Below are 72,089 nucleotides of genomic sequence, written 5' to 3'. Positions count from 1 at the left end.
CAGCACTCTTTGATAGGTGAACTTGGTCTTGGCTGGATTTCCTGTTGATCTTCTGGGGGAGTGGCCTGGTGTATTGATTCTCAAGTCTTTGCCCCAGGTTGAATTGCACCGCCCTTACCAGGGGCCAGGCTGAGTAATCTGCTCAGGTTTGCTTTCAGGAGCTTTTGTTCCCTGAGCACTTTCTGTAGAGTGCTTTGGGAATACAAATGGAGGCCTACTGGTCTCCGGCCTGTAGGAGCCGAGAGCCCGGGTTCCACTCCTCAGTGTGCCCCCAGAGAACAGCGCCCAGTTACTTCCGTCTGCCTGACCTCCAGCTGCGCTCAGAGCTCACCGAGCCTGTGGCTGGTTCAAGGCAACACCTAGCTCTGAGCTTATCGTCGGCTCTGTTTCTGTAGCCGGTTTTCCCATTCCAATACCTGCAAGCACTGCGACGCTCAGACACCCCCCGATCCTTCTGTGACCCTGAGGGACCTGAGGCGACGCTGACCCCACGTTGGCTTCACCCCTGTTTAGCCTCTGGAGCGATGTCCCTCAGTGGAACAGCCTTTTAAGAGACCCTCTACTATTAATGTATTCATATCAATTTGACTTTTTATCTTGATGAACAGTTGGCTTATGTAGTTGGCTGCTCCGTTATTGGGGGCTTAAATATTTATGATTGTTAGATCTTCTTGGTGAATAGACCTTAAGAATGATGTAGTGTCCTTCTTTATCTCTGACCATAGTTTTTAGTTTGAAATCTAATTTATCTGATATGAGAATGTCTACCACAGCTTTCTTTGGGGCCCATTGGCATGAAAGATGCTTCTCCATCCCTTCACATTCAGTCTGGAGGATCTTTAGGTTCCAAATGGGTCTATGGTAGACAGCATATGGAAGGGTCAATACATACACTCCTTAATGCCCATCACTCAGTTACCTCATCCCACACCCCTTTCTCCTCCAGAAACATTCAGTTTGTTTCCTAGAGTTAAGAGTATCTAAAGGCTTGCCTCCCTCTATTTTTATTTTATTTCAATTTTCCTTCCCTTCCTCTATGTTATTTTGTTTTGTTTCTTAAATTTTGAATATGAGTAAAACTGTGAGGTACTTTTCTTTTTCTAATGGACTTAGTTCACTTAGCATAATGCCCTCTAGTTCCACTCATGTCATTACTAATGGCAAAATTTCATAATTTTGATAGCCGAGTAATATTCCATTGTGTGCAGGATGACACACCCAGGTTTACTCTGGTTCATAAAATGTCAGCATTCTTCTGTTGATTCAGGCTTCAGAGTATGCAACATTGTCACTTGGAACTCATAAAAATAGTCAATGATGTTCTGAGTTCTTGTGTCAGAGATTTATGGGAACTGTGACAAACTCTGATTGGAAAATCAAAGTGCTGCCTTCTAAGAATTTAAAAGACAGCAAATTTTATGCAAATTCTCCTTTAAGAAAGAGCTCCCACATTGGTCCCTGATGAGGACTGGACACTACTATGGAAACCAATGGGCTAATATCTTGAAAAATACCTAACCCAGTCACCACACTGATGGGGTATGGAGTATTGTGTCATCCAGACATATATGATGTCTGGCTGGAATGAATCTTAAGATCAGAAGTACATTTATGGGAAAAGGGATCCTAATTTCAAGGTAACTGTTCCTGTCACATCCTGTATTACTTTCAGCCTATATTTATGATCATGTCAGACATTCCCAATCACATTTTCTGAAGAAAAAAATAAAGTGAACCAGGATTGCAAATGGTGCTACATGTAACATGAATACCAGCTGGAGATGGACTACTACCACAGCATTCTTCAATTCAAGATTGCTCCCCAACAACACTGGAACGGAAAATGTTCTATTTTTTCATATTTAATTAACTAATTAATTAATTTAGAGGGAGAGAGAACAGAGTGAGGCAGAGAGAATCCCAAGATGTTCCATGCCCAGTGCAGATACCAAGGTGGGGCTCCATATCACAACCCTGAGATCATGATCAGAACCTAAATCAAGCATCCAATGCTCAACCAACTGAGCCACCCTGGTGCCCCAGGGAAATGTTTTTAATGGGTATAATTTCAAGCTTCATACTTGTTGTTCTATTGTCAGGAATATGATCTAGGACACTTATTTACACTGACTTAGAGCCTGTGAGCTAATGGTTTAGCTGGATAACCATGAACTTGGAAGCAATAAAATTAAAGGGTTACAGATAAGGTAATCTGTTTGTAGATGGTCCTCTTAAATAGTAATATAACTTGATAATATTGATTTCCTAAATGAATGCTCATTAATTCACATCAGATGAAGAGGAGATTCTCAGTGACTTGGTGAAGGCAATGATTTATTGCCAGACTCTTCTCCACTCCCTCCATTGATCATTGAGTGAATTCTCATCAATAATATAGCCATGGTAGAAGAGATAGAACTAAACAACATGGATGTTCAACCACTCACCAGGAAACTGCCAATGTTAAGTGCACAACTTTCTGTTGATAGTCACCAAGAAGATGTGGAAACAACCTAAATGTTCATTGATGAGAGAATGGATAAAGAAAATGTGATATATTCATGCAATGCAACAGTATTCAGCCTTACAGAGGAAGGACATTGCCACATATGACAACATGGATGAACCTCGAAGACCTTACACTAAGTGAAAAAGCCAGTTACAGAACAAATAGCATCTGATACCACTTATAAAAGGCACTAAAATAATAGTGTCCTAGTTCAGAGTATAGAATGTAGATGTCAGGGGCTGAGCAAGGGTTGAGGGAAATGGGGAGTTGTTATTCAATAGGTTTCAATGTACTTAAGTTATGCAAGATGAACAAGTTCTAGAGATCCATTGTTTAACACTCTGTTTATAGTTATCAATACCATACTGCACTCTTAAATATTGTTAAGAGGTTAGGTCTCATGTTAAATATTCTTACTGCAATTGAAAAAATGTTCCTGATAAGTACATCCTAACCTGGGGCTACCAGTCAGTCATCATGTTTCAGGTTCAGAAATACATTGATTTTTTTCTTTCCAGGAGAAGTACCTATTTATGCAGGCTCTGCTGTAGGCACTGTATTGCCCTTGCCTAGATGGAGTCTGTTAGTACCACCCTGTTGGGACTCAACAGATGTCATATTCATTACAATGCTATATTGCACTAATGCTTTGGTGCAAGGCACTCTGTAAGTAGAGAAGCCAGGCAATGAACTCAACCCAAGAGAGTCAGTAGAGTTATCATGCACCTTGTCAGACAGAATCAGGTGAATTTGTGGAATGGTGGAGTCACTTATTGAGGACTCAGTTTTTGGACCAGCTGGCTGTCTGCCCTTTACCAAATTAGATTATTGTCTCTAGGATATGTTCTGTGCTCTGCATTGGCAACCAATACATGAAGGTATTTCCTTGATAATCAGATTATTGATCCAAGTACAATGGGTCAAAGTGTGAATGTCATTCACCACTGTAAAAGCTAGTAACTCACTCTGTTTTGTTTTGTTTTGTTTTGTTTTTTTCCTTGCTACCCCTATGGACATAGGACATTGCTGAATTAATATACTTACTAGTCAACAGAGGGATAATTTTCCTGGGGAACACAGCTGTTACTCCTTCTTGCTGGATATTTATTTCAATGAACAAACAGGTAAACAAAATGCTTTGTATTCTTGATGCTGCCTCAGCCCTTCCACTTAACCTAGTGGCTTTTAAATCTTATATCAATAGATCATGCATTCTTTCCTAGAAAGAAAAGAGCACTTTTGCATGTTATGAAACAGGAATCAGATCCTGTTGCACAACTTCTGAGGACTGAGATAATGTCTATAGCTGGCACCATTGAGTCTACACATAATCAAGAAATGTTAGAATCTACAGCATTCCTTTTACTGATTATCTGCTTTAAACCCCTGTAGAAATGCCTGGGTCATGCAGATACTCTCGGATTTGGCCTTTTGACAAGAGTCTTCCTCCTCCCTAGGTGGCTGTTCTCCTGAATAAAGCTCATATACTTTTCCAGTCAATACTCATCTTGTGAGTATTGGCCTTTCATGTAATGGAAAGATGTCGGACTTTCTGTAACATTCTTTTGGGTAACTGATAGTGACTAGCCAAAGATATTAATAGAAAGGAGAAGGGGAGGTGTATAGCTGTAACCCAGGGCATTTTCCAGGACGGTTCCTAATACCATCATGTCTGATGGCAAATAGTAATGAACAAGTATAGCAGTTCACCATGGCAAGATCACAAGAACTTCCATTACTTTGAACTTAATGAAGATTTATGTCACTCCACCAGGAAGATAGGTTTGGTTACTGAGGTTATTGTTGAGATCAAGATAAGCATGGAAAGAAAATAGCACCTATTCCCTTGGACCAATTGCAAATGTAAGGACTTTATGAGTTACCATAGTTTTCTTCCATTTTATCGATTCTTCTTTTCTTACTATATATTCCATATTATGTACTTATGGCAATTAACTTAATACTTCATTTTCATATGCAAATTATGATTTTTTGACTGATACAGAACAATTTAAAAAGTTATTTGACGTGCATGCAGTGACTATTGAGAAATGATTTTTAAAAAGATTTTATTTATTTATTTGAGAGAGGGCGGCACAGGAGAAGAGGGACAAGCAGACTGCCTACTGAGTGTGGAGCCCCACACAGAGCTCAATCCACCACCCTGAGATCATGGCCTGAGTGGAAATCAAGAGTCAGATGATCAACTGACTGAGCCACTCAGGTGCAGCTGGAGAAATTATTTACTTAATGTAGGACCCCTGAAAAAAACAATCGTCAAGCAAGTAAAGTTATAAAGTAAAACTAACTCTAGATCCAGTTAAATACTATTTAACCTTTACTTAAGGAATTGGAGGACATTTGTTGGGCTTTGCTCCACTCCATTGTCATGGAATTGCGTTTATTATCAATTATCATTGACAAATTATAGCTAAAGAATAAATGTGGACAGTTTGGGGTGAAAATGAATGAACTTTATTCCCCACAAGATATGTTTCATAATGTAATGTTTCCCTTCATATCTACTTCTGTTTGCCTATCTGAAACTTTGTTGTAATGATAAATTGAAATGCCTGTTTTTTGGTGAAGAAGAAATTAAGATGGAAAGATCTTTTGGTCCCTCCACAAGAGGTAACACAAGAAAAGAAAGAAAGAAAAAAAAAAAAAAAACTTCTTGTACGTATTTTGATTCCTGTTAGATTTAGGCTCTTTTTTCCCCTTTCTTTTTCTTTCTTCTCTCTCTCTCTCTTTTAAATATAGAGTCTCTGTGTTCCTCATGGAGTTTGGCTCTAGAGTCTGGGTACCTTAATAACTTAACTTAGCCTTCCTTCTCTCCCAGGAGGACTATCTCCCAGAAGGTAAGAGAAACCTCAGTGCTGTAGTTATTTGAAAAAGTTACATCATTGTAGTAAAATCAAAGCCAGTGGAGATAACTGCTGCTGCTATTCTGGTGGTTGATCAGAGGTTCCAGATGACTCAGGACCTCTACTTACATATCCAAGACAATCTACTTTACTTCTTTAAAAGTATTCAGTATCCAAGAGTGCAGGGCAGAGAGTATCCTGCGGATTGACTCATCAGGTTCACTTTGTGTTAACTATAGAATATAATTCCTGGAACTGTTCCAGTATTAGCAAAGCATCATTTGGAAAATTCATCTTGTATCTCTCCCACAAAGGACTATAGCATTTTTCAAGATGTCAACTACTAAAACAGAGAAATGAAGACTATTAGTCCAATTTCTCTACGGGAAGAACTAAAACTGGAATGATAAACATGCATTTGGAAAATTGGGGGTGGGGGGAATTCATTTTATCTTGGCATAGTGATGTTATAGGACTTATGGCTTGGTCATTAACTTTTTGTTTACCCTTTCTAGGATTAAAACAGTAACAAGAAGATAGCATTCTAATTCTGCTGCTTTATTTTCAGAATCTGACAAATTACCAAACAATATATAAATCTGAAAACGTGAGCTTTGACACATATATCACAGAATGACCACATGTTTATTGGCTACTCTGGGGAAAACTCTCCCTTTTCAGGTCTTCAGGCAAACACTTATTACAATGAGTTTGAGAGGACTAAATCTGGAAAATTAAAATGATCAATGTCCTTGCCCCTAGGCAAGATTAAAGGCAAATAAATAAAATACAATTATCTTTCAAAAATATTCATGACTACTCCAGGCTCCCTTTTTGTGGCTAAATATCTTATGTCTCATTAGATGCTAAGTATGATCTATTTAACATTGTTCTTTTATAATCCTGATGCCAACAGGCTGAGTCTGAGGATCAAGTCTGAGTTTTGTGTGTGTGTGTGTGGGGGGGTATTCCACGAGACCAGCCAGGAGGGTTCATGGCTTCACAGAGGATTGAAGTCAAACATGAGCCAATAGGATGTGAAAGCAGAGTTTATTGGATATGTATTTTGTCATATATATATATATATATATATAGAGAGAGAGAGAGAGAGAGAGAGAGAGAGATGGAAGGAGCATCTGGGAGATTCAAAAGGGAAAAGATCCTAAGTCTCAACTTGGTTCTGGGTATGAGGTTTTTACTGAGGGTGGTGGTCTGATGTATGTGTTCTCTCACACACACAGCCAGGAGCTGGTTAGAACAAAGATGAGGGCCCTCGTGTTATTCCTTTGAATCAGGGGTCTTGGTGTGGAGATGCCTAGCTCAATGGTCTGGAATATGCATATGAAAGCTTCATAAGGTCATTCTCACCAGGTCTTTCCTGAGACGTTATTTATTCTTGAGAATCATTAATTCCTTGTCCCTTACACAAAGGATGCAGGTTATTTTCATGATAAGACATGTGTAAAGTCAAGTGTGGGGTGCAGGTCCTAAAAATAATGGAGGCAGGAAAGAGCAGAAAAATAAAAAAAAAATAAAAAAACAGCTTTTTCTTTCATGGGGTCCCTTTCCTTTCCTTGTCTCATTACAATTATTTGCAGATCTAAGTTTTGATGGAACTGGTGAATAATTTAAATATGACAATAAGACACCATGCCGTTTTTCTGTCAGTCGTCTTCCCTGACAAAATATACTTCTTTCAGATTTCTTTATTCTTTTGAAACTTTAACAAGTGTCTGATTCCTTCCCTCAACTTATAATGGTTTACTTCTAAAATCCCATTTTTAGTTATTAATTTTCAACCTAATTAGCATTAATTAGGTTGGTCTGCATTGTGGAATTAGTGCAGAAAGATATGATACAATTAACAATAGTTATTATTTGTCAAGTGTTTATTCTGTCGTAAAAGAGGCTGTTACTTACATGCATTACCTAAGTATATACCCTCATGAAAACTTTGCCAGTTATGTTGTTTCCATCCCTCCTTTATATGTGGACAGTGGTATAGTAACTTGCCAGTCTGGGGATGTATGGAATTTTCCCTTTTTTGGTGACTGTGCCTACTTGTATGTAGCCCATTGGTTAGTTAGGGCTTATGCCTTAATGATCCTGTTTAGGTCAGCTCAGTGGTCACTGTGGATCTTTTAGACTTGCTCAAGTTTCCATTGCTCAAGCCTGTTGCCTAAAAGCATCCTCTACACATAAGTCACTTGTCCAAGCTCCCATTTAGAAAATGCGAGTACTTCTTCCATTTAGAAAATGCTGCTTGCACAGAAACTTACCTCTATTTAAACCTGAACCCATGCTAAACCACTGTTGTATTACAGTCTTAGAATTTTCTCTGATTCTGCATGTTCACTGATCATTCAACATATGTCTACATAACAAATATCTACTGATTAATTCCCATTTGCAGACACAAAAGTTTATGTTGATGTTGAAGATATGTGGAGGACAAGTTGCTCTTTTGATCTCAAGGAAGGAATTATTAGTATTTAATAGGAATATAAGTACGGTGATAGTAGCCACTATCCTTGAGAGCATGTGGAATGCAGAGCAGTTTTAACCCAGGTTGAAGAACTGGGGAATTGACTGTGAAGATAGGAAATTTTAACTGGACTCTATAAAGAGAAGTCGTACCACAGCAGAAGGAACTGGAAAGGCTTGTTATCAAGGATGGTCTCGCAGTGATTAAGAAAGACTGGAGTCTGGTTTCTTAGGTTTTATATCCCCATTCTGATCCTAGTAGGAGGCTTTCAACAGATTCCACTTCTGTATGGTTCAGTTTTCTCACCTGGAAACTAGGGAATATGCTACTATTCACCTCATCTTACTCTGAAAGCATTTAGAAAAGTGTCTGCATGTAAACAATTGTCACATATTTCTTCACAATTATGCTACTACTGTTATCTGAGCAGAAGCACACATAATGGAGCCCTGAGGGGAGAGAAAGTGTGACCATACTGTCAACACACACAGTTCAAGATTTTAGCTGAGCTGTCTAGTAAATGAGGTATGATGGTGGTGAAAATCATACCCCAGGTAAATAAGCAAGCATCATTAGTCCCTCATATGTATCTTTGTTCAGTATCTTTCTCTAAAGTAATTCTTCCATCTAGACTCACTGTCAGCCTCTTAAGAACACTGTAAGCTGCAGGCTAAGGAAATGGAGGGAACATTTTTTTTTTTTCCTGTTTGTATTTTCTTTCTTTTTTTTTAAAATTTCTTTTCAGTGTAACAGTATTTATTGTTTTTGCACCACACCCAGAGCTCCATGCAATCTGTGCCCTCTCTCATACCCACCACCTGGTTCCCCCAACCCCCTACCCGCCACCCCTTCAAAATCCTCAGATTGTTTTTCAGAGTCCATAGTCTCTCATGGTTCACCTCCCCTTCCAATTTCCCCCAACTCCCTTCTCCTCTCCAACTCCCCTTGACCTCCATGCTATTTGTTATGCTGCACAAATAAGAGAAACCATATGATAATTGACTCTCTGCTTGACTTATTTCATTCAGCATAATTTCTTCCAGCAACATGGATGGGACTGGAGGAGGGAACTTGTTTTTATAGAAGGGCTTTGGAGGCCCATCTGGGAGAGAAATCCTAGCATGAGAGTCCTGATAATTTTTGTGCTTGTGGGTGGAGAACTTTGATCTCAGTGAGTAAATGACATATCAGAATTCTAAGTTTCCATTACCCACGAAAAGCAATTGTAACTCTTTGGTTGTTCTTTTATTCTTTTCTTTTCTTTCTTTCTTTCTTTCCTTCTTTTTTTTTTTTTTTTAAGATTTTTATTTATTTATTTATTTATTAGAGAGAGGGAGGGAGGTGAGGAAGGAGCAGACTCACAGCTGTGCAGGAAGCCCAGCTCAGGGACTGGATCTCACAAACCTGAGATCATGAGCAGAGCCAAAAGCAAGAGTCATCTGCTTAACTGACTGAGCCACCCAGGTGCCATCTCCCCCTCCCCAACTCATTTATTTATTTATTTATTTATTTATTTAAAATTTTTAATTATTTTTAGATTTTTTTAATTAACCTATAGTGTGCTATTAGCCCTAGGCTGGTGCCACCTCTTAAGCTGCTTTTAAATTTAGTGACTTTCTTTAAATCTGCTGGTATATAATATTAACTAAACCTTCAAAGTTAAGGTTTCCTAAAGTAGGCTATGGAATCCCTCACCTAATATCTGCAAACCCAGACACCAGAATTACTTCCTAAATGTCATTTATTAAATTATTTGTGCTCTCTTGCAAGCACTGTTTCATGACACTGAATTTATCACATAAATTATGAGGCAGAAACAGACATAGAGGGGACATTTGCAAATGTGAAAGGCATTTGAGAGGGCATGCATTGCATTAGACTCAGAAGAAAAAAGATCTAATTTCACTGCTTGTGGGAATACAGCCATAAAACTAATCTTTGAGTCATCATCAGTTGCAGTAGGCTTAAATTTAAGTCACAATAATTTATAAGGTTAATGAATAATGACAACAAGATAATTGTATAAATCCTAACAGTGAAAGAGATTATTTGGAGCTAGGATCAAAGCCCAGAATTCATTTGTTTTTTTTTACTTTATGTCTCTCAGCAGGTTTCTACCATGAGTGACAAGGGGACCAGCAATCACACAGAAGAGACTGACTTCATTCTTGTAGGCTTCAGGGTCCACCCAGAGCTCCACATTCTTCTCTTCCTGCTCTTTCTGCTTGTGTATGCCATGATCCTTCTAGGGAATGTGGGGATGATGACCGTTATTATGACTGATCCCCGGCTGAACACACCAATGTATTTCTTCCTAGGCAAACTCTCCTTCATTGATCTCTTCTATTCTTCTGTTATTGCACCCAAGGCTATGATCAGCTTCTGGTCTGAGAGCAAGTCCATCTCCTTTGCCGGCTGTCTGATCCAGTTCTTTCTCTTTGCCATCTTCATGGTGGCTGAGGGATTTCTCCTGGCAGTCATGGTTTATGACTGCTTCATTGCCATCTGCAATCCACTCCTCTACTCTGTCCAGATGTCAACTCGCCTCTGCATTCAGTTGGTGGCTGGTTTCTACTTTTGTGGCTGCAGCAGCTCAGTTCTTCAGATGCCCATGACAGTTACTTTGCCCTTTTGTGCTTCACAGGCCATTGAACCACTTTTTCTGTGATATTCGCCCTCTTCAAAGGATATCTTGTTCTGACCTCTTCATCTATAGGATGATTTCTTTCTCCTTATCCAGCATCATTACCTTGCCTACCATAATTATCATTATCGTGTCCTATGTATATATTGTGTCCACGGTGCTAAGGATACGCTCCTCTGAGGGACGTAAGAAAGCCTTCTCCACTTGCAGCTCTCACCTAGGAGTTGTGAGTGTACTGTACGGTACTGTCTTTTTTACATACCTGACTCCTGACAGATTTCCTGAGCTGAATAAAGTGACCTCCTTATGTTATACCCTAGTCACTCCCACGTTGAATCCTTTGATTTATTCCCTCAGGAACAAAGATGTTAAAGGGGCTCTAAATAAACTTTTGGAGATGAAAAATACTATTCTTTGATTACACTTTCTTGCCCATCAAAGACATTGTGGCTATTTCTTTCATACTCCTTATGACCATTAAGAAAGTTATTCTCCTGAACATCATAGAAATGTTAACAGGCTCTTTCAAGGTGTCATATGTCCCACATATTACTCTTCTTGCATCAGAGACCTTGTTAACCCAAAATGTCCTTTATATTGGAGGTGTCCTTGACATTAAGGAAACATTTTTCAGACTGACCTTGCCACCGATCTAAAATAACATTTTATTTCATTGAATTGACTTCTATGTTTTTATGGCTTGCTGCTAAACACGATTTTTATATTTTATTATAGTGTATAAACAATACATGTTAAACAGTTATTGAATTTTCACCTTGAATCAAGTATTTCATATGTCATATATTGAGAAAGTAAAAAGAGACAAAGAATAAGCAATCTTTGTAAGATACATTAAACTGAAAAATTGTTCATTGATACAGAGTGCTCTGAGGCTCTCTAGCTACCGGTTCCCAACTAATAAGAAGAGCCAAGTGGGAAAAAGAGAAGTGCTAACATTTTGGAGCAATCACTCCCTCAATTTGTTTCTTTGTAACTTTTTTTTCTGTGTTAATTATTCTAAGGAACACGTTTTGAAAAGTATAGCAGGAACATAGTCATGAAATAGCATGTGATCCAAAATGTACTCTTCCATGCTTTTGAATATTTATTCTTTGATTAACTTTATTGATTACCTCTGTAATATATTCTTTTCTTGGAATAAGCTTGGGTATGAGATTATTCTTTAGGGGGCTTACAATTTAATGTGAGAGTCACATCCTTGCACAGGCAATTATAATCCAGATATGAGTATGCCAACAATACACAGAGGTGGTAAAGTAGGTAAAGCTGGTGGTTGGTAACGAGGGAAAGTCTTCAGGGTTGCATGGAAGATATATTTAAATAGAACAAGATTGGAGTCAGGGAAACTGCTGAATTAGTTCATATTATTGATGAAGCTTTGAAGCACGCCAATGCAAATTTTAAAAGGCTGATTTGAAAAATTTCTCATCAAATACACAGAACTGATTAACTGATTAGTATTAGGAGAGTGTGCCAAAGCAGGTGTGTCACATTTTTGAACTTATATGATGTGGCTGGTGATGGCAAAATGTAAAGGACCTCTCAGCAAACTAGGAATAGAGGGGAATTTCCTAAAATGGAAAAAGAGCACTTTAAAAAACCTACAGTGTAGACTATGTTTAATGGTGTAAACTTGAAGATTTCCTGTTATGATAGGAGCAAGGCAAGGATGTCTCCTCTCACCTCACCTTTATAACACCTTTATAACCCTTTGATAGTCTTTGGTGATGCAAAAGACAAAAAGAGGAAATAAAAGTGTTATAGGCTGAATTACATCTTCCCAAACGTATATTTTGAAGCCCTAACCCCCCCTTACCAAATATGTGAGTATATTTAGTGATATGCTTTCAAATAGGTAGTTAAAGTAAGCCTTAACAGTAAGGCTGTTATTGTAGATTCTGATTCAATCTGACTGGTGTCTGTAAGAGGAAAATAAGAGTCACAGAGAGACACTAGGGTGCAGGTGCACTGAGGGACAATGATGTAAAAAAAGAGCAAGAGGCAGACAGCTGCAAGCCAAGGAGAGACACCTCAGAGGAACCCAAATCTGCTGGCATTTGTCCTTGGACTTTCAGTATCCATAACTGTGAGAAAATAAATTTGTTGTTTAAGCCACCCAGTCTACAGTATTTTTGTTTTGGGAGCCTTGGCAAACAATTCCAAAAATGTATACAGAATGGGAAAAAGAAAAAATAAAGAAAACTTTTCTTTTCACATGATATCTATGCAGAAAATCTGAAAGAATTGACAAAAAAATGTCCTGAAACTCAGAGATTATGGGATGGTTGATGGATACACAGTTAATATACAATAGTTAATTGCTTTCCATATAGAATCAATAAGCAAGTGGAATTTCAGTGAAAGGTACAATACCATTTTTTATTATCCTCACTCTGTATATTATTATATACATAAGTATTATGTACTTAAAATACTTATGGGGCACCTGGGTAGCTCAGTGGGCTAAGCATTTGCCTTTCATTCGGGTCATGATCCCAGAGTCCTGGGATAGAGCCCCTAATCAGGCTTCCTGCTCAACAGGTAGTCTGTTTCTCTCTCTCTGTTTCCTTCTATGTGTTCTCTCTATTTCTCTCACTCTCTCAAATAAATAAAAATCTTCAAAAGAAAGTAGACTATTAATTTTGAATGATAAAATAAGTCAATGTAGGCTCATTAATTGTAATAAATATACCAAGCTTGTGAGGGATGTTGATAACAGGCTGTGGAAGGAGATGGAGGAATCTTAAATGCACACTACTATGTGAAAAAAGCCAATCTGAAAAGGATACATACTGCTTGATCATCACCAATATTTTCAGTTATTGCATTTTTTTTTCAAAGATTTAACTTAATTATTTGAGAGCAAGAGAGAGTACAGAGACAGAGGGAGAAGCAGACTCCCTGCTGAGCAAGGAGTCAGACATGGGGCTCCATCCCAGGAGAGAGAGACACGAGGCTATATCCCAGGAGCCGAAGACAGCAGTCTAAACGACTCAGCCACCCTAGCACACTAGTTGTTCAATTTTAAACTCCATAATAAGTTTTGAAATAATTTCTCTATTTTTGTTGTTGTTTGCCTCTTTGTCTTTTGTTTTCGTTTTTGCTATTTTATTGGATTCTGTTTGCTCCCCCAATGTTCATAGTAGCAATGTCCATAATAACCAAACTATGGAAGGAGCCCTGATGTGCATGGAAGGATGAATGGATAAAGAAGACATGGTGTATATATACAATGTAATACTACTCAGCCATCAAAAAAAATGAAATCTTGCCACTTGCAATGATGTGGCTGGAGTTAGAGGGTGTTACACTTAGCCAAATGAGTCAATCAGAGAAAGATAATGATCCTAAGATCTCACTGATATGTGGAATTGAAAAAAACAAAACAGAAGACCACAGGGAAAGGTGGGAAAAAAATAAAACAAGATGAAACTAGAAAGGGAGATAAACCATAAAAGATTCTTAATCATAGGAAACAAACTGAGAGATGCTTCAGGGGATGGAGTAACTGGGTGATGGACATTAAGGAGAGCATATGATGTATGAGCACTGGGTATTATATAAGACCGATGAATCACTGACCTCTAGCTCTGAAACCAATAATATGTTATATGTAAATTAATTGAACTTGAAATAATTTTTTTTCCCTAAGGAAATGATACTGTTTGCTCTGAGAAAACTTTCATGTTACTTCTCAGAGGTACAATCTCAGGATTCTATGTACTCTTTGGTGGCAGAGGTTTTATCGGGCTAGCTTTGGTTGTGTCTTCCCCTGATCGTTTTATTGGATCTGTCTCTGTAGGTTTCCTACCCAGGAGGAAGGTTCCAATAATTCTTCTTTTGTTCTATTGTTTTGAAAACATTGTGGCACATATATTTCTCCATTGTCTGATCCACTGGATTTGGTCCCCTCTGCACGGATAGTCCTTAAGGCCAGTCTTTGAGGTTTTCTCCAATTCTAGGGGGGCTTCTTTGCTGTCTCCTTCCCTCCTTCTCCCTGGTCATCTTTCTAGTTGGTCTACAGTTAGCTTTTTGCTCTCATGGAGCAAGCAACCTCTCTTAATTGCTTATCAACAAATGTTTATTATGTTTTAGAGTCCCTTAAGCTTATGCTTAAACCTTCCCACATTTAATTCCAAATGAAGTCAGTTCACTTGAGAAGAGTTCCGGGGCCCTCTGTTACTATGGCCTGCCTATCATTCCAGGTAAAACCTGTGTTCAAGTGTCCTGGAACTGAAGCAGGAGCAGTGGCCTAGTTCTTTCAGGATGACACCCTGACATTATGTGCTAAAGACCTGGGCAAGGTCTTTAGCCTATGGTCTTCTAAGCTTATCTCTCTCTCTGTCTCTCTCTCCCTCCCTCTCTCTCTCTCTCTCTTTTTTTTGACAGCAACAATTGCTTACATATTTATTTATTTATTTATTATTCTGTTATGTTAGTCACCATAAAATACATCATTGGTTTTTGATGCAGTGTTCCAAGTTTCATTGTTTATGTAGAACACCCAGTGCTCCATGCAATACGTGCCCTCCTTAATACCTACCACCAGGCTGACCCATCCCCACACCCTCTCCCCTCTAAATCCCTCAGTTTGTTTCTCAGAATCCACAGACTCTCATGGTTCATTTTCTCCTCCAATTTCTCCCAATTCACTTTTCCTTTCCTTCTAATGTCCTTCATCTTATTCCTTATGTTCCACAAGTAAGTGAAACCATATGATAGCTGACTTTCTCTGCTTAACTTATTTCACTCAGCATATTCTCTTCCAGTCCCATCCATGTGGATGCAAAAGTTGGGTATCCATTGTTTCTGATGGCTGAGTAATCTGTCTTGGCAAAAAATCTCTATCCTTTGAACTGGCGCAAGTGAAATTGGGACCCACTTATTCTTGACCTACCATGCCTGGGGTAGAGTTTCTACCCTGTGAATGGGCCCTGGGTAAAGGAAAAGATCTCCAGACATTGTAGCCACTCTTGCCTTGAATAGGGCTTCTGCAACTTGGAGCTGGAGGAAATAAGATATGTTTTAAGCCTGCCACTCTCAAGGTGATACAGTAGTCCATGAGTGGGATCTAGGGGAAGAGGAGTCCCCTACGTTCTTGTTTGCACTTCCCTATGTGCTTCTTATCATGCTGGGCTGCGAGAGGAGAAAGAATGAGTAGGCCTTAATTCAAAAACATACATGTGAATGTTTCTATTTGTTTTATTCAAAATATTTAAAAAGTGGAAACACCTCAGTTACTCATCAATTTAAGAACACATAAGCAAAATTTGGCCATATGTATACAATGGGAAATAGAATACTACTGAGCAATAAAAAGAATGAGTTACTTAAACAGATGAGAATATAAATACATTTCAAATTCATTTTACTCAGTTCAAGAAGTTGCAAGAAGCGTACATACAGTATGCAGGTTATATGGAGATATGCAAAACATATGAGATCACTGGTGATGTGGAAATGGAGCTGGACAGAGCATGGACTAACAAGGGACATGATAAATCATTTAGAGGTGATGGAAATGTTCTGTATCTTATGGTGATGATTTCATTAGTGTACAAACCGTTCAAACTCATGGTATTGTATACTCTGAATAAACAGTTCATTTCACACAATTATCCTTCAATGAAATATTTGAGAAAAAATAATGGGCAGAGATTTTTTTTTTTTTTCTGGACTGAATATTTAGTTTGGACCTAAAACACAGGAATATACTAAAGGCAATAGAAGATATTTATATAAAAAACTCAGAGAAAAAGTAGGTTAAACTTTTTAATGTAAATGTTGTTAATGTAGCAGCAGTTAAGTGAGGGTCTACCAGCACCAATATTATCATTTTAATGAAGAAAACTTTACTTGTGGGTACCTGGGTGGCTCAGATGTCTAAGCATCTGCCTTAGGCACAGGTAATGATCTCAGGGTCCTGGGATCAAGCCCTGAGTTGAGCTCCCTGCTCAGTGGGGTGTCTGCTTGTCTCTCTCTCTCTGCTTCAACCTCTCTTTCTCTCTCTCTCTTAAATAAGCGGAATCTTATAAAAGAGAAAACTTTACCAGTTATTGACACTATGTTCAGCTACAATGATATATTCAATGGGAGGTCATTAAATGAGTTTGACATTCCCCACATGCATAATGTTTTAGATAAGGGTGTTACTTAAGTACTAACCAATGTTTTTAAAAAACCTAGTAATTACCAAATCAAAATATTAGCTATATAATATTAAAATAACTTTTTCTATAACTTGCCTACAAATTTGATTATTAGCAGCCTTCTAATGTATATCTCATATTTTGAGAATTACATATATATATATATATACACATTTATGTGTATATATGCATTTATGCATATATTTTTATTAATCTATATGAACATGCTATTATTATTCTTTTTCAATCTCATCTCTGCTTTAGAAATACTCTGTATTATACATGAATCTTACTTTAATTGAAAAGTAAACTGAGAAGAGCAAGTTGGAAACAAGAACAGAATATACCCGAATTTAATTCCTGTAGCAATGGCAAAAATTACTTGACATCAGGAAAAGAAAGGAAAAGGTCAACATTGAAAAATTTTTGTATGTATCTTCTCATGGTGAGGCCTGTTAGCTTCTAGCTTAGTCTGAGGATTCTCTTCAGAGTCAGCTGGATGACATTACACATACATTGCTCTGGGGAGTGATATAGCCACTAATTGTTCTTGGTGTCCTTCTCAAAGGTATCCTGTGTGTGTTTGTGTGTGTGTGTGTGTGTGTGTGTGAGAGAGAGAGAGAGAGAGAGAGAGAAAGAGAGAGACAGAGACAAAGACACAAGACCATGATTATTTTTGTAGTGATGTGTATGTGCGTGTCTGGTGGTGGTTGCTGGGAATGCAGGATGTGGTGCATACAAAGGAACATTGTTCTCCCAACAGTTAACACTATTGTTTGGGTCGTTTTCCTCAGTTGGATAAAGAGTTACCAATCCATTGGATGATGATTTAAAGGATGAGGAGCTTCTTTCATTGCTGGGTCATTCCATTATAGGACTCAGAGTACTGGCATGAAGGCTTCTGCATTTTACTCATGGGGGTGGCTTTGTAAAATATGCCTCTTTCAACCTAAAAATCTTTCTGCTTCACCTCAGGAGAGAGGTGGCATACTACCGTAGCACAGTGAACACTTACCCTAAAATCCTCATGAAGTTTTTCTACTTAGCGAGTCCCCTGTTTCCCCCAGTAATCTGTATTTTTAAAAATATGGGTGAAAGAGATGACGTTTATTGAAATACAAGAAGGGATTCTTACAGACAGACATGAGTAGAGAGAGAACTAGATACCTCATTTGGCCATAACTTACTATTCTGTCCCTAGTTGGGGGCTCTGTTCTTTTTGTTTGTTTTGATCTTTTCTGTTGGTTGTTAGCAAAAAGGAAAATAAAGGCTGAAATAACAAAGTGACTCAAGTTCTGTCTATGGAAATGAAAACATAGGTGCTCCTGGGGACTTGTTAATGCCTTATGGTAAAGAAGGGAAAGGGACAGAGAAAGTTACTGTCTTCTCTCAGAATTAACATCGATAGTATTAAAGGCATGAAGAAAGAACAAATCTGACAGCCAATAAATATATAGATTTAACAGATTTGTATGAAATGTATGTAATGTAATCATTCAAGTAACTCTGTGAGGTAAATACTCTTATACACCCCATTTTACAGGAGAAAATTAAAATATGGAGATACTATGCAACTTGCCTAAAACTACACGGCAAACACAGAAACTGAAAGCTCAGTTTGACACCTGAGCTTATTTTTTAATTCTCAAGTTATCAGTGAACTGTTATTGCTCAGATTTTCTTCCTCATTTTATGAAGTAGCTTTTCTCCAGCAGAGATGCTTAAACATTAGAAGGCATTTTTCATTCCTGCATCATTCTCATTTTATCAATCATCAGTCCATCTTCAGCTTACTTTACCTGTCATTCTAAAGAGTCTCTTCTTCACTGTCCTTAAGAAGACTGCCTTTAGTAAAAGCCACCATAATCTCTTACTTGGGCAATCACTTACTTTCTAAGTCTTCTCCTTGTGAATATTTATTTTCCATAAGGATATCAACATGATATTTGCAAAATGCCCAGTTGAACACAATACTGTCTTTCTCTAAAATCCCCAATGCCAGGCACCTGGGTGGCTCAGTGGGTTGAGCCATTGCCTTCGGCTCAGGTCATGATCTCAAGGTCCTGGGATCTATCCCCATGTCAGGCTCTCTGCTCAGTGGGGAGCCTGCTTCTTCCTCTCTCTCTGCCTGCCTCTCTGCCTACTTGTGATCTCTGTCTGTCAAATGAATAAATAAAATCTTAAAAAAAATAAAATAAAATCCCCAATGCCTACCTCTTGACATAGAGGTCTGCACAATTTCCATGAAACCACTTTTAAGGCTTATCCCTCACTTTTTGTCTTGTGCAGTACAAATGACTTATCAAACCTCATGCAGTTCACCATATAGTGATTTTGCACAGAAACCTGTCTATTTTACCTTGCTCAATTTTACCTATTTTTTTGGGGAGAAGGGGATGGGATTATGGATATTGGGGAGGGTATGTGCTTTGGTGAGTGCTGTGAAATGTGTAAACCTGGTGATTCACAGACCTGTACCCCTGGGGATAAAAATATATGTTTATAAAAAATTAAAAATTAAAAAAAAAATGTGTAGAAAAAGATTTCACTGACCATTAAGACTGTTCACCTCTAAAGGCTACGCTCTTTTTGTATATTCCATAAATGTCTTTTTCACTGGGTTTCCGTGTGACATTTTGGTTCTCTGGCCAGCTGTTTTCTCCCCATCTGACTGTGCGTTTAAGTCCAAAAATTATTTATACCTAGAGATTTTTGTACAGCAAAATGTATATAAAAATTCAATAAATATTGATTCGGTAAATTAATTCTAAGGTATGTAGAACAACAACAACAAAAGAATCCTCTTTATTTTTCTTTCATTTTCATTACAGTTTCCTTGTCCAAAAGGAGGATTTTCAAGAATGATTTAAGCCCCAGAAAAGTATGACATATGTGTGTCACTCATTGGGCCTCTGGACAATTAAGAGTGACACACATGTCACCCTCAGCACTGTGTGCACTGCAGAACATCTGATTCTCTCATGCAGCACTGAAAAAGATTTTTCCAGTAAATCTGATATTTTGTTCTGTCTTCTTACCATATCAGATTTTGTTACTTCTACCAATTATATACATATTTCACAACACTTGTTACTGACTCAAGATAAACACCCCAAACATCATCTTCAGAGTTCCAGCACCAAATCTGGAATATATTTTCCCTAAAATCGAAATACACAGCAATCATGATCTTTACCCAAATGAAGACGAAGTACGGAGAAAGCCATTCCACTCCAAAATGTACTTGCCAGCTGTTAAGTTCATGAGATTCAAATAAATAAACTTTCTAAAATTAAATTTTTCATATTCATTGGAGGCATTCTTTGCATCGATTCCTCCCCAAGTTGTCATAATGTCCAGGCCTTTCAATTATGTCACTGTTAAGATAGAATTAAATAGAAATGCTTTTTTCCCCAGGATCTTTCTCAGAGCTTCTTTGACATCTTTGTTTCTCAGGGAGTAAATCAAAGGATTCAACATGGGAGTAACTAAGGTGTAACATAAGGAAGCCACTTTACTCAGCTCAGGAAATCTGTCAGGGATGACATACATAAAAACGATGGCACCGTACAGTACACTCACGACACCTAGGTGAGAGCTGCAAGTGGAGAAGGCTTTCTTACGTCCCTCAGAGGAGCGTATCTTTTGAACTGTGGACACAATATACATATAGGACACGATAATGACTATTATGGTAGGCAAAATAATAATGCTGCATAAGAAAAAGGAAACTATCTTATGAAGGTAGAGATCAGAACAAGAAATCCTTTGAAGTGGACGGTCATCACAGTAAAAGTGATCAATGGTGCGGGAAGCACAAAAGGACAAAGTAAATGTCATGCTCGTCTGAAGAACTGAGCTGATGCAGCCACAAAAATAGGAACCAGCCACCAACCGAATGCAGAGACGAGCTGACATCTGGACAGAGTAGAGGAGTGGGTTGCAGATGGCAATGAAGCGGTCATAAGCCATGACTGCCAGGAGAAATCCCTCAGCCACAATGAAAAGGGCAAAGAGAAAGAGCTGGGTCACACAGCCGGCAAAGGAGATGGACTTGCTCTCAGACCAGAAGTTGATCATAGCCTTCGGTGCAATAACAGAAGAATAGAAGAGATCAATGAAGGAGAGGTTGCCTAGGAAGAAATACATTGGTGTGTTCAGCCGGGGATCAGTCATAATAACGGTCATCATCCCCACATTCCCTAGAAGGATCATGGCATACACAAGCAGAAAGAGCAGGAAGAGAAGAATGTGGAGTTCTGGGCAGACCCTGAAGCCTACAAGAATGAAGTCAGTCACTTCTGAGTGATTGCTTGTCCCCTTGTCACTCATGGCAGAAACCTGCTGAGAGACATAAAGCAAAACAAAAACAAAAGCAAAAACAAAAAACAAATGCAATCCAGGCTTTTTTCTTAGTCACATAGTTTCTTAAATGTAGAATACATTATTTGCATCTTAATTCAATATTGCATATAAAACAATTTTAATGTCATGAGCGTTCAAGAATTTGCATTAGATAATGTTAGACTTATGAAGTTGGTATTCAGTTATTAAGCAGTGAAAGACATTTTGGAGTTATTGTATTTAAGTCATAATTTTGCTCAGAGTTCAGTCAGTTATAGAATTTAATATTGTCTAATTTTTCACTTTATTATCTAAAATAAGAGTGCTATGATAATCTAAAACAGAGATGCTACATGTAATCTCTATGACAAGGTTGGCAGCCTATGATAGTCCAGTGTTTGAATCATTACATGACAATAATAAAAACATTTTCCTGTATTGTTACCTTATTTGCCTCAGTTTCTTTAACTTTTATTACTACTGTACCCATCATTTCAAAAAGAGACTAAAAATAGGTAAGTGATATGTATGATAAAATTAAAAAATTTAAAAGCCACTAATCTTATGTTAAATAAAATTGTTTAAAGCTCTTTCTAAATAAATGGTCATTTCCATAGATCAAGTCCATTCTCCTAAATAATGCATTTTTCTTGCCTCATTATATTTATTTTACTTCCACTGGTAGTTGTTTATTTAAAATATGCCATAATCATTTAGCTTTTTTTGAAGCGGAGAGAAGCTGATGAACATTGCAGTTCTTACGCCACAAAGATGACTTTCTAGTAAAGTTGCATCAGTTCAAGGGATCTTGCTCTTCATTCAGGGAAAGTATATTTAAAGAATATACTGAAGGAAAGTTCTTTTCATAAAATCTAGTATGCTTTATATGTCTTAAGGCTAATGAAATAATCATGGGTGTTAAAGGACCTTAGCGACTTTGTGTCATCTAGAGTCAATCATCATTTGTTTGAGTGTCAACAATGGTTGTTTACAATGTTCTTATTTTTAGCCCTGTGAAACCTTTCTTCAGGATATTCCAACATTACAGTTGCTCATCCTCTGATCAATTCCACTGGGAGAAGAGTAATCTTAAAGTCAGTTGTGGAGACCTAAGTGCGGGCTCCAGGGCTGTTGTCCATGAGGACTGTGTTAGCCGCAGATACAAACAAAATAATCTAATAATATTACAAGTACAGGGAACTTTTCCAGGTACAGGTTGTATGTATCCTTTGGGAATTTCTTTGAACTTAATTTTTTCACTGATGAAGAAAAAGTTTCTGGTAATTGTCATAACATATGTATTGGTAGGCACAGAGAGACAGATATAAAAGTTTGTACCATATGAGAAAAGAGTTAGATGTTAGACTAAAAAGTGAATATTTTTAATTATGTAGTAAATTACATTAATTATAATTCAAAAAAGACAAAAATTCACTCCAGCTTAGGGCTTACCTGTATTCTTTGATGTAGACATATTTCATGATGTCATAAATATTTAAAACACAAATTAAAGGTCAGATAATGTTTTGTGATTTCTATGTTTTCATATATTCAAAACTAAACAATTAGAAAATAAGAGAAATAATAACATTCAAGAAGATTATTTTAAAATTTCTTAGTGAAATATTTTAAAATATTTGTGATGGAAAGACTACATTAAAACCATAGAGATAACACTATACTTAATGGGCTTAATATTTTCAAGATGCCATTTTTGTCCTAAATATTTCCATGAATTAATTGTAATCTTACCTTTTAAGTCCTCCCTTTTAAAGTTTTTACTTATTTATTTGACAGCTAGAGACTGAGAGAGAATGAGACAGAGGATGAAGCAGGGTAAGAGGCAGAAGGAGAAGCAGAATCCCTGCTGAGCAGGAAGTCCATTGCAGGACAGGATCCCAGGATCTTGAGAATATGACCTGAGCCAAAGGCAGACACTTAATTAACTGAGCTACCGAGGTGCTCCTAAACCTCCATTTAATTAAAAATTATTTCTAGAATTTATCTAGAACTTTTCAGTGTGTGGAATACAAAATGATATAGGGCAAGAGCTCCTCATTTTAATATAATATTAGTAAAAGTTTTGTTGGTGTAGGAAGAATAAATAGGTTTGTTACTTTAAACAGGAAAATATTAATTTAGGTGAATAGTAGCCTATCAATTTGGAAAGGCTGGGAACTTCTGAGTGACACTCTTTTTTGTTTGTTTGTTTTTAAGATTCATTTATTTGAGAGAGAGAGAGAGTGTGTGTGTGTGCATTTGTGTGCATGTGCTTGATGAGCAGGGGGAGGGGTAGAGGGACAAGGAGAGAACCTCAAGGAGATACTCCCTGCAGTGGCCATGCCAGAGCTTGATCTCATGATCCATATAAGAACTGAGCCAAAATAAAGAGGTGATGTGGAGAAAGGGGAACCCTCTTACACTGTTGGTGGGAATGCAAGTTGTTGCAGCCTCTTTGGGGAACAGTGTGGAGATTCCTCAAGAAATTAAAAATAGAAATTCCCTATGACCCTACCATTGCACTCCTGGGTATCTACCCCAAAGATACAGATGCAGTGAAAAGAAGGGCCATCTGTACCTCAATGTTTATAGCAACAATGGCCACCGTCGCCAAACTGTGGAAAGAACCAAGATGCCCTTCAATGGACGAATGGATAAGGAAGATGTGGTCCATATACACTATGGAGTATTATGCCTCCATCAGAAAGGATGAATACCCAACTTTTGTATCAACATGGATGGGACTGGAAGAGATTATGCTGAGTGAAATAAGTCAAGCAGAGAGAGTCAATTATCATATGGTTTCACTTATTTGTGGAGCATAACAAATTGCATGGAGGACATATGGAGTTAGAGAGGAAAAGGGAGTTGGGGGAAATTGGAAGGGGAGGTGAACCATGAGAGACTATGGACTCTAAAAAACATTCTGAGGGGTTTGAATTGGTGGGTGGGTGGGAGGTCGGGGTACCAGTTGGTGGGTATTATAGAGGGCACGTATTGCATGGAGCAATGGGTGTGGTGAAAAAATAATGAATACTGTTATGCTGAAAACAAATAAAAAATAAATTAAAAAAAAAGTCAACTTTAAACCGACGGAGTCACCCAAGTGTTCCTGGGTGACATTCTTATAATGACCCTCAGGACAATTTAGGATTAACTCACAGAGAGAGGCTACCACTGGAGATACAATTTAAAAATATTATATCTTAACTATGATCCAGGGTTCAGATGGAAGGGAGCAAAAAGATGTCACTACTTCTTCATCCATCAAAACTGCTTCTCTAGGAATTTGGGAATTTAACAATGCTTCAAAGAAAAGCCCACATGTTTCCAAAACTTGTCTACTGGTAGAAGAAAAAGTTAAAATGAACAGAAAGTCAACCCCTAAGTCTTTGTTCCATTCTAAATTCAGAGTCTGTGTAGATCTAATTGATAGAACAAAATCTGGGTCAAAAACCCTTGTGGCAGGACACATTTAAACTTTCCAATCTTTTCTTCTAGAAAGCACATGACATAGATCTTGACTATCTAATCTGTGACATGTACCAGAATCTAATATAGTATTTTTATTCTTAAGCTACTCACAATAGCATTAGCAGTAACAACATGCTATTTCTTACAAATATGTAAGAGTCATTTCCTGTCATTCACACTAGATGGGACATGAACCCTCAACAAAGTCACCAATTTAAATCATTCAGTGTTATGTTCTTAATCATAGTCAATCTGATACAGAAATCAAGTGGATTTTTAAGAGGTGTTTGTTTCTAATGTCCATGCCCATAAAGTGTTCTAATTATCTATCAAATTCAGTTTTGATTTAGTTTGAACTAAATGACAATGAACTATGATATTTCTAAGCTTCATAAGAATAAGTAGTACTTGGAGCATATACAAACCCTCACTTATAAATATGAAGAAAGGCAAGAACACCTAGATCTTAAAAGAATAACAATCTTCTTGATAATATGAAATAGAAAACAGCAAGTCAAATCAAAACAAAACAAAAAGAAAATAAACAATAAAGGTAAAATTACTTAGAAAAACTATAAATGATATAGGCTATTCACATGACTTTAATGTTGATTCTTTGAATAATTAGTAGTGTGTATAAAATCCTAAATTTAATAAGGAAAAAAGAACAACATTAAATCACAAGAATCAGGAATGAAATGGGGGTGGCACAACATATTCTTCTGCTATTAACAAAAAGAAAACATTTTTACTAAAATTAATGATTTTTAAATAAAAATATTTTAAGTAGAACAAAATTATGAATAAAAGAGAAATGCAAATTTTAAAATATCTTAAACTAACTGAATTTTTATTAATGATATTCCTATGAAGTATAAATAGCTTCACCAGTGTTTACTTGCAAACATTTAAGAAAAAAGAAGATAACTTTTACATAAACTCTGTCAGAAATAGTAGTAAAGAAAATACTCTCCTACTATATGAGTCTCTCATAAATGTCATATGGACATTAAACTAAAAAATTGTAGACAAATCTCACTCAAAAATTAAGTTAAAAGTTCAAACAGACAAATAATAAATAAAGTACTTCAATAAAAAAGAACAATGAAATCTCACTGACGTGTATGTATGTACCACAAATGCTGAGGTAATTCAATAATTTTTAAAAAATGAATTTTAGATTTTCTACATCTAGTTATGAAAGAATGGCAACCATAGATTTGCCTCCCATCACAAAACAATTAAACTCTGGAGAAAATACATGAACCAAATATTTTTGGAGATTGCCCAAAAAGTTGTGAATGACTGTAATTCCTGAGAAAGGGAACAAATCAGAAGGAAAAGATTTTAAACTTGAATATATAGCAATAGAAACAAACCAAACCTAAAATTAAGTTAAAAAGGAAAAATAATGAACAGGCATTCAGTGACAACTGAGAAAATACATGTAACTGGAAGAAGAGGGACCAGAAAAACAATATTAAGTACAAAGGGCAGATATTTTTCATATTTGATGACAAATCTAACCACACAGATTCAAGAAAATGGGCAAAATCCCATAGATAGATATAGAGAAATCCCATAGACAGAGAGAAAAACAAATAAAGCTCATCAGAAGGGACATCACACACATGCACATCAAAGTTAAAGCATGAACTTGTTGTCATAAACAATTCAAACCAGAACAGTGTAAAGTCTTTAAAGTGCTTAAAGATTGGAGGAGGGGAGACCAAACCAACATGTATGTGCAGAAAACACAGGCTTCAGAACTAAAGGCAAAATAAGGAGCTTTTTCAGATAAGGGAGATCAAGAGAATACGTTATATCAAATTTGTGCCCTAAGAAATACCAAAGAGAGTTGTCCTAGCTAAAGGGAAATATCATCAAGATAAAATAGGAAGGATCTCTAGGATCCTGGAGAAGCTGTTTTCCCACTAATGGCAAAACTGAGAATGTGTGAGGAGAGGGAATTTCTTTCTCTTTCAGTATGTTCCTTGGTGGTTTCACTTTTTGGTTCTAGCGCAGGTGGCTGAACCCAGCCATGGTTCTCACTCCTGAAGGAATTCCCAGGCTTCTGGGATCCTTAACACCACCTCTCTTATGTCTTCAAATCAGAGATGGATGTATGACTGCCTGCTCTGGCAGTCTCTGTGTTACTTCAAAATCCTCCTTTTCCAACCCCAACTCTTCACCTGACTATTTGGATTATTCTGCATATAAAATTTTCTTCTAATACAAGTATGACATATTAACAGTAGAGATAAGAAATGAATTTCTAAAAGTAAGGGTTGTTATCCACTCAGATGAAAAATGGTGAATTTCCTCTGCATAGATTATGAAGTTAAAAAAAAAAAAAGAATCAAATACTTCTCATCCAAATGTATTTAATTGTTATTATTATTTAGTTCAGTAGGTAGAAGGATAGTTTTCATGCTCTCTGGAGAGCGTTTCTACTTCCCAAAGGTCTGATAAGTTCCTAATGAATCATTTCTTCTCTCACTTCTCTTTTGCATTCTGAGCACATTACTGGTGAGAAAGTTGTTTGTGCCTGGCTACCATCTTGCAGAGGGAATGTAAACTGCTCCGGTTTCCCTCCTCAAGACAGAATTTCTCTCAGGACTGGACCAGGTTTGTTGTTGCTTTAATCAGTGAAAAAGTACAATAAATTAAAAGAGAGATCGAGAGAGAAAAAACTACAATTGTTGCTAGTGCTTGTTCATCTTAGCACATGGAGTCTGATCTGGCCAGGGAAGAGATGCAATCTGTGTTATAGGAAACCAAGGTGCACTTCTTTTCATACTCCTGTTTCTTCATGATTTCACATATAGTAGAGAGTTTACAAGGAGAGAAATGGTTCATTCTTAAGAATATCTTTTATATCTAGTTTTTTCTCAACACATTCTTTTTTAGATTTCTTTAGTTACTTTTTTTTTCAATTTTTCTGTTGAAACCAGAAGTTTTGTATAAAATGTGTATTTAAGGAAACCATACATTTTTTAGTTGATAGGCCCTACCAGAGTTTATTTTGATGATTTTTCTGCCTTCTAAAATCAAACAGTCAACATTGCTGTTAACTTTTAATTTTTTTCAAGGAAGTAAATATAAATACTGGACTAAATTGACTTCTAGTATACTTGCGTTGTCTCAACCTGTGTTGAAAGAATGTCACCATTAGTGAAAACATGGCAATGACCGAAATAAAGATGACAAGAGATATTATGAGACATTGTGTAATTTATATCTTATATAATTTTTATTTATCATAAATATACAACTTACATAATAATTTTTATATATTTATAAAACTATGTTTATAAAATATGAAAAATATTTCCATAGTATGTGAATATTTGAATTGTTAGTTTTATTTTATATTTTATGATAGCTTATTGAATAGTAAACCACTTCCTTCCTCAATCTCATGCCTCTAAAGAAGCTTTTTAAATATTTTTTCTTAATTTCTCCATACATAAAATAAAATAAAAATTACTTCCTTTTTCTACCACCATGTTTTAGGGACACCTATAGCCATAACATCACATGTCTAAGTAAATATAATGCAAGCTTGTTTAAATACACATTTCTTCCTTTTCCCCCATTTTTACCTATCTTAAAATTGTCATATGTGCCCTCTTTCCTCCATATGCACAGAACTTTGTATTTTTACTAGATTTGTTTGTTTCTGAAAGGACAGAATAATCTCTATCCAAGATCTTAGAATTCCCTACCTAGTTTGCACCCTTGAAAACTCCAAAGGGAATAAAAGTGGGAAAGAAGGAAGGATGGAAGGAAGGAGGGAGGGAAAGCAGGAAAAAAGGAGAAAGAGAAAAAACAAAAGTCTGATGAAATCATGCTTAGAAAATATACTCAAGAATTGCTTCTGTTTTTAGTAAGTGAATTGTGCCAATAAGAGTGCACATCACCATAAGGACAAAAAATAATGAGAGAAATAAGAATATGAGTTACCAGGTAAAAAAGAAGATTCTTTTGTCAGAATATGAAGCTTTTCTCCTTGTAATAAAAGAAAAATAAATATAATATTTGTCTGTTATCTTTACAGTAGATAAGGAAGCTAAATGATTTTAAAAAAATAAAAAGAGATTATCAATTTAATAGAGTTTCACTCCAAATGAAGTTTTAAGTGGATTATTATGTCTGTGAAAAATATATTCCACAGAGAAGGCAACTTTCAATGGTAATAACTGATAATAACTCAAGGGAAAGCAATCGATGAGATCTTGTTTCTATACACTTTGCTAGAATCTCTATTTCTCCAAAGCATGCTTAGAGAACAAGCCTGCATTATTTGCAAAATAGGTATATCTCAAAGGGTGACCAATCAGATTAAATTCTTTATTCTTTAAAAATAACAATTTGTTCTGTATTGCTGTTTTGTAATTTATTGGGAACAATACGATAAAATTTTTTCCATTCTAGCTTTTAGTTATTTTTACTTAAACTAGTGTTCTGATCACTTATTTCTTTCATTTTTACATCTCTCCAGTTCCACCTACATCTCAGCCATGAAAAACGAACTTAATTGGAATTACTCAGAAGTGACAGAGTTCATTCTGCTAGGCTTTGGAACCCCTCCAAAACTACAAATCCTCTTATTCCTAGTGTTCTTGCTAATCTATACAGTCACTGTAGTGGGAAATATTAGCATGATAATTGTCATTAAGATGGATTCCAGACTTCAAATGCCTATGTATTTCTTCCTTAGAAACTTGTCCTATTTAGATCTCTGCTACTCCACAGTCATCGCTCCCAAAACTTTAGCTAACTTCATGTCTAGTGAAAAGAAGATTTCTTACAATGGGTGTGCAGCCCAATTTTTTTTCTTTGCTCTATTTGTCACAACTGAAGGCTTCCTTTTGGCTGTAATGGCATTTGATCGATTCTCGGCCATTTGCTCCCCTCTCCTTTACCCTGTGCACATGTCGCAGAAAGTCTGTGCTCAGTTGGTGACTGGATCCTACATCTGTGGAGGCATCAACTCCATCGTGCAAACAGGTTTCACCTTCAGTTTGCGTTTCTGTGGAGAAAACAGACTGGACCACTTTTTCTGTGACGTCCCAGCCCTGATCAAGATCTCTTGTGATGACACTTTTGTGAACGAGATTGTGCTGTTCATTCTCTCTGCCCTCATCATCATTACCACCACAACTGTCATTCTGGTTTCCTATGCTTACATCCTCTCCACTGTCCTGAAGATCCCCTCTACCCACAGCAGGGGTAAGACCTTCTCCACCTGCGGTTCCCATATAGCTGTGGTGAGTTTGTTCTATGGGACTGTGTTCTTTATGTATGCCCAGCCTGGTGCCATCTCCTCCCCAGAACAAAACAAGATCGTAGCGGTGCTCTACACATTGATAATACCAATGCTAAACCCTTTAATATACAGTCTGAGAAACAGAGATGTGAAAGATGCTGTGAAGAGAATACTACACTGGAAATGATTCTTTCCGTAATGTTTGTAAAGCCATGAGCCAGTAGACACTGTTTGTTTTCTAAGGGTTCCAGTTATCCTTGTTCTTGGAATATTAATATATAAAAGATATTTTTATATATGACATCAAATGCTTTTCTGTGTTACAAAATGGTTTTCTATGCTTAGAATATATGAAAACATTGTTTTCAATTTTGGATGTGATAATAATATCTTCATTTCAGTTTTACTTTAGGAAGTAAGTAGTAAGAGCTGCTATTGTATGAGAATTAAAATATTACATCTGTGTGAACTATTTTATCCTACAAAGCAAGTATACTAATACTCATTTGGAAAAGAAAGCAGCCACACTGTGTAGGGCAAAACAGAATGGTAATGGTTACATATAGTACTTTTGAGTTTTACTCACCCCTTTCTTTCCCAAAGACTCAGGTTTATATTTTGAAGACTATCATCCTTAGAATTGCTACTGCTATAAAAAGAGGATCCCCAGAATATTATTTAAGAATTATTTACATGGAAAATATGTGGCAGTAATATTGTATTAATTTTTAATTCGTTTTTTCTAAAAATTAAATGATATATTTTATAATAAAAGCTTATACATAAAGAACATATAACATCACTTTTATCACTGTTTTTCAAATGAGTACATTGAGGCAGTTGGAGACTAAGTAACTTGGTATAGTCAAAACTCAACACTAGTATGGTTCCAGAATTTTTATTATTCAAATATATATTGCAAAGCATGTGGAATATTCTAAAGATGTAATCTCATAATCTAGAAACAGCTATTTATGAAAGGAGGTATAGATATGGGGTCAGTTCTGTCATTGACCCATTATCCTGTCATTATTTTAATTTTTTCTTTAGAGAGAGAGAGCAAACACAAGCGAGGATGGGGGCTGGGCAAGGGAAAGGGAGAGAGAGTCTCAAGCAGTTTCCATGCCAACTCGGGGTTCAATCTCGTGACTCTGAGATCATGACCTGAGCTGAGTCAGACGCTTACCCGAATGAGCCACCCATGTGCCCCATATCTTGCCATTATTTGTGCAAATATTATTCTGTTTATTCTCTTTTGATATTTTAATCAATTTTGCATGTGAAGTAGCATAACATTTGTATATAATTTTATTTTTTGTCTTTTTTTACATATACTTACCCATTCAAAATCTGATATTTTCAAATATTAAAGTTTTCATATATTATATTTGAATTTTAGTTATTATAAAGTTTTTTTTTATCTTATATGGTGTGGACTGAGGTCTTTATTCAAGTGTTTTTCCAACAGTTAGGAATATTTTTAACATTTAAAAAATGTAGAAAGGAAATAAAAGTTTTGTCCTGCTTTGTCATAATATACAGTACTTTTTATATACTACTGAATAAATTTTTCTAATGCTTTAAAATCCTGTTTTAACATGATAGGAGTAGTTCCATAATATTCTTTTCTAAAGTAAGTGCCTAATTATCATGGTAAATGATATGATTGAGAGGATCCAGAACTGCTCAGTGTTCCTGGAGGGCTCTGGCTCCAGAAGCAAATTCTGGATGGACACTGCTGCAGTTGCTGCCATCTGGTGGCTGTCATCCAACTAAATCTGAAGTGAATTCTGGATACTGTGATAGAAAGGAACTTCCAGAACGATGGGTAAGAATTCAAAGCTCTCCAATCAAGAAATGGGCAGAGGACATGAACAGACATTTCTGCAAAGAAGACATCCAGATGGCCAACAGACACATGAAAAAGTGCTCCATCAGGGAAATACAAATCAAAACCACAATGCGATATCACCTCACACCAGTCAGAATGGCTAAAATCAACAAGTCAGGAAATGACAGATGCTGGAGAGGATGCGGAGAAAGGGGAACCATCCTACACTGTTGGTGGGAATGCAAGCTGGTGCAACCTCTCTGGAAAACAGCATGGAGGATCCTTAAAATGTTGAAAATAGAACTGCCCTATGACCCAGAAATTGCACTATTGGGTATTTACCCTAAAGATACAAACGTAGTGATCCAAAGGGGCACGTGTACTCGAATGTTTATAGCAGCAATGTCCACAATAGCCAAACCATGGAAAGGACCTAGATGTCCATCAACAGATGAATGGATAAAGAAGAGGTGGTATATATACACAATGGAATACTATGCAGCCATCAAAAGAAATGAAATCTTGCCATTTGCGACAACATGGATGGAACTAGAGGGTATCATGCTTAGCAAAATAAGTCAAGCGGAGAAAGACAACTATCATATGATCATATGATCTCCCTGATATGAGGAAGTGGTGATGCAACATGGGGGCTTAAGTGGGTACGAGAAGAATAAATGAAAGAAGATGGGATTGGGAGGGAGACAAACCATAAGTGACTCTTAATCTCACAAAACAAACTGAGGGTTGCTTGGGGGAGGGGGTTTGGGAGAAGGGGGTGGTATTATGGACATTGGGGAGGGTATGTGCTTTGGTGAGTGCTGTGAAGTGTGTAAACCTGGTGATTCACAGACCTGTACCCCTGGGGATAAAAATATATGTTTATAAAAAATAAAAAATTATTTAAAAAAAAAGAAATTGATAGAATTCCCACAATTAAAAATAAAAGCCTTAAAGCTAAAAAAAAAAAAAAAAAAGTTATATTGGTTAAAGGACATATTGAGATGAATTACACATTTATTTACTTCTCTAAGATCTTATATCCTTGTACTTTTCATTCTTTTATAACTACTTTAATTCCCTCTAACTGAGCTCTTGACACAGATTATTGTTTACCTAAGGCTCTAGCTTATCCTTTTGATAAGCGATTTTATTGGCTCAATATTTCCGATTAAACCTATATCATCAAAAAAAAAAAAAAATCAAAGCTCTTCCTAGTTACTTAGTTTCCATCCCCACCATATTGTCCTGAGCAAGGGAGGTTGGTTTACTGCAAGAAGATATGTGAAAAGTAAGCCTATACCTGTGTCTTCCTGAGGTAAAGTTGTTTGACATTGCCACCCTTGCTTTCCCTTCCTTCCTTTTGTGCTTTTCCCTCACCAAAAGTAAGTCCTGTAGAATCTCATCCTTTTTTCAGAAAAGGGCTGTGTAGAAAATGGAAAATATTTGCTAATTATATTATTTCTGAATTTGTCTTGAGATACAGTTTCATGGGATTTTACTGAATTTTATCAGAATGGTTGTATAGTATGTTTATAATCAAGACAGAATTATTTGTTTTCCTCATAAGAATTATGGCACATTTTGGACTCAAGCTTGTCTTAAACATCATTTAAAAAAAAAAAAAACAAACAAACAAAAAACCAAAAAAAAAACCATCATTAAAAGATGGCAACATTTTCTGGGGCGCCTGGGTGGCTCTCAGTGGGTTAAGCCTCTGCCTTCGGCTCGGGTCATAATCCCAGGGTCATGGGATCAAGTCCCGCATTGGGCTGTCTGCTCAGTGGGGAGCCTGCTTCTCCGTATCTCTCTCTCTGCCTACCTCTCTGCCTACTTTGATCTCTGTCTGTCAAATAAATAAATAAAATCTTTTTTAAAAAATGGCAACTTTTTCCAACTTTTCTATTCTGAAAAGAGATCATATAACATATTATTTCTTCATTGAAGGTTTGGGAGAACTGATTGGTGATGCCATCTGGACAAAGAGTTTTTATTATGGAAGAGTTTGAATAATGATTGAGTTGCTTTAGTGGCGACCAAAAGTGGTGATATTCAAAATATTTAACAACTTGTTCAGTAATGTTTATATACCAATGCTTAATATATCAATCAATGCAAAATAGTCCCTTTAATTTTATTAAACTGCTTAAATAGTGGTAGTTTTTAATACAAATCATTCTAAATGTTTTCATATCAATACTTACTTCTTTTCTTTTCTTTTTTCTTTCCTTTCCTTTCCTTTTCTTTTAATTTCTTCTCTTCTCTTCTTTCTTCTCTTTTTCCTTTTTTTTTCTTTCTTTTTTTTTTTTCTTTTTCAAATTGTTGGGAGAAATATTTGACTTGACATGCTATCACTAAATGTGATTTGATACAGGGACACTAGAGTAGACAAAACCATTACAATAGTTATTTCATTACATTGAAAGTCATTAGATAATGTCGTGTTTGAAAAAGTAAAATTTTGTTTCAACAAAATTGTTCATAATTTTGAATCCTGTGAAACTTCTGCTAAGCCAGTATCAATTACATTAAAATTATTCTAATCCCTCTTGTTCCTGATATTAGAAGTCACTCAACCTTTTATCATTCTGGGTCATATTATCCATGGATTTTGCATAGGTGCTCTTTATTAAGCTGGGAAATTGCTGAGAGTTGTTATCAGACACGATTGTCTGGTTTTGTCAAATGTTTTTCCCATGTTCAATTGAGGTGATTGTTTCTTATGAATTTCTTAGTAAAACTATCTTTTCTCCAGCTACTTTATTGTAAGAATACAGTATATAATACATACAATGTACAAAATATGTGTTAATTGTATGTGTTTATGTTATAAGTAAGGCTCTGGTCAACAGTAGACTATTAATAAAGTTTTGGGGGTGTCAAAAGTTTCTATGTGGAATTTTGGCTATGTGTGTGAGTTGGTCAGCACACATATATGCATGCACATAAACACACACACATATACATATATATGATATGAATTTTTATATATCACGTTTATATGTAATATATAACATATGAATTTAAAGATAAATTGGTATATTTGGTTTATTAAGTATATGTGAAATCCATTTTAGTTTGTTAAAATAGTAAATTAATTAAATTAAATTAATTATTTAAAAATTCTATTTATTTGACAGACAGAGATCACAAGTAGGCAGACAGGCAGGCAGAGAGAGAGAGGGTGAAGCTGGCTCCTTGCTGAGCAAAGAGTCCATGCAAGGCTCCATCCCAGTACCCTGGGATCATGACCTGAGCTGAAGGCAGAGGCTTTAACCCACTGAGCCACCCAGGTGCCCCAGATTAATTTATTTTTGAATGTTAGACCAGTTTTATATTCCTAGGATAACTTCTACCTAGTTATATTATAGTTTTGCTGTTTTTCTAGATTGAATTTACTAAATATTGATTAGAAACTTTGCATTTATGTTCACAGCAGATACTGGCTAGTAGTTATCTTGTCCTTTTCCTATCTAGTTTACCACCAACCTTACACTAGTTTCATACACTAAACTAGAAAGTGTTTTCTCATTTTAATTTCCTTGGGAAAGTTTGTGTAGAATTGTCACTAAGTTTTTACTTTTATGTTTGGTAGAATTCACCAGTGAACCAAACCAGAGTTTTTCTTTATGGGATCATTTTTAACTACATTTTCAAATTTTGAAGTGCTCTAAGTGAAATGAACCGGAATAATTACTGGGCTTACCATATTTCTTTCCCACCTTTCAGAAATCACTATACACACACACACACACACACACAAACACACACACAGAGCCCGAGTGAGAGAGAGAGAGAGATGTTCTCTCTTGAATCTCTCTCTTGATGAATCTCTCTTGATTCAGGCAAGAGAGTGACTCTGGCACCTATGACTTCTTCTTGACAAGAATCAGAATTCTAGGCATATTTTTTAACTTCCAGGTCAAATTAAACTTCTTTGTCAATCTTCCTAAGTAGCAGCAATACAGTTATTTTAGTTAGGATTTTTTTTTTTTTTAATTCTCAGTTTAAGAAGGGGCTTCCATAGGTATGGCCAATGTACCCATTGCTTCTCACTGAACACTGAAGAGTCCTGTGGATTAAAATTAAATTTCATGTTATAGATAAAACTGTTCTACTGTTGATGAAGCTGCCTGCATAGGCTGCATGATGTTCAGGGAAGAATGTTATATATTTCTGTTACTTTTTTTGAAGAATAATCTCACTTTCTGAAGCCAGATTCTTTTTGGGGATGACGTTTTGATTCTTAAGATCATTTCTCTAAGTTCTTGGCATTTTGTATTCCAACCTCGAGAATTCTCTTTGATTCTATATCATAAATGATCTGGATGTCCATCATTCATAGGCCAGGAATGATTCCTTTTTTTTTTTTTTTTTTTTTTTTAAGGAATCACTATAGTAGGAGTCAGTCATGTGCCTTTTATTTTTTAAATATGTTTGAGTTCACTGGTTGAATCTTTTTACCCCACTGGTGTTGCTAATCCTCTCTTCTGGACAGTAAAATTACACTTGTTAGCCCACTCTGCACTCTTGAACTTTGGGAAGACAGACATCTTCATGCCACACTGACAGTTCACTTTCTTCAAACCAACAGTTTCTTTTAAAATTTGTTTTGTTTTAAAATTTTAAAATTTGGGGGAGATGGAGAGAAGGGAGTTGAGAGAAATTGGAGGGAGAGATGAGCCACGAAAAACTATGGACCCAGAAAAACAATCTGACCTTTTGAAGGGGTGGGGGTTGGAGGTTGGGGGACCCTGGTGGTGGGTATTATGGAGGGCACATATTGCATGGAGCACTGGATGTAGTGCATAAACAAATGAATTATGTTACACTGAAAAGAAATTAAATTTTAAAAAATGGGAAAAAGAAAAAAATTTAAATTTAAAAAATTTAAAATTTGTTTTCCTCCTTTGTGGGCAGGCCCATTTATCTTGTTTATTTTTTCTTCTTATTGAGTAATCTTAGTGTCATATCATTGGTGCAGTTGCTGTTGAAATGTAGCTTAGTGTTTCATAGTATATGTGAGATATAATAATAATGATACCTTGCATAAATATAAGGCTGTGTTTTACATATTTTAACTTATTTAACCCATACAGCAACTCTACGAGAAAATATTATTGTTTCTTCTTTAATTTTTAATTTTTATAAACATATAATATATTTTTATCCCCAGGGGTACAGGTCTGTGAATTGCCAGGTTTACACACTTCACAGCACTCATCATAGCACATACCCTCCCCAATGTCCATAACCCCACCCCCCTTCTCCCAAACCCCAAACCCCAGCAAACCTCAGTTAGTTTTGTGAGATTAAGAGTCACTTATGGTTTGTCTCCCTCCCAATCCCATCTTCTTTCATTTATTCTTCTCCTACCCCCTTAACCACCCATGTTGCATCATAACTTCCTCATATCAGGGAGATCATATGATAGTTGTCTTTCTCCGCTTGACTTATTTCGCTAAGCAGGATACGCTCTAGTTCCATCCATGTTGTCGCAAATGGCAATATTTCATTTCTTTTGATGGCTGCATAGTATTCCATTGTGTATATATACCACATCTTCTTGATCCATTCATCTGTTGATGGACATCTAGGCTCTTTCCAAAGTTTGGCAATTGTGAACATTGCGGCTATAAACATTCGGTTGCACGTGACCCTTTGGATCACTACGTTTGTATCTTTAGGGTAAATACCCAGTAGTGCAATTGCAGGGTCATAGGGCAGTTCTATTTTCAACATTTTGAGGAATCTCCATACTGTTTTCCAGAGTGGTTGCACCAGCTTGCATTCCCACCAACAGTGTAGGATGGTTCCCCTTTCTCCGCATCCTCTCCAGCATCTGTCATTTCCTGACTTGTTGATTTTAGCCATTCTGACTGGTGTGAAGTGATATCTCATTGTGGTTTTGATTTGTATTTCCCTGATGCCGAGTGATATGGAGCACTTTTTCCTGTGTCTGTTGGCCATCTGGATGTATTTTTTGCAGAAATGTCTGTTCATGTCCTCTGCACATTTCTTTTTTTTTTTTAATTCTTAATTTTTTATAAACATATATTTTTATCCCCAGGGGTACAGGTCTGTGAATCACCATCTTTACACACTTCACAGCACTCACCAAAGCACATACCCTCCCCAATGTCCATAATCACACCCCCTTTCCCCAAACCCCCTCCCCCAAGCAACCCTCAGTTTCTTTTGTGAGATTAAGAGTCACTTATGCTTTGTCTCCCTCCCAATCACATCTTGTTTCATTGATTCTTCTCCTACCCACTTAAGCCCCCATGTTGCATCACCACTTCCTCATATCAAGGAGATCATATGATAGTTGCCTTTCTCTGCTTGACTTATTTCACTAAGCATGATACGCTCTAGTTCCATCCATTGTTGTCGCAAATGGCAAATTTCATTTCTTTTGATGGCTGCATAGTATTCCATTGTGTATATATACCACTTTTTCTTTATCCATTCATCTGTTGATGGACATCTAGGTTCATTCCATAGTTGGGCTATTGTGGACATTGCTGCTATAAACATTCGGGTGCACGTGCCCCTTTGGATCTCTACGATGGTTTCTTTAGGGTAAATACCCAGTAGTGCAATTGCTGGGTCATAGGGCAGTTCTATTTTCAACATTTTGAGGAACCTCCATGCTGTTTTACAGAGTGGTTGCACCACCTTGCATTCCCACCAACAGTGTAGGAGGGTTCCCCATTCTCCGCATCCTCGCCAGCATCTGTCATTTCCTGACTTGTTGATTTTAGCCTTTCTGACTGGTGTGAAGTGATATCTCATTGTGGTTTTGATTTGTATTTCCCTGATGCTGAGTGATATGGAGCACATTTTCATATGTCTGTTGGCCATCTGGATGTCGTCTTTGCAGAAATGTCTGTTGAAGTCTTCTGCCCATTTCTTGATTGGATTATTTGTTCTTTGGGTGTTCAGTTTGCTAAGTTTTTAAAGATTCTGGACACTAGTCCTTCATTGATATGTCGTTTGCAAATATCTTCTCCCATTCTGTCAGTTGTCTTTTGATTTTGTTAACTGTTTCCTTTGCTGTGCAAAAGCTTTACATCTTGATAAAACCCCAATAGTTCATTTTTACCCTTGCTTCCCTTGCCTTTGGCATTGTTCCTAGGAGGATGTTGCTGCGGCTGAGGTCGAAGAGGTTGCTGCCTGTGTTCTCCTCAAGGATTTTGATGGATTCCTTTCACACATTGAGGTCCTTCATCCATTTTGAGTCTCCTTTTGTGTGTGGTGTAAGGAAATGGTCCAGTTACATTTTTCGGCATGTGGCTGTCCAATTTTCCCAGCACCATTTATTGAAGAGGCTGTCTTTTTTCCATTGGACATTCTTTCCTGCTTTGTCGAAGATTAGTTGACTCTAGAGTTGAGGGTCTATTTCTGGGATCTCTATTCTGTTCTATTGATCTATGTGTCTCTTTTTGTGCCAGTACCATGCTGTCTTGATGATGACAGCTTTGTAATAGAGCTTGATCTGGAATTGTGATGCCACCAACTTTGGCTTTCTTTCTCAATATCCCTTTGGCTATTCGAGGTCTTTTCTGGTTCCATATAAATTTTAGAATTATTTGTTCCATTTTTTTGAAAAAGATGGATGGTACTTTGATAGGAATTGCATTAAATGTGTAGATTGCTTTAGGTAGCATAGACATTTTCACAATATTTATTCTTCCAATTCAGGAGCATGGAACATTTTTCCATTTCTTTGTGTCTTCCTCAATTTATTTCATGAGTACTTTATAGTTTTCGGAGTATAGATTCTGTGCCTCCTTGGTTAGGTTTATTCCTAGGTATCTTATGGTTTTGGGTGCAATTGTAAATGGGATTGACTCCTTAATTTCCCTTTCTTCTGTCTTGCTGTTGGTGTAGAGAAATGCAACTGATTTCTGTGCATTGATTTTTTTAAATAATTTTTTATTTTTTATAAATATATATTTTTATCCCCAGGGGTACAGGTCTGTGAATCACCAGGTTTACACACTTCACAGCACTCACCAAAGCACATAACCTCCCCAATGTCCATAATACCACCCCCTTCTCCCAAACCCCCTCCCCCAAGCAACCCTCAGTTTGTTTTGTGAGATTAAGAGTCACTTATGGTTTGTCTCCCTCCCAATCCCTTCTTCTTTCATTTATTCTTCTCGTACCCACTTAAGCCCCCATGTTGCATCACCACTTCCTCATATCAGGGAGATCATATGATCATATGATAGTTGTCTTTCTCCGCTTGACTTATTTTGCTAAGCATGATACCCTCTAGTTCCATCCATGTTGTCGCAAATGGCAAGATTTCATTTCTTTTGATGGCTGCATAGTATTCCATTGTGTATATATACCACATCTTCTTGATCCATTCATCTGTTGACATCTAGGTTCTTTCCATAGTTTGGCTATTGTGGACATTGCTGCTATAAACATTCAAGTACACGTGCCCCTTTGGATCACTACATTTGTATCCTTAGGGTAAATACCCCAATAGTGCAATTGCTGGGTCATAGGGCAGTTCTATTTTCAACATTTTGAGGAACCTCCATGGTGTTTTCCAGAGTGGCTGAACCAGCTTGCATTCCCACCAAGAGTGGAGGAGGGTTCCCCTTTCTCCGCATCCTCTCCAGCATCTGTCATTTCCTGACTTGTTGATTTTAGCCATTCTGACTGGTGTGAGGTGATATCGCATTGTGGTTTTGATTTGTATTTCCCTGATGCCGAGTGATATGGAGCACTTTTTCATGTGTCTGTTGGCCATCTGGATGTCTTCTTTGCAGAAATGTCTGTTCATGTCCTCTGCCCATTTCTTGATTGGATTATTTGTTCTTTGGGTGTTGAGTTTGCTAAGTTCTTTATACATTCTGGACACTAGTCCTTTATCTGATATGTCGTTTGCAAATATCTTCTCCCATTCTGTCAGTTGTCTTTTGATTTTGTTAACTGTTTCCTTTGTTGTGCAAAAGCTTTTGATCTTGATGAAATCCCAATAGTTCATTTTTGCCCTTGCTTCCCTTGCCTTTGGCGTTGTTCCTAGGAAGATGTTGCTGCGGCTGAGGTCGAAGAGGTTGCTGCCTGTGTTCTCCTCAAGGATTTTGATGGATTCCTTTCGCACATTGAGGTCCTTCATCCATTTTGAGTCTATTTTCGTGTGTGGTGTAAGGAAATGGTCCAATTTCATTTTTCTGCATGTGGCTGTCCAATTTTCCCAGCACCATTTATTGAAGAGGCTGTCTTTTTTCCTTTGGACATTCTTTCCTGCTTTGTCGAAGATTAGTTGACCATAGAGTTGAGGGACTTTTTCTTGGCTCTCTTCTGTTCCATTGATCTATGGGTCTATTTTTGTGCCAGTACCATGCTGTCTTGATGATGAAAGCTTTGTAATAGAGCTTGATCTGGAATTGTGATGCCACCAACGTTGGCTTTCTTTTTCAATATCCCTTTGGCTATTCGAGGTCTTTTTCTGGTTCCATATAAATTTTAGAATTATTTGTTCCATTTCTTTGAAAAAGATGGATGGTACTTTGATAGGAATTGCATTAAATGTGTAGATTGCTTTAGGTAGCATAGACATTTTCACAATATTTATTCTTCCAATCCAGGAGCATGGAATATTTTTCCATTTCTTTGTGTTTTCCTCAATTTCTTTCATGAGTACTTTATAGTTTTCGGAGTATAGATTCTGTGCCTCCTTGGTTAGGTTTATTCCTAGGTATCTTATGGTTTTGGGTGCAATTGTAAATGGGATTGACTCCTTAATTTCCCTTTCTTCTGTTTTGCTGTTGGTTTTTGCTGTTGGTGTAGAAAATTGATTTCTGTGCATTGATTTTATATCCTGACACTTTACTGAATTCCTGTATAAGTTCTAGCAATTTTGGAGTGGAGTCTTTTGGGTTTTCCACATATAGTGTCATATCATCTGCGAATAGTGATAATTTGAATTCTTCTTTGCCAATTTGGATGCCTTTAATTTCCTTTTGTTGTCTGATTGCTGAAGATAGGACCTCTAGTACAATGTTGAATAGCAGTGGTGATAATGGACATCCCTGCCGTGTTCCTGACCTTAGTGGAAAAGCTTTCAGTTTTTCTCCATTGAGAATGATATTTGCAGTGGGTTTTTCGTAGATGGCTTTGATGATATTGAGGTATGTGCCCTCTATCCCTACACTTTGAAGAGTTTTGATCAGGAAGGGATGCTGTACTTTGTCAAATGCTTTTTCAGTATGTATTGAGAGTATCATATGGTTCCTGTTCTTCCTTTTATTGATGTGTTGTATCACATTGACTGATTTGCGGATGTTGGACCAACTTTGCAGCCCTGGAATAAATCCCACTTGGTCATGGTGAATAATCCTTTTAATGTACTGTTTAATCTTATTGGCTAGTATTTTGTTGAGTATATTTGCATCTGTGTTCATCAAGGATATTGGTCTATAGCACTCTTTTTTGATGGGATCCATGTCTGGTTTGGGGATCAAGGTGATGTTGGCCTCATAAAATGAGTTTGGAAGTTTTCCTTCCATTTCTATTTTTTGGAACAGTTTCAGGAGAATAGGAATTAGTTATTCTTTAAATGTTTGGTAGAATTCCCCCGGGAAGCCGTCTGGCCCTGGGCTTTTCTTTGTTTGGAGATTTTTAATGACTGTTTCAATCTCCTTACTGGTTATGGGACTGTTCAGGCTTTCTACTTCTTCCTGGTTCAGTTGTGGTAGTTTATATGTTTATAGGAATGCATCCATTTCTTCCAGATTGTCTAATTTGTTGGCGTAGTGTTGCTCATAGTATGTTCTTATAATAGTTTGTATTTCTTTGGTGTTAGTTGTGATCTCTCCTCTTTCATTCATGATTTTTTTTATTTGGGTCCTTTCTCTTTTCTTTTTTGATAATTTGGGCCAGGGGCTTATCAATTTTATTAATTCTTTCAAAGAACCAGCTCCTAGTTTCATTGATTTGCTCTATTGTCTTTTTGGTTTCTATTTCATTGATTTCTGCTTTGATCTTTATGATTTCTCTTCTCCTGCAGGGCTTAGGGTTTCTTTCTTGTTCTTTCCTCAGCTCCTTTAGGTATAGGGTTAGGTTGTGTACCTGAGTCCTTTCTTGTTTCTTGAAAAATGCTATACCACTATATATTTTCCTCTCAGGACTGCCTTTGTTGTGTCCCACAGATTTTGAACCGTTGTATTTTCATTTTCTTTTGTTTCCATGATTTTTTTCATCTTCTTTAATTTTCTGGTTGACCCATTCATTCTTTAGAAGGATGCTTTAGTCTCCATGTATTTGGGTTCTTTCCAAACTTCCTTTTGTGGTTGAGTTCTACCTTTAGAGCATTGTGGTCTGAAAATATGTAGGGAATGATCCCAATCTTTTGACACCAGTTGAGTCCTGATTTAGGACAGAGGATGTGATCTATTCTGGAGAATGTTCCATGTGCACTAGAGAAGAATGTGTATTCTGTTGCTTTTGGATGAAATGTTCTGAATATATCTGTGATGTCCATCTGGTCCAGTGTGTCGTTTAAGGCCTTTATTTCCTTGCTGATCTTTTGCTTGGATGAACTGTCCATTTCAGTGAGGGGAGTGTTAAAGTCCCCTACTATTATTGTATTATTGTTGATGTGTTTCTTTGATTTTGTTATTAATTGGTTTATATAGTTGGCTGCTCCCACGTTGGGTGCATAGATATTTAAAATTGTTAAACCTTCTTGTTGGACAGACCCTTTCAGTATGATATAGTGTCCTTCTTCATCTCTTATTATAGTCTTTGGCTTAAAATCTAATTGATCTGATATAAGGATTGCCACTCCTGCTTTCTTCTCATGTCCATTACCATGGTAAATTCTTTTCCACCCCCTCACTTTAAATCTGGAGGTGCCTTCGGGGTTAAAAAGAGTTTCTTGGAGGCAACATATAGATGGGTTTTGTTTTTTTTTATCCATGCTTATACCCTGGGTCTTTTGACAGGGGCATTTAGCCCATTCACATTCAGGGTAACTATTGAGAGATATGAATTTAGTGCCATTGTATTGCCTGTAAGGTGACTGTTACTGTAAATGGACTCTGTACCTTTGTGATCTACCACTAGTAGGCTCTCTCTTTGGTTAGAGGACCCCTTTCAATATTTCCTGTAGAGCTGGTTTGGTGTTTGCAAATTCTTTCAGTTTTTGTTTGTCCTGGAAGCTTTTAATCTCTCCTCTATTTTCAATGATAGCCTAGCTGGATATAGTATTCTTGGCTGCATGTTTTTCTCGTTTAGTGCTCTGAAAATATCATGCCAGCTCTTTCTGGTCTGCCTGGTCTCTGTGGATAAGTCAGCTGGCAATCTAATATTTTTACCTTTGTATGTTACAGACTTCTTTTCCCGGGCTGCTTTCAGGATTTTCTCTTTGTCACTGAGACTTGTAAATTTTACACTGAGGTGACGGGGTGTGGGCCTATTCTTATTGATTTTGAGGGGTGTTCTCTGAACCTCCTGAATTTTGATGCTCGTTCCCTTTGCCATATTGGGGAAATTCTCCCCAATAATTCTCTCCAGTATACCTTCTGCTCCCCTCTCTCTTTCTTCTTCTTCTGGAATCCCAACTATTCTAATGTTGTTTCGTCTTATGGTGTCATTTATCTCTCGAATTCTCCCCTCGTGGTCCAGTAGCTGTTTCTCTCTCTTTTGCTCAGCTTCTTTATTCTCTGTCATTTGGTCTTCTATATCACTAATTCTTTCTTCTGCCTCATTTATCCTAGCAGTGAGAGCCTCCATTTTTGATTGCACCTTATTAATAGCTTTTTTGAATTCAACTTGGTTAGATTTTAGTTCTTTTATTTCTCCAGAAAGGGCTTTTATATCTCTAGAGAGGGTTTCTCTAATATCTTCCATGCCTTTTTCGAGCCCGGCTAGAACCTTGAGAATTGTCATTCTGAACTCTAGATCTGACATATTACGATTGTCTGTATTGATTAGGTCCCTAGCCTTCGGTACTGCCTCTTGTTCTTTTTTTTTTGTGTTGAATTTTTCCGTCTTGTCATTTTGTCCTGATAAGAGTATATGAAGCAGCAAGAAAAATACTAAAAGGGTGGCAACAACCCCAGGAAAATATGCTTTAATCAAATTCGAAGTGATCCCATATCTAAGGGGGGAGAAAGGGGATAAAAGGAGGTTCAAAAAGGAAGAAAGAAAAAAGAAAAAAAAAAGAAAACAAATAAGAAAAATATAAAAAATAAAAAATATATATATTATATAAACTGGTTAAAAAACGTTAAAAAAGAAAAAGGTAAAAGTTAAAAAAAAGTTTTTACCAGAAGTCGAGAATAAAAACCAAAAAATTAAAAAGAAAAAAATTAAATTAACTGCAAGACTAAAAAAAATGACAGGGAAAAAGCCATGAGTTCCGTGCTTTGCTTTCTCCTCCTCTGGAATTCTGCTGCTCTCCTTGGTATTGAAACCGCACTCCTTGGTACTTGAACTTGGTATTTGCTGGATTTCTTGTTGATCTTCAGGGAGAGGGGCCTGTTGTAGTGATTCTCAAGTGTCTTTGCCCCAGGCGGAATTTCACCGCCCTTATCAGGGGCCGGGTTGAGTAATCCGCTCGGGTTTGCTTTCAGGAGCTTTTGTTCCCTGAGCGCTTTCTGTAGAGTTCTGGAGGACGGGAATACAAATGGCGGCCTCCTGGTCTCTGGCCAGGAGGAGCCGAGAGCCCGGGGCCCCACTCCTCAGTGCGCCCTGAGAGAACAGCGCCAGTTACTCCCGTCTGCCTGACCTCCAGCCGCGCTCCTAGCTCACCGAGCCTGCGACCGGTTCAAGGTAACCCGGGGCTGTGAGCTTACTGTCGGCTCTGTCTCTGTAGCCGGCTTTCCAGTTGTTCCAATACTCGCAAGCTCTGCGACACTCAGACACCCCCGATCCTTCTGTGATCCTGCGGGACCTGAGGCCACGCTGACCCCGCGTGGGCTTCGTTCCAGTTTAGCCTATGGAGCGATGTCCCTTAGCGGAACAGACTTTTAAAAGTCCTGATTTTGTGTGCCCTTGCTCCACTGCTTGCCGGGAGCCGGCCCCTCCCAGGTGTCTATCTTCCCGTCGCTTTGGATTCATGTCTCCGCCGCTCCTACCTTTCAGAAAGTGGTTGTTTTTCTGTTTCCAGAATTGCTGTTCTTCTTCTCTTGGATCTGCCGATGGATTTTCAGGTGTTTGCAATCTTTAGATAAGCTATCTAGCTGATCTCCGGCTAGCTGAAGTAGTTTCAGCCGGCAACTTCTCCGCCATCTTGACTCCTCCTCGTGTCCAGTTGTTCTTCACTTGTAGGTGTATCACTTGTAACTTTTATTACTAATAACTTTAGGTTCATAGTTGGTTTTAGATTTGATATAAATCATAAAACCTGCAATATAAATGCACAAAATTTTATTTGAAATTATTGGGGTTTCATGAACTCTCAGAAGCTTCTTCAAATATTCCAGACCAAGACTTCTTACTATATAAAAATTATACTCTCTAAAAGGTCTTTCAGAGCCCAAGATAAAAGAATATGTATAGAGTGGAAATGTAAAGAGAGTAAAGGAATGCCTTGGAAGTGGGTGTGAACCTGGTTTATATAAACCTGTAGTGATCTACATGAAAAAGTGCTTCACATAACTCAGCATCAGGGAAATACAAATCAAAACCACAATGAGATACCACCTCACACCAGTTAGAATGGCTAAAATTAACAAGTCAGGAAATGACAGATGCTGGCGAGGATGCGGGAAAGGGGAACCCTCCTACGCTGTTGGTGGGAATGCAAGCTGGTGCAACCACTCTGGAAAACAGCATGGAGATTCCTCAAAAGGTTGAAAATAAAATTACCCTACGACCCAGCAATTGTAGTACTGCGTATTTACGCTAAGGATACAAACATAGTGATCCGAAGGGGCACGTGCACCCGAATGTTTATAGCAGCAATGTCCACAATAACCAAACTATGGAAAGAGCCTAGATGTCCATCAACAGATGAATGAATAAAGAAGCTGTGGTGTATATATATAGAATGGAATACTAGGCAGCCACCAAAAGAAATGAAATTTTGCCATTTGTGAAGATGTAGATGGAACTAGAGGGTATTATGCTTAGTGAAATAAACCAATCAGAAAAAGACAACTATCGTATGATCTCCCTGATATGAGAAAGTGGAGATGCAATGTGGGAGGTTTGAGGGTAAGAAAAGAATAAATGAAACAAGATGGGATTGGGAGGGAGACAAACCATAAGAGACTCTTAATCTCACAAAACAAACTGAGGGTTGCCGGGGGGAGAAGGGTAAGGTGGTGGGGTTATGGACATTGGGGAAGGTATGTGCTATGGGGAGTGCTGTGAAGTGTGTAAACCTGGAGATTCACAGACCTGTACCCCTGGGGCTAATAATATGTTTATTAAAAAATTTAAAAATTATAAAACAAACAAACAAAACCCTGTAGTGATCTACTTGAAACATCTATTGCATCAGATAAACAAGAAATAGGGGCACCTGGATGGCTCAGTAGGTTAAGCCTCTGCTTTTGGCTCAGGCCATGAACTCTGGGTCCTGGGATCGAGCCCCGCATTGGGCTCTCTGGTCAACAGGGAGCCTGTTTCCCCTCTCTCTCTGCCTGACTCTCTGCCTACTTGTGCTCTCCCTCCCTCTGTGTCAAATAAATACATAAAATTTTAAACAAAAAAAAAAAAAAAGAGAGAGAGAGAAAAGCAAGAAATGAATTTCATTTATTACACATTTGTGTTGGATAAAGATAAAAATTGCTGGAGTTAGTATTTGTAAAACAATTCCAGGAAGGGTTATGAGTGTTTTTTAGAAGAAACTTTATAATTAATGATGATTTTGATTGAATTTGGGTGAGGCAATCACTATTCTTCCAGGAAGCAAGAAGAAGGCCAAGTTAATTAATTCTCAAACTTCTACATAGGAACTGATTTCTTTAGTCAGTTGGAAATCTTAAAATATAGATGAAAGCTTCTCCACACTCATCTCACTAATATATAATTTTCCATATTCAGATTAATTAAGAATAAGGTGTGATCTAAGAATCAGTCTTAAGAGCAGAGCAAAACAAAGCTCCCCAGTTGCTTCTGAGGTATAGGGAAGTTTGTCAAACACTGACCTAATTGACCTCCAGGGCCTTCTTACTTTTCCAGAATGTCACACATAATATATACATATATTTCTAATCTCCCTTCTCGGTTTTAATAACAATGTGGCTAAGTCAAACTTATGGCAGATAACATAGGAATTTGCAGTCTTGTATTTGCAGAATATAAAGAGTAAGATATTTCTTGAAGTTATAACTGAAGACCCAAATTAAGGTTCTCTTTTAGTTCAGTTAAGTAAAAATGAGATACATGAGACTTAGAAATAAAAAAAAAAAAAAGAAACCACTGATTGAGTATACTCAGATAGTAGACTAAGTCTAACATGTAATGTGAAGCACTTTTGTAATTAACTACAGTTTTCTCAAAGCTTCTATTAATGGATTGATCAGTTATTAAAATTCTTCAATGATGCTTGTTTGGAATCTGCTGGATCTCAAGTAAGGTACATGGTTTTTGGAAATCAACTTTTCTGAGGATCATTTTCTTAACTTAGCAAACATTTCTTTTTTTAAGTTCAATCTTTCACAGATTTATTATTTGAGTACCTTTTTCTTCTCAGATGCTACATATTTCATTTAATTTATATACATCATTTAATTTAATCCTTATAGCAATAATCCTATGAGGTAAATGTTCTAAACTACAGTTCGCTGATGAGAAAACTGAGACTCTGTAGAATTTGAACAACTTGCCTAAGATTAGTTAGCCAGTGAGTTGCAGGACATGGATTAAAACTCGGTTTATATGAATTAAAATGTCACACTTTTTGTTTTGCATTTTTGTTTTTATTATAATTTTTTAAAAAATATTATTTGAATTCAACTTAATTAACATATTGTATTATTAGTTTCAGAAGTAGAATTTAGTGATGCATCAGTTGCATATAACATCCAATGCTCATTACTTCAAGTGCCCTTTTTTTTAATTAAATTTATTTATTTTAAGCATAACAGTATTCATTATTTTTTCACCACACCCAGTGCTCCATGCAATCCGTTCCCTCAATAATACCCACCACCTGGTACCCTAACCTCCCACCCCCCTGCCACTTCAAACCCCTCAGATTTTTTTTCAGAATCCATAGTCTCTCATGATTCACCTCCCCTTCCAATTTCCCCCAACTCCCTTCTCCTCTCTAACTCCCCATGTCACACTTTTAACTAATAAAACATTTTGACTTCACATACACAAAAATAGCAACAGAAGCTAAATCAGTTTCACTTCTGACTCTACTGTACTTTGAATTTTATGTAAATTTCTAAATAAAAATGTGACTTCAAATATGGCCATAAGTTCCTTTAGAGAAAATTTTTTTTTTTGCCAGTTCAGAAATTATAAAAAGTAATGGACCACAGAATTATAAAATTTCCTTTATTTCACTTGGATATAATTTTTCTGATATCTAAAAATTATTAATATTTTATCCATGTGCACCTTTGTCTCTTTAATGTTTGATATAAGGATGGATAGTTACTTGAGAAAGCAAACAACAAACAATATTAATTTTTTTTGCTCTATTTGCATAAATATCTTCAGTTTAATTAACAACATAGTTAAAGAAAAAACCACTCTTGTTAGGGAAGTTAATCTTGCATTTCAACCATAATACCTCTATGTAAACAGAATAATTTCCATAACTAAGACATTAGCATTTAACAGGAAAAGGAAAAAGTCATGTTGGGGTTCGGCTGCCAACAAGAGTGGATATACCAGAATCAGAGATTAGAGATTCAGAGTAGATGATGTAGGAAGTAGAGGCTGAACAGAGTATTCCTGGACGAGTTTGATTCATCATGTCACATGACTTTCTTTGAGACAAATGCTCATTCTCCCTTATGAAACAGCAAATCCATGTTTCCTAATATCCATGTTTTGAGAACCAAATTAACTGCATCTTGTGGCGGGAAAGGAAATGACTATGTTTTCACCCACTTTGCCATTCATAATTTAAAAATAATTTTTAGCTGCTTGTTGGCTAATATTTATTATGCTTTTAAGATGTTCTAGTAATTGTAAATATTTCTTTTCACACTCAGTCTCATGTTACCTTCATAGGAGTCCTATAATGTAGGTATTATTAGTATCTTCCATCTGACAGAAGATTTCAAGGCATTGGAAATGCAGATAGTTATTTTAGGTTCTGTTGGATTGAAAGAGGTAAAATTTGGATCCAGTACACGTGATTCCATAGCTTGGAGCAAATGACATAGAATGACTGATGTCATCACTTGTCCCAGACATCCCTTGCCCATCCACATTTCCCATATGACGAGGATACTAAATATATTAGAAGAAATAAGGCTGTTTTGTCAGATTTGTAGTCAAGCACACCTCTCAATGCTTTTTCTTCTACTGAGAACCTCAGGAACCAAATGTTAACAAGGCATCGCATTCTACAGTCTTCATGACCATCCACTCATTTTCTCAGATAGGTCTCAGCTATGAAGAAAGAGCTGAATAGGAATTACTCAGAAGTGAGTGAGTTCATTCTGCTGGGATTCAGAACAGCTCCAGACATACAGATTCTCTTATTCTTACTCTTCTTGCTCATCTACATGATCATTGTGGTGGGAAATATTAGCATGATAATTGTCATTAAAATAGACTCCAAACTTCATACACCTATGTATTTCTTTCTCAGAAATTTGTCCTATTTAGATCTCTGTTACTCCACGGTCATTGCTCCCAAAACTCTGGCTACTTTCTTGTCAAAGGACAAGAAAATTTCCTACAATGGCTGTGCAACACAGTTCTTTTTCTTCGCTCTCTGTGTTGGGACCGAAGGCTTTCTTCTGGCCATTATGGCATATGATCGCTTCTCAGCCATTTGCTCGCCCTTCCTCTATCCTGTACGTATGTCTCAACAGGCTTGTGCTCGTTTGGTGATTGGCTCCTATATATGTGGAGGCGTTAATTCCATGATACAAACAGGTTTCACCTTCAGTTTGCGTTTCTGTGGAGCAAACCAACTGGACCACTTTTTCTGTGATGTCCCAGCCCTGATCAAGATCTCTTGTGATGACACTTTTGTGAACGAGATTGTGCTGTTCATTCTCTCTGCCCTCATCATCATCACCACCACAACTGTCATTCTGGTTTCCTATGCTTATATTCTATCAACTGTCTTGAAGATCCCCTCCACCCATGGCAGGAGTAAGACTTTCTCCACTTGCAGCTCTCACATCACTGTGGTGAGTTTATTCTATGGTACTGTGTTCTTTATGTATGCCCAGCCTGGGGCCATGTCCTCACCAGAAAAAAGCAAGATTATAGCTGTGTTCTATACTCTTATCATCCCTATGTTAAATCCACTGATTTATAGTCTAAGGAACAGAGAGGTGAAAAATGCTGTGAAAAGAGTATTGTTAAAAAAATTATCTTTTCATTGACACCCAGCCATCTATGAAACTGCAGATAGACTAAAAGCAATATTTTCAAGAATTTTTTATAGAATAGTTTCACCAAAAGCCATCCAAAAGCTTTGAAGATCAAGGTTTGTTTTATTTTTTATAACATCAATAGATTCTTTAGGAAAGACTAAAAACCAATATAGATTTTCATAATCCTACATAATTATTTCATGGTGTGATGTCTAGTTATTATATAGGCTTGTTCTCCATGTTTTATTTACTTAGGTGTATGAACAATTGCAACTTACAAATATAGTATACTACATTAATACATTCAACTTATTGATATAATATCTACAAATATATGTGAATATGTGTATTTACTTATCCATCTATGTATCAGGAGAAGAAAAAAGCTGAGAGACACATACTATGCTCTTTGTTTTCTCCAAATCATAATCAAGTTTGCCACTGTCCAATCTTTGCAAATGAGAATTCAAGGTGCTATGGTAATGTAAATTGCTGGTTTTGTCTAAATTATACAAAGGAGTGGTACAAAGTATTACACTAATAATATCCTTCATAATATCCTTCCATCATCCAAAAATTAATGATTCCATCAAGAAGCAAAAAGTAAAAAATGAATGAATGAATAAATAAATAAATGTGGTTCCTATAAAACTATTTTGTCATGGGATCTTATAATAAATGTTTGATAATCTTTCCAGTATCACTCATGTTTATTGGTTTCAATACTGTCTACTTATGTTCTGGGATCATTTTCACAACCCATATATTGATTGAAAATCCTTATTTTTCTTTAGATTTGAAAAAATATTGGTATGGAGGAACATAAAATCACATCTTAATATAATTTAATTCTTTTGATGTCTGTGGTTTTCCATACTTTGTATTATTAATCCTTAGAACTTCATCTTTTTATGTTCTTTTTTAAAAAGGTTTTATTTATTTATTTGAGAGACAGAACATGAGAGAGAGAGAGCACAAGTGGAAGGAAGGACAGAAAGAGAGGGAGAAGTAGACTCCCCACCGAGCAGGGAAGGGAGACTGATATGGGGTTCCATCCCAGGACCCTGGGACTGTGACCTGAACTGAAAGCAGACACTTAACTGACAGAGCCACCCAGGTGTCTCCAGTTTATATTCCTTAATTAAATTTGCCATAGTTTTGACTTCATACTATGAGAATTTTGAGTTTCTGAATGTTAAGATATATTCCAAAATTACAACTCATAAATTTAATACATTTAATTAATATGTTCATTAATTAATAGGTTCATTAATATGATATCTGCATATATACGTTTCTGAATTCACATGTGGAATTATTGGTTACTTTATTTTCTGTTTTTTTAATGACATATTTAAAACTTTTACATAATTTTCCAAGTAATTTATTTTTGTTTTCATCATTATATAAATAATTTTTCTGTTTACTTTTAATGTTAAGGATTCTTTAGATGATGTTTCTTATTCTGATGTACTTGACTTATTTAGATGATAACTTTGTATTGTTGTTTAAATGTAGAAAACAATATCTCATAGATGAAAGAGTATTTGAAGAGTAAAAAGTTTACTTTTTACTCTATTTTAGGATTTTAAAAACAGTGAAATCAGAAAAATAACAAAACTTCTGGGCACCTTGATGGCTTGGTCGGTTAAGTATCTGCCCTCAGCTCAGGTCATAATCTCAGGGTTCTGGGATCAAGCCCTGTGTCAGGCTCCCTGCTTAGTGGAGGGTCTGCTTCTCCCTCTTCCTCTGCCTCTTCCCTGTTCATGCTCTCTCTCTCAAATAAATAAATAAATAAAATCTCTTTCTTTTTAAAGAAAAACAACTAAACTTCATTAATCTGTCAAATTACATTTATATAAACTGAATGAACAAACATTTTAAAGGGGAAGATGTTAGATATATTTTCTTTAAAATTAAGAATAGAAAAATTAAGAAATAGACAAATGTCTATTATACCCAAAAAGATGCAGTTCAGCATCTTATTATATCTAGTAAGAGCAATGTGATGATAAATAGAAATTTCAAGTATAAGGGATTAAGTATATGAACTTATATGTTATAATCTATAACTTAAGTTACTTATAACTTAAGTAAATGAACAGTTCATTTACATGACTTTTATTCATTTACATGATTATTTAAAAAGAATGTATGTATGTTTCAAATATGTTCATTTACATGATTATTTATAAAGAAAATATGAAGGAAGTATTTATATAAATGTCTGGATTAATATAAAAAATCAATTTCATGGGGTGCCTGGGTGGCTCAAATGGTTAAGCCTTTGGCTCAGGTTATGATTTTCAGATCCTGGGATTGAGCCCTGCATTGGGCTTTGGCTCATTGGCAAGTCTGCTTCTCCCTCTTCCTGTGAACAACTAACATATTTAATAAAAGGCTACACCATTTATATCTGTACCCGAGATTATCAAGGACTTAATATAATTCAGCAAAAGATGTATAAGACCTCAATGTGGAAAATTATAAAATTCCTTGGATTATGCAGTAGAAACATGAACAGACATTTCTGCAAAGAGGACATCCAGATGGCCAACAGACACATGAAAAAGTGCTCCATATCACTCGGCATCAGGGAAATACAAATCAAAACCACAATGAGATATCACCTCACACCAGTCAGAATGGCTAAAATCAACAAGTCAGGAAATGACAGATGCTGGCAAGGATGCGGAGAATGGGGAACCCTCCTACACTGTTGGTGGGAATGCAAGCTGGTGCAGCCACTCTGGAAAACAGCATGGAGGTTCCTCAAAATGTTGAAAATAGAACTGCCCTATGACCCAGCAATTGCACTATTGGGTATTTACCCTAAAGATACAAACGTAGTGATCCAAAGGGGCACGTGCACCCAAATGTTTATAGCAGCAATGTCCACAATAGCCAAACTATGGAAAGAACCTAGATGTCCATCAACAGATGAATGGATCAAGAAGATGTGGTATATATACACAATGGAATACTATGCAGCCATCAAAAGAAATGAAATCTTGCCATTTGCGACAACATGGATGGAAGTAGAGCGTATCATGCTTAGTGAAATAAGTCAAGCAGAGAAAGACAACTATCATATGATCTCCTTGATATGAGGAAGTGGTGATGCAACATGGGGGATTAAGTGGGTAGGAGAAGAATCAATGAAACATGATGGGATTGGGAGAGAGACAAACCATAAGTGACTCTTAATCTCACAAAACAAACTGAGGGTTGCTGGGGGGAGGGGGTTTGGGAGAAGGGGGTGGTATTATGGACATTGGGGAGGGTATGTGCTTTGGTGAGTGCTGTGAAGTGTGTAAACCTGGTGATTCACAGACCTGTACCCCTGGGGATAAAAATATATGTTTATAAAAAATTAAAAATTAATAAAAAAAATTACAAAGAAGAAGAGAAGAGTGATGTCAGCAAGATGATGGAATAAGCCATCCACGTCTCATATTCCTGAAAAATAATTTGTCATCCATCCGACAAAACTGCCTTTGTGGGAGGTATGGGATCCATACCGTAGACTGTGCAGTTCAAGACTGTAGAGAGCTGTTTTGAGATCACTGGCCCACCATCAAGCAGCTTAACTTGTCAATATGGTGCAAGTTACAGTCCTGGAAACAGCTCTAAACCCCTGAAGACTCAAATACAGCCCCTTTGATTTGATCCTGTGGCCAGTACCATATGGCAAGGCACTTAAAAGCAATCATGTCCATCCCTGGGTTGGATAACAAGCATACAAACTTCCATCTTGTCTGTGGACGCTGAAATAGGTGGCAAACAAGCTCTAGCCCCTCTCAGCCAGAGTCTGGGAGCTCCTGGAGATAAGCCCATCAAACTGAGTCAGACTGTAGATTCTGAGCAGTCCTGTAACGGGGTTCCAGCCTGTCCCAGCAGCAGTTCTTAAGGTGTCCTGCTGACACAGGGATTAAGCAGGAAACTCTTCTGTCTGCACACCCAAAGATCCAAAAGAGCCATATATTTGACTCCAGGCCCCTACAGCCACAGCGGCCAGCAGTCCCACAGGTCTGGGGATGCAGCAGGAGATATTACTTGTATATCTGGTGGTAGATTGTGACTGAGGATCTGACTATGGACCTTGAAGCAGATCCTCATCTTAGTACCACCCTCCTGAACAAAGTACTGGAGGCAGTCCCATCTACCCAGAGGCCAGACAAAAAATGCCCACCGGAGCCCCTGGTAATAAGCATGCCAAATACAGACCCCACTACAGACCCAGTGATAGTCTCAAATTGGCTCCAATCCAGCACTACTGCAATTCCGGAAATAATTCCATCAGCTCAGGGAACCAAAAGAAGGACTTCACCTGCCAAAACCAGTCCATAAATCCTGGAGGAGAAGTTTGCTCCTTCAAACAAGTGGATACCAATGCAAAGCCACATAGATCATGAAGAATCAGACAAACATGATGACATCAACAAATGGAAGATCTTGTAACTGACCCCAAAGAAAAGGGGATCTACAATTTGCCTGAAAATTCAAAATAATTATGTTAAAGAAACTCAGTGAAACGCAAGAGAATACAGACAACTAAATAGAATCACAAAAACAATGCATGAACATATTGTTGTGTAAGAAAACAGGTTTTCTTCATAATTTTAATATAAACATATCAGCCAATCTAATAAACTTTTTTGGAAGTTTCAATGCAAAGAAAAAAAAATTCAAGGGAAAAAGAAATTTCCAGGGAATAAATGTAGGTTGATCAATTGTGTCTTGGGAGTGTGAATTGTTTCTCATCCACAGGAAAATAAAAATGAAATTGAGAAAAAAAAAATTAATACAAGGGTTTCAATCGTGTAAGAACAGATAAATATAAGTAAAGGGGAAAAAAATTCCAGAGAGTAAATGTAGCCTAGGTCTATTTATTCTGCCTTGGAATTATGAGTTGTTTCTAATCCATAGAAAAAAAATAATAGAGAAAAAAATTTCAAGATTACAAAAGACTTCAATCATGTAAAAAAAGATAAGTACATGTAAGAGTAGTTTTGCCCATCAAAGGGCACTTTATAAAAAGTAAAGTCATAAAATGCAATGTTAAAGAATATGTTCACAGCCCTCACAACAAATAAGATTATATACTGAGCTCTACACATCTGTAAGATGGTGCAATTAACCAATATTTTTTTTTGTACATTCATTCATTTATTCTTTACCTCTTTTTTTTTAATTTTTAATTTTTTATAAACATATATTTTTATCCCCAGGGGTACAGGTCTGTGAATCACCAGGTTTACACACTTCACAGCACTCACCAAAGCACATACCCTCCCCAATGTCCATAATCCCACCCCTTTCTCCCAAACCCCCTACCCCCAGCAACCCTCAGTTTGTTTTGTAAGATTAAGAGTCACTTATGGTTTGTCTCTCTCCCAATCCCATCTTGTTTCATTGATTCTTCTCCTACCCACTTAAGCCCCCATGTTGCATCACCACTTCCTCATATCAGGGAGATCATATGATAGCTGTCTTTCTCTGCTTGACTTATTTCACTAAGCATGATATGCTCTACTTCCATCCATGTTGTTGCAAATGGCAAAATTTCATTTCTTTTGATGGCTGCATAGTATTCCATTGTGTATATATACCACATCTTCTTGATCCATTCATCTGTTGATGGACATCTAGGTTCTTTCCATAGTTTGGCTATTGTGGACATTGCTGCTATAAACATTTGGGTGCACGTGCCCCTTTGGATCACTACGTTTGTATCTTTAGGGTAAATGCCCAGTAGTGCAATTGCTGGGTCATAGGGCAGTTCTATTTTCAACATTTTGAGGAACCTCCATGCTGTTTTACAGAGTGGTTGCACCAGCTTGCATTCCCACCAACAGTGTAGGAGGGTTCCCCTTTCTCCGCATCCTTACCAGCATCTGTCATTTCCTGACTTGTTGATTTTAGCCATTCTGACTGGTGTGAAGTGATATCTCATTGTGGTTTTGATTTGTATTTCCCTGATGCCGAGTGATATGGAGCACTTTTTCATGTGTCTGTTGGCCATCTGGATGTCCTCTTTGCAGAAATGTCTGTTCATATCCTCTGCCCATTTCTTGATATTTGCAAACGACATATCAGACAAAGGACTAGTGTCCAGAATCTATAAAGAACTTAGCAAACTCAACACCCAAAGAACCAATATTTTTTTAAAAGATTTTATTTATTTATTTGATAGACAAAGATTATAAGCAGACAGAGAGGCAGGCAGGGAGAGATGAGGAAGCAGGTTCCCTGCTGATCAGAGAGCCCAATGCGGGGCTAGATCCAGGACCCTGGGATTATGACCTGAGCTGAAGGCAGAGGCTTTAACTCACTGTCACACAGACACCCCTGCAATTAATCAATATTAAATGCATACAATATTAGCACACACTTCACAGAAGAACAAATGATATTGAAAATTTATGGATGTTCTATATCAATAGGGTTAGAAAAATGGAAATCAAGATTACAATAAAATTCAATTTTATACCTACTTAATTGGAAAGAAATGAAAAAGTCCTACCATGCCAATGCTAGAGATCTCATGGTCCACAGCATGCTTGCTTGCTTTCTTTCTTTCTTTCTTTCTTTCTTTCTTTCTTTCTTTTTTTTTTAAATTTTATTTATTTATTTGACAGACAAGATCACAAGTAGGCAGAGAGGAAGGGAAGCGGGCTCCCCACCAAGCAGAGAGCCCTAAGCAAGGCTCCATCCCAGGACCCCAGGATCATGACCTGAGCCGAAAGCAGAGGCTTTAACCCACTGAGCCACCCAGGTGCCCCACAGCATGAATTCTTAACAGGAGAATATTTCCTGTAAAGACCAAACATTGTTTCTTATTTTTTTAAGGTACAATTTTTTTTTTTGTATCATATCCTTTATATTTACACATGGAATAAAAATTCTGTTTCTGTAAATATACACACAGTATACAAACAGTTATACAGTATGTTTGTAGTATTAGTATTAACATTTCATGGTTGTGATTATAAAAATGTGCAGAATAGGCTCTTGGGGGTGACAGTGAAAAAATAAGATTGAATCTGTAAATGGTCTACAGGCTATATTTACATTACTTTTGATTGTGTGAATAAGTAAAGATAATTTGGGAAGTTTGTTGTTATCTCCTACAGTGCATTATTTATGTATCTTAAAACAAACTCTTTTTCCAAACAGATACCCAAGAGAAGATCTTACACATGTAGGGGAGAAGATATATGTAAGAATACTGATGACAGTGTAGCTAACAAGATGAAAATTCCAGAAATAAAATGCTCCTTGACAGGAATTTTGATCAATGAAAACTAATGTTTTTGCATACAGAATATTACAAAACAAAGAAATTATAGATATACCCACAATGAGAGTGAATCTGAGCAATAATATATTAAGGATGAAAAGTCAGTCCCAAAACATTATGTACAGAATTTGCTTTTTTAAAAAACTAAAATCCGTACGTTATTCAGATTTCATTAGTGTTTTTCTTAACATTATTTTTCTTTTCCAGAAACTCTCTTAGAATACCATATTACACTTTATTCTCATGCATCTTTAGCCTCCTCTAAACTGTGACAGTTTTTCAGGCCTTCCTTGTTTTTGATAATCCTGATAGTTTTGAAGAGTACTGACCAGTTATTTTGTAGAACGCCTCTCAGTTGGGGTTGTCTGAAATTTTTGTTATGGCTGGACTGCGGTTGTGAGTTTTTGGAAGGATGTCCATACAGGTAAAGTGTCCTTCTCAACACATCACATCAAGGATACATAAGGTGCATACTAACATTACTTAACCCCTGGCAATGTTAACCTTTATCACCTGGCTAAGGTAGTGCTTATCAAGTTTTTCCTCTGTAGTTACTTTTTCTTCCTTTTCGCACAGTTCTCTTTGGAAGCAAATCACTAAGTGTAACTTCCTCTTAAGGAATAGGGAGTTAAGCTTTACTTCCTTGAGGGATGTGCATACATAAATTATATGGAATTCTTTATGTGATACTTTTTAATAAAGGCGACTGAAATTAAAACAATTAAAAAACATATGTATTTACTCAAATTATGTTAAATATTAGCAACTGAATGATTAACAAAGGAGTCAGAATATTACCTTGGGATGGGAGGATGAAGGTATGAGAGGACAGGGAAATGATTTATGTCTACATGTGGTCTGAAGTTGATAGTGTAGCATGAAACAAGGATTACCATTAATTTCTTTGTACACTTGAAGTTCAAATATATTAAAACTGTAACATAGTATTATTCTGTGTGTGCTTAATTATTTTACCCAGAATCCTATCTGGTACATTATTAATATTTTTGTTTCTTCTTTTTCGTTTGCAGTTTTTTTTTTTCTTTCACCTTTGCAACCCTCTCTACTTGCAGTGTTTATTCAGTTCTCTTTCTTCCCACTTTTTTTTTTTTAAAGATTTTATTTATTTATTTGACAGCGATAACAAGTAGGCAGAGAGGCAGGCAGAGAGAGAGAGAGAGAAGAGGAAGCAGGCTCCCTGCTGAGCAGAAAGCCCGATGTGGGGCTCAATCCCAGGACCCTGAGATCATGACCCAAGCCGAAGGCAGAGGCTTTAACCCACTGAGCCACCCAGGCGTCCCAAGTTTGGTTTGTTTGTTTGTTTTTAAGTTTTATAACTCACAAACATTTTCTCCCAGGTTTCCCAGAAATTTTATATTTTAGGTTTTGCATCTATTTCAATGATGTGTTTTGGGTTAATTTTTGTTTGTGGGGAGAGGTATAATAAATTTCTCTTTTTTTTTGCATATGGATATGCAATTGTTCCAGCACTTTGTTGAAAAGATGATGTCTTTTTCCAACTGAATTGCTTTTGTGTCCTTGCTGAAAAATCAAATAATCATATAGGCATATATCTATTTTTGGACTCTCTTACTTTGGTCTATTTGGATATCTTGATGTTAATTCCATACGGTTTTGGTTTATGATGTATTATAATTGCAACACTAGTATTATAATTATTTAGGCCTCCAACTTGTTCTTTTTCAAGTTGTTTTAGCAATCCTAGTTCCATTGCATTTCTATGTAAAACTTTAGAATAAACTTACCAATAGCTACAAAAAGCTTACTCTGATTTTGATTTATATTGAATTGAATTCAGAGATCAGTTTAAGTATAACGAATCTCTTAATATAACTGATTCTTCCAATGAATCAGTGGAACATCTATAGATCTATAGATCTATAGATAGTGGAACATCTATCCACTTATTTAGGTCTTCTGTAATTTCTCTTGACAATGTTTTCTAGTTTTTAGTGAACTGGGCTTATACATTAGTCAGATTTATGACCAAATATTTAATATTATTATTCTATAAAAATTTACGTTTTTGTAGAATATAATTCTACTCAAACTCCTCTAGAAAATAAAGTAGAAATTATAAGCCCCAATTCATTTTGAGACCAACATGACTTTGCTAGCCTATCCATCTCTCATGAATATATATGCATAAATTCTTGATAAAATTTTAGAAAAATTGAATTCATAATATATAAAAAAGGATACTGCATCATGACCAGTAAGGTTTATTTCAGGAGAGTAAGGTTGGTAGGACGTTTATTAATTTTGGTAGCTTTTCTGTAGATTCTACTGAATTTAATGCACAGATAATCAAGTCATCTGCTAATAAATGCAGTCTTACCCTTCTTCCTTTTTATTTTGGGTGACTTTAATAGCTTTTTCTTATGTATCACACTTTCTTGAACCCAAATTCAATGGTAAACAGAGGTGGTGAAGCAAGATATTCTTGTCTTATTCCTGGTGTTAGCAGAAAATTCTTTCACTATTAGGTATGATGCTAATTATTGTGATGCTTTTGGTGAGGTTGTGGAGCTTCCTTTATAATTTTCTTAGCTTGCATCAGAAATGGAAGTTGAATTTATCCTTATCAGTAAGTATTATTATGTTTTTTCACTTTTAGTCTGAAATAGGCTGAATTATTTCATTGTGAACAGGCTGAATAACATCCACTAGTTTTCTCATAAGGTTTGTATGGTTACGATCTCACCAGAAGGATATAAGCTGCAGTGTCATTTGGAAATTTAGGTATCCTTAGAGGGAATTTGTACATCTTTTTTCTTCCTCCTTAATTCATAAGGGCTATAAGTTTTTTTAATTAAAATTTTCTCTCTTTGGCTGCTGTTCAAGCAGTGGTGTGTATCAAAACTTAGTGGTTTAAAACAATAAACATTAAGAAGCTCATCATTCAATGTTTTATAGTGAAATAAATGGTGTTTTATGGTCTTCACTAAGTATCTGCCTGTTTGCTGATAGGTGGCTGACTGTCTCTGAGGGCTCTAGGTCACATGTCTCGTTATCTAGAATATTCATCCTGTCTCTTTAAAATGATGATGGGCACAGAGTTCACAAACAAAGCAAGAGGGCAATTTGCAAATTCTCATAAAGATTAAAAACTCCCACAACATCAATGCCACATTATATATATGTTGATATAATTCACAAGGCCACCCTAGATTCAAAATAAGGAGAAGTGAATTTCATTTCTTTGTAAGAAGGAGCTGGAAAACATCAGAGTGATATTTATTTGTCATTAACTACAAAATTGTATCCCCCTCCCCATTGAAAGGTACAGAGTAACAAATTAGACCAAGTGTCCCTGATGAATATACGACTACTACACAATTCCTGTGTTATCTCAAGATAACAGTTTTTTGAAAGGGAAATAAATGTACAGTTTATTTAAGCCACATTTATTTTCTGATTAATGAACTAATAACTTTCAAGAATCATGCTTGCAAATGAGCAATTTCAGCCTGGCTTTTTCTGTAGGGGAGTCAAAGCTTTACTTCTACTCATCCCTAGTCCTCATCGGGATCTCAAATGAAGACAGATTAATAAGAGAAAAAAACAGTTTACTAATGTGTGCAGTGCATATCACATGGGAGAACACTTAAATAAAAGTAAATTAAAATGGTGAGTTAGAATTCCAGCATATATAGCATACTCAATGAATGACAGTAAATTTACAGAGAAATGACAGGACAAAAGAAAGCAGTTTTAGGTTTTCACAGTGGTAAATGGAAGGAAGGTAAATATATGTCAGAAAACACTAATGGACTAATTTTTATTTGCAGATTTCTTAGGTGCCATCTCTGGTCTATTAACAGTCTGTCTCCAGTAAAAGAAGAATTTATATCTTTAGGCAAAAAGGGAGAGCTTTTTCTGAATTTGTTATTTCTTTTTATTTTTTTAGCTCAACTTTTTTTTTAATTTAATTTTTTTATTTTTATAAACATATATTTTTATAATAGTGCAATTGCTGGGTCATAGGGCAGTTCTATTTTCAACATTTTGAGGAGCCTCCATGCTGTTTTCCAGAGTAGCTGCACCAGCTTGCATTCCCACCAACAGTGTAGGAGGGTTCCCCTTTCTCCGCATCCTCGCCAGCATGTGTCTTTTCCTGACTTGTTGATTTTAGTCATTCTGACTGGTGTGAGGTGATATCTCATTGTGGTTTTGATTTGTATTTCCCTGATGCCGAGTGATATGGAGCACTTTTTCATGTGTCTGTTGGCCATCTGGATGTCTTCTTTGCAGAAATGTCTCTGGAAAACATCATGGAGGTTCCTCAAAATGTTGAAAATAGAACTGCCCTATGACCCAGCAATTGCACTATTGGGTATTTACCCTAAAGATACAAACGTAGTGATCCAAAGGGGCACGTGCACCCGAATGTTTATAGCAGCAATGTCCACAATAGCCAAACTATGGAAAGAACCTAGATGTCCATCAACAGATGAATGGATCAAGAAGATGTGGTATATATACACAATGGAATACTATGCAGCCATCAAAAGAAATGAAATCTTGCCATTTGGGACAACAGGGATGGAACTAGAGCGTATTATGCTTAGTGAAATAAGTCAAGCAGTGAATTTGTTATTTCTTAATTGCCTTTAACTCAGAATATTTTTATGTCAAGGAGACATATTTTGGGATGAAACGCTGATTTCCTTCATCCCCTCACATAGTGATGCTGGGTCATTGCTTCTCCCACACCATGGTTTTGAGATTTATTTCCCAGGAAGTATAAAACAAAGGATTTTCAGATTTGGAGACAGCATAGAGCATGAGTGGGCTTCATACCAAAGGGTCAAGAGATTAACACTATATTATAAACACATGTGAAACGCTTCAGGATTCTTCCTGCACTTGTATACCAGAATACTGGCTATCAAACTGCTACCCCAAATTCAGCAATTAATAATTCCCAAAGAAGAGATGCAAATATACCAAAATTGAGAATTTACTAGTAAATGATCTATAAAGATTACAGTAAATTCTCAAAGCAATAAAAAATCATGTTATGTAAAGAATGAAAATGTGCACATTAGACATTTTATCTTTATCAAGAGCCTTCAATAAGCAATGTGCCAAATAAATGTTGAAAGATAAAGACACAAACAAACAAAAGTATCCAAGAAGGGAGGGAATGTACAATGTAGCAGGTCTCTTTTGCAACTTCTGAACTCTGTCATTATAGCAGAGAACAACCGTAGATAAACATGAATAAATGAGCATGGTGGCTAAATTTGCCAAAAACTTTATTGATGCTGAAATTTGAAACACATATAATTTTCTTGTGTCATTAAATATTCTTCTTTTGATTTTATCCAATCATTTATTTATTTATTTTTTTTTTTATGCATTTAAAAGTGAAAAAAAATGTTTTTAATTCACAGGCATATAAAAACTTGTGGCTGGTCAGATTTGATCCAAGAACTGTATAGTTTGTTGATTTCTGATTTAAATAGTTATCTTTCAGAGGAATTTAAAATAAGAAAATAAGATTTTATTTTACTCTTATTTATTCCACTTTGAAGCTTTTAATTTCTGTAGATTGAAGCTTCTGACCTGTATTATATTAATTCCATATGAAATATTTCAGTACACATTTTATTCAGTGGAAATCTTTATTTTTATCTTAGTCTTTCTCCTTTTCATATCTGAAAGATATTTTCATTTGATATAGAATTCTACATCTGTAGTTTCTTTCTTTCTTTTTTTTAATAGGAGTTTAAAGATGTTACTCTGTTGTTTCCTTGTTTGCATGGTTTCTTAGGAGAACTTTTCTTTTTCCTATTCTTCTTATACTCATTTCTTTTACAGATGCCCTCCCTTCACTTTTCTGGCTTCCTTTGTGATGTTCTCTTTGTCTTTGGATTTAAGTAGTTTGAATATGATATGTCTATGTGCAGTATTTTTGGTATTTACCCTGTTTGGTGTTCTCTGAATTTCATTGATCTCTGGTTTTGTGTCCGTCCCTTATTTTGGAAAATTTTTAGCTACCTAGATGCCTTATTTATCAAACTTACCAGCAAACTTATCATCAAACTTATCTGTAAATTATCTAAGATTTCAATTACACATGTGTTACACTGTTTGATATTGTCCCACAGTTACTAGATGTTCTGCTCTTTCCTTTAAAAATATCTTATCTCTTTGTGCTTCAGTTTAAATAATTTATATTGATTTATCTTCATGTTCATTAATTCTAATAATTTTGGGGATATGTGTGAAGTATACTAATGAGAATATCAAGACCTTCTTCTTCTAGGTTACTGCATTGATTTCTAGCATTTCCATTTTTTTCTTATAGTTCCCATCTTTCCCCTAAAATTAAATTTTTGATCTTCCATGTTTTCTATTATTTCCATTATAGCCATTGACATACTAGTCAAAGTTATTTTAAAATCTCTGCCAGAGGGGGCACCCAGATGGCATAGTCAGTTAAGCCTCCAACTCTTGGTTTCAACTCAGGTCCTGATATCAGGACTAGGACATGGAGCCCTGTGTCAAGCTCAGGGTTCAGAGATTCTCCTTGAGATACCCTTTCCCTCTGGGCACCTGGATGGCTCAGTCCATTAAGCATCTGCCTACGACTCAGGACATGATCCTAGTTTCCTGGGTTTGAGCTCTGCATTGGACTTCCTGCTCAGTCAAGAGCCTGTTTCTCCCTCTCCCTCTGCTTGTGGTATCTCACTCTCTATGGCAAATAAAATAAGTAAAATCTTAATAACAACAACAAAAAAGATTCTGTCTCCCTTTCCTTCTGCCCTCCTCTATGCTTGCTCTCTTTCTCTCTCTCAAATAACATCTTTTCAATAAGTAAATAAATAAATTCTCTGCCAGAAAGTTACAGATAAGGGTGCCTTTGTGGCTCAGTGGGTTAAGCCTCTGCTTTTGGCTCAGGTCATGATCTCAGGGTCCTGGGATTGAGCCCCGCATCAGGCTCTCTGCTCAGCTGGAAGCCTGCTTCCCCCTCTCTCTCTCCCTGCCTCTCTGCCTACTTGTGATCTCTCTCTGTGTCAAATAAATCAATACAATTTTTTAAAAGTTACAGATAAGATTAAAAATAGTAAAAAAAAAGAGTTTCCTTAAATTCCCTGCTTCCCATACTATTACTGTTTTACATAATAATGGAACAATTATAAAGAATAGAGAATTAAATAGTATTGGACTATACCTTATGGCTAAAGATAAAAGGTCATTCCCCAATGCTGTATTCTAGTAAGGAAAAGTATTTTTTACAATTATGATTTTAATTAAAAAATATTTGATTCACACTTTTTTCCCTATTGTGGAGATCTAAACATGTTAAATTGTTTTTGACCAGTGGTTTACTTGGCAACAGATTATAAATTTTACAATATCAGGAATTGTTGTCATGGCCCAGAAGCTCAAGAGGACCCTTGAGCCAAGAATGATGAAGAGTGGACCTAGAGAAGCTGGACTTCAAGCTGTACTTTGGCTGTACCTTCGTTATGGCACTTGGCCACAATGCTCTGCTACAGTGAGACCTTTGTCAAGTTGCTGGAGTCTGGGGACCTGGGTGAGCATGAGCTCATGTCAGTGGCAATAGTATGTCCTTCCAGACGCTTCTAGCAAACATCTGTTTCCATTACCATTTTTTCATAGGGGGCAAAGTAGACTCCTGCTCCGTGTACAGCTGCTCCATCCAGGGCCACCATGCCTGCCCCCTGGTGAAGAAGGGGAGAAGTCCTCATGGAATTTCCCATGAGAATGCAGCCACCTAACACTGCTGGACAACTTGTTAGAGGAGATAAAAGTAAGGCTGGCCAGTGCAGAGCCTTGCCTACAACCTTGCCAGGAGAGGGCATTCATCCTGGGTCCACTGTTGCTGCTTTTCAGGGGGCAAAGTGATATGTTGCATTGGTTTATCTTGTCATTTTTACTTTGACTCTGTCCAATGTCTTTGGCAAAAAGCCCTATTGCAGCCCCCAATCAGCAGAGCCTCTGATAGCTAGGCCAGCTGTCTCAGCAGCAAGTATAAGCACTATCCAGGCTGAGGGCACTCAGTGGACAGCACAGAGTGGTGTGTCCTGCCTCTAGACCCTCAGGTCCCCCAGATACCCTTTGTGGGGATACCTATTCAAAGCAGCTATACTCCTCTTCACCCTCACAGCCATGGATCAGGACACTGCTGGCTGAAGGGTCATGAAGGCTGCTGGCTGTTTTGTTCTCTGTGTCCCACCCATGTGTGTTCATCTGCTGGGTGGAGGACTGCCACAGAGATCCAGTCAGGATCCCTGATGGAGCAGGATCTGAACCTTGTTGGTTTACATTTGTTTTCCTATTCAGTGAAATGTGTCTTGGTTGGTGTTGTTTGGTGAGTGGTGGGACTGTTTGGGATTCCAGGTCCCTTCTGTTGCTGAATGCTCCCCAGGGTTTGTCCCATGTTGTGCCCAGAGCTTCCAGAAAGGCCCAGCCCTGGCATGGCCCTCACCCATGGGCTGGACAAAAGGATTCTGGACCACCCCAAGAAGATGTACTTCCTTAGGGATGATGGTCCTCAATGATGCAACTTCTTTTTTTTTTTCTTAAAATATTTTATTTATTCATTTGACAGACAGAGATCACAAGTAAGCAGAGAGGCAGGCAGAGAGAGGAAGGAAGGCAGGCTCCCTTCTGAGCAGAGAGCCTGACACAAGGCTCGATCCCAGGACCCTGAGATTATGACCTGAGCTGAAGGCAGAGGCTCTAACCCACTGAGCCACCCAGGTGCCCCAATGTAATTTCTTTTTGAAGAACATTTATCTCTTTAGCATGTACTCTACTACAGAATCCTGTACAGTAATTCTAGAACCTCAAAATTGTATGATGTGTTATATAAGAACTGATGTGCTTTGACATTTATGGGTAAAGGGGAGAGAGACATATCACCCTGCTGTAATGATTTTGTGTCAAGATAATCCAATAAACGTGTAAAACAGAAGCAAATAGGGAATTGTTAATGAGCTTTTCTAGTTTTTGACTTTTTATTTTCAGAGAATAGTATCTGCATGATATGCATTTCTAATTGTGATAAATCTAACTTGATTGCCTAATTTTTTTTGTAATTGTTCCTGATGTACTGAAGAAGAAACTATTTTTTTGTTTTAGCAATACACACATTATAGGTCTGTTATTTACATATGTTCTTGTATATCTATTGTATTAATCTTGTTACTTGTACTTCTTTACTTCTTTACATTTTTTTCTTATTTCTTGTCTGCTTTATTTTTTTATTTTATTTATTTTTTTTTTGAATAGAGAGCCCAGAAATAGACTCTCAACTCTATGGTCAACTAATCTTCGACAAAGCAGGAAAGAATGTCCAATGGAAAAAAGACAGCCTCTTCAATAAATGGTGCTGGGAAAATTGGACAGCCACATGCAGAAAAATGAAATTGGACCATTTCCTTACACCACACACGAAAATAGACTCAAAATGGATGAAGGACCTCAATGTGCGAAAGGAATCCATCAAAATCCTTGAGGAGAACACAGGCAGCAACCTCTTCGACGTCAGCCGCAGCAACATCTTCCTAGGAACAACGCCAAAGGCAAGGGAAGCAAGGGCAAAAATGAACTATTGGGATTTCATCAAGATCAAAAGCGTCTGCTTTATTTTTTAATATTTAGTAAGATATGTGATGATCCCCTACGATGATGGTAAACTTGGCAATTTGTTTCTGTAATACGTTCTATATAGAAGCTATTTTATTATTTAATTGCAATTTGAGAATAGTTTTATTTAGTTCTAAATTTTATTTTTATCAATATAAGAATATTTCTATTTTAATAATGTCATTATTGGTATCTTTGATATATCTATGCATTTTTTTTTAGATTTTTTTAAAAAAATTATTTATTTAATGAAGAGAGAGTGCACAAGCAAGAGGGTAGGGAGAAGCAGAGGGAGAAGTTGACTCTCCCCTGAGCAGGGATCTCAATATGGGTCTCATCAATATGGGTCTCAACCCCAGGACCCTGAGATCATGACCCAGATGCTTAACAGACTGAGCCACCCAGGCACCCCATTATTTATGCATTTTAACCAGACCAGAAGTTGACAAAATGTTTTATATAGCCCCCAGAAAAGTAGAAAATTATCATAGCTCTTCATCTTTGCCAGCACTTATCTGTCTTCTTGCTATTAACCAGTCTACTCAGTGGAAAGTGGTATTACATAGTGAGTTTAACTTTAATTTCCATACTAATAAATCAGATTAGTATGTTTCCATGAACTCAGTGGCCATTAGTGATCAAATAAATGAATTTTTTTTGCTCATTTTCATAGTGATGTGTTTATCTTTTATTTTTTGAGTTATAGGCATTCTTATATATTCAGGATAAAAGAATTTGTGGTCTGAGTTCAAGTCTCATGTTGGGCACAGAGCTTACTTAAAAAAAATCATAATATAGAAAGTTTCCATTTTCCAAAAAAGATTTTTATGCACCTTTACAGTCAACCCCCTTTCTCCATCCATAGCCTCTAAGAATCACAGATCAGCTCTGTCATTATATTTAATTTTCTAGTATTATATACAAATGGAATCACATAGTATCTTTTTTTAAGATTTTATTTATTTATTTGACAGACAGAGATCACAAGTAGGCAGAGAGGCAGGCAGGGAGAGGTGGGGTTGGAGGGGGTAGGGGGTGGGGAAGCAGTCTCCCCGCTGAGCAGAGTCCAAAGTGGGGCTTGATCCCAGGACCCTGGGATGATGACCTGAGCCAAAGGCAGAGGCTTTAACCCACTGAGCCACCCAGGCACCCCTACACAGTATCTTTTTGTAATAACATCTTTCTCTTAGCATAATGCTTTAGGGACTTATTTATGTTAATAAATATGTTAATATCCGTAGCTTGTTCTCTTCATTGCTGAGTAGTATTTTATTACATAGAGATGTACTGTAATTTGTTTATCTATCAACCTATTGAACCTGAATTTGATTTGCTTTCTTTTTTTAACATTTATGGAAAAAGCAACTGTGAACAATTGTGAACATAACTTCATGATGACATATATTTTCATTTCTCTTAATAAAATATTTGGGATGAGATTAATGATTAAGATAACTGTGTATTTAACTTTAATGATACTCCCAACTGGTTTACAAAGTGTCTTGGATTTTGCATTATCATCAGCAATGTGTGAGTTCAAGTTGTATTAAATCCTTATCAATATTTGGTATTCACAGTGTTTTTAACTTTAGTCATTCTAGTGGATATCAATTGACTTAACTAGCATTACCCTGATGACTAGTCATGTTAGGGATCTTTTCATTTGATTGTTTAACATTCATATATCATATCTGATAATATTTCTTTTAAAGTTTTTGCCTATTGGTTTTTTTTTTGCCTTTAATTCTTGTTTTATAAGAACTTTTTTTATATGTCTTACATAACTTTTAATAGATAAATGTTTTTCAAATATTCTCTCCCAATACATAGCTGGCCTTCTTCTACCTCTCAGCTTTTGGCAACCAACACTGTATTTTCTATCTCTATGATGTTGACAACTTTAACTACTTAATATGAGTGGAATCATATAGGATTTGTCTTTTTGTCTGGTGATAGGCTTACATCCTTAACAAAATGCCTTCAAAGTTAATGCATTTTATAGTATATGTTAGAATTTCCTTCATTTTAAAAGCTGAATAATATTCTATTATATATATAATATATAATAATATAATAATATATAATATAATATATAATTATATAATTATATAATATAATAAAATAATATATAATAATATAATATAATATAAATTATATATATAATTTTGTTTTTTTGACTGTTTCCTTTGCTGTACAGAAGCTTTTGATTTTGATGAAGTCCCAAAAGTTTATTTTCGCTTTTGTTTCCTTTGCCTTTGGAGACATATCTTGAAAGAAGGTGCTGTGGCTGATATCGAAGAGATTACTGCCTATGTTCTCCTCTAGGATTCTGATGGATTCCTGTCTCACATTGAGGTCTTTTATCCATTTTGAGTTTATCTTTGTGTACGGTGTAAGAGAATGGTCGAGTTTCATTCTTCTACATATAGCTGACCAGTTTTCCCAGCACCATTTATTGAAAAGACTGTCTTTTTTCCACTGTATTTTTTTTCTGTTTTGTCAAAGGTTAATTGACCATAGAGTTGAGGGTCCATATCTGGGCTCTCTACTCTGTTCCACTGGTCTATGTGTCTGTTTTTATGCCAGTACCATGCTGTCTTGGTGACCACAGCTTTGTAATAAAGCTTGAAATCAGGTAACGTGATGCCCCAGCTTTACTTTGATTTTTCAACATTTCCTTAGCGATTCGGGGTCTCTTCTGATGCCATACAAATTTTTGGATTATTTGCTCCAGCTCTTTAAAGAATACCAGTGGAATTTTGATCGGAATGGCATTAAAAGTATAGGTTGCTCTAGGCAGTATAGACATTTTAACAATGTTTATTCTTCTGATCCAAGAGCATGGAATGGTCTTCCATCTTTTTGTGTCTTCTTCAACAGAGAGGCAACCCACAGAATGGGAGAAGATATTTGCAAATGACAGTAAAGACAAAAGGTTGATATCCAGGATCTATAATGAACTCCTCAAACTCAACACACACGAAACAGGCAAACATATCAAAAAATGGGAAGAAGATATGAACAGACACTTCTCCAATCAAGACATACAAATGGCTATCAGACACATGAAAAAACGTTCATCATCCCTAGCCCTCAGGGAGATTCAAATTAAAACCACATCGAGATATCACCTTACACCAGTTAAAATGGCCAAAATTAACAAAACAAGAAAAAATGTGTTGGAGAGGATGTGGAGAAAGGGGAACCCTCTTCCACTGTTGGTGGGAATGCAAGTTGTTGCAGCCTCTTTTGAGACCAGTGTGGAGATTCCTCAAGAAATTAAAAATAGCACTTCCCTATGACCCTGCCATTGCAATCCTGGGTATTTACCCCAAAGATACAGATGTCGTGAAAAGAATGGCTATCTGTACCCCAATGTTTATAGCAGCAATGGCCACGGTCGCCAAACTGTGGAAAGAACCAAGATGCCCTTCAACGGATGAATGGATAAAGAAGATGTGGTCCATATACACTATGGAGTATTATGCCTCCATCAGAAAGGACGAATACCCAACTTCTGTAGCAACATGGACAGGACTGGAAGAGATTATGCTGAGTGAAATAAGTCAAGTGGAAAGAGTCAATTATCATATGGTTTCACTTATTTGTGGAGCATAACAAATATCATGGAGAACAAGGGGTGTTAGGAGAAGGGAATTGGGGTAAATTGGAAGGGGAGGTGAACCATGAGAGACTATGGACTCTGAAAAACAATCTGAGGGGTTTGAAGTGGCGGGTGGGTGGGAGGTCGGGTACCAGGTGGTGGGTATTATAGAGGGCACGGATTGCATGGATCACTGGGTGTGGTGAAAAAATAATGAATACTGTTTTTCTGAAAATAAATAAATCAATTTAATAAAAAAAAAGGTGTTAGAAAAGCAAAATATGAACAATTAAAAAAATTATATATATAATATATATAGTACACATATATACTATATATATATATATATATTCAGCTTTTAAAATGAAGGAAATATATCTATATATATAATATTTTGCTTATCCATTCATCCATTGATAGGCACTTGCTCCATTGATAGTCTTCCATG

At 36.7% G+C, this 72,089-nt stretch overlaps 3 protein-coding genes and 1 pseudogene across 3 annotated transcripts; 3 read left to right on the top strand and 1 right to left on the bottom strand.

Annotated features, from left to right (window-relative positions):
* The first annotated feature begins 9,919 nt into the window (after positions 1-9,919).
* LOC131837895 (olfactory receptor 9K2-like) lies at positions 9,920-10,920 on the top strand (annotated as a pseudogene).
* A 9,121-nt stretch (positions 10,921-20,041) lies between these two features.
* On the bottom strand, positions 20,042-21,016 carry LOC131839754 (olfactory receptor 9K2-like). The gene has a single exon (XM_059187484.1). The coding sequence runs from the start codon at positions 21,002-21,004 to the stop codon at positions 20,042-20,044; it is 963 nt and encodes a 320-aa protein (XP_059043467.1). The 5' UTR covers positions 21,005-21,016.
* A 7,997-nt stretch (positions 21,017-29,013) lies between these two features.
* On the top strand, positions 29,014-29,949 carry LOC131837894 (olfactory receptor 9S13-like). Its single transcript, XM_059183553.1, has one exon. It carries the CDS (start codon positions 29,014-29,016, stop codon positions 29,947-29,949), a length of 936 nt encoding a protein of 311 aa, XP_059039536.1.
* A 20,198-nt stretch (positions 29,950-50,147) lies between these two features.
* LOC131837893 (olfactory receptor 9S13-like) lies at positions 50,148-51,095 on the top strand. Its single transcript, XM_059183552.1, has one exon. The coding sequence runs from the start codon at positions 50,148-50,150 to the stop codon at positions 51,093-51,095; it is 948 nt and encodes a 315-aa protein (XP_059039535.1).
* The last annotated feature ends 20,994 nt before the right edge of the window (positions 51,096-72,089 follow it).

Source organism: Mustela lutreola, chromosome 8 (assembly GCF_030435805.1).
Source record: "Mustela lutreola isolate mMusLut2 chromosome 8, mMusLut2.pri, whole genome shotgun sequence".
Classification (NCBI taxonomy): domain Eukaryota; kingdom Metazoa; phylum Chordata; class Mammalia; order Carnivora; family Mustelidae; genus Mustela; species Mustela lutreola.
Note: the sequence above shows the minus strand (reverse complement) of the source record. Positions and strands in the feature narration are given on the sequence as shown.

Excerpts from the sequence above, each read along its gene's own strand:
- LOC131839754 (XM_059187484.1), bottom strand. The coding sequence starts at position 21,004 with ATGAGTGACAAGGGGACAAGCAATCACTCAGAAGTGACTGACTTCATT.
- LOC131837894 (XM_059183553.1), top strand. The coding sequence starts at position 29,014 with ATGAAAAACGAACTTAATTGGAATTACTCAGAAGTGACAGAGTTCATT.
- LOC131837893 (XM_059183552.1), top strand. The coding sequence starts at position 50,148 with ATGAAGAAAGAGCTGAATAGGAATTACTCAGAAGTGAGTGAGTTCATT.